Source organism: Wolffia australiana, chromosome 7 (genome assembly GCF_029677425.1).
Source record: "Wolffia australiana isolate 7733 chromosome 7, ASM2967742v1".
NCBI classification, from domain to species: Eukaryota; Viridiplantae; Streptophyta; class Magnoliopsida; order Alismatales; family Araceae; genus Wolffia; species Wolffia australiana.
Genome location: NC_135841.1, coordinates 3,869,905 through 3,925,598, shown reverse-complemented (window position 1 = coordinate 3,925,598; position 55,694 = coordinate 3,869,905). Strand labels below are relative to the sequence as shown.

At 40.9% G+C, this 55,694-nt stretch overlaps 2 protein-coding genes across 2 annotated transcripts; one reads left to right on the top strand and one right to left on the bottom strand.

The window, feature by feature from the left end:
* Window positions 1-29,382: 29,382 nt before the first annotated feature.
* On the bottom strand, window positions 29,383-31,475 carry LOC144705206 (uncharacterized). Its single transcript, XM_078577784.1, has 2 exons — window positions 31,171-31,475; window positions 29,383-30,596 (listed from the first exon to the last, which is right to left on the bottom strand). Exons 1-2 carry the CDS (start codon window positions 31,279-31,281, stop codon window positions 29,496-29,498), a joined length of 1,212 nt encoding a protein of 403 aa, XP_078433910.1. The 5' UTR covers window positions 31,282-31,475; the 3' UTR covers window positions 29,383-29,495.
* Window positions 31,476-47,832: 16,357 nt separating this feature from the next.
* On the top strand, window positions 47,833-50,009 carry BIR6 (Pentatricopeptide repeat (PPR) superfamily protein). Its single transcript, XM_078578801.1, has one exon. It carries the CDS (start codon window positions 47,884-47,886, stop codon window positions 49,642-49,644), a length of 1,761 nt encoding a protein of 586 aa, XP_078434927.1. The 5' UTR covers window positions 47,833-47,883; the 3' UTR covers window positions 49,645-50,009.
* Window positions 50,010-55,694: the final 5,685 nt, after the last annotated feature.

The following is a 55,694-nucleotide window of genomic DNA, read 5'->3' as shown; positions in this document are numbered from 1 at the left end:
TGAGATAAAGATAGAGATATATAAGGATATAGACATGAATATGTAGAGAGGACATATCTATCAAAATATATATGTTGAGATAGGGATTAACATAAACGAAGACAAACATATCAATTGTGATAGAGCAACACATAGACGGCCACATATATAGAGAATACGGAAATTGTGGGCATTTAGTCATAATTTCCTCATAGCCATGGACTGCTAGATGGCTTGAAATGGCGAACATGAACGAGACTTCTGGGCAATTGGATAACAAAGTTCGTATCATTAAATGACAAGTAAATCCTGTTCTGCAAATGTTCTGACAGTGCAAGTGAATAATAAGGTTGAGCGCGTTGAGGTTTCGTAGCCCCATTGCAACTTCACCGGCGATCCTTGCATGCTTTGATAATTGGTGGATATGTAGCTCGCTGAGATCCCTGCATGATTGATCAAACAAGTTTATTAGTTAACGTTGAAAAAACTCAAAGAAGCATGTAAACAAAATTGGGCATAAAATTCAAACTGTACTTCGCCTCCAGCTTCCATTCTTGGTTGGGTACATGTCTTCCGATTATGGCCAACTTGGTGGCAGAGGGAGCACTTCATATGCACGCCTTTCTTCGATAGTCTTTGTACCATGGGTTCTTTCTCACTGACGTCAATTTTTCTCTTCAGCTTGGGCCTTCCAGGTTGTCTCCTCACAAGAGGAGGGAATACATAGCTCCCATCAGCTTCACACCATAAGTTTTTTCCATTCATTGGCGGGATACCGTAACTATAAGCTAGTTGGTAGACATCTTTCTTCAACCACTCACTGACAAAAATGACGGGGTCCTCCTTGATCCAATGAATGCAAGATATAGCATGGGGGCATGGAATGCCCCTTATCTCCCAATATCCGCAACTGCATGTTCTACGAAGTAGATCAACCACAAATCTGCTTCCCAAGTCTGTAACCTCGAATTGATACTTCCCCGCATGCCTAAGAGTGCATGTCATGGACTTCTTCTTGTTCTCTTCGACCAACTCCCTTATCCGGGGGCATAACGTATCAGTTCTTTTAGAAAACAACTCCCTTTTTTTTGCTACCCTCTGCATGACTGTTCCTCTAATTTCTTCCAGCATGTCTATGATAGGCTTAGATCTAGCATGTATGATGTAATTGTTGAAGCACTCGCAAATATTGTTGTCAATCACCTCACACTTTGTATCCCTACTAATGTACGCCCTGCAAAACTTCTTTATACCTATGTCTTGGAAGTCTTGCGCAGCTTGTGGATTCACTGTGCTCATCTCCCTCATAATCCGTTGGAAATCTTCATGAGTTGTGGACTTCACAACTTTCCAGAATAAGTTCTTCAAAATTTCTGTGGAATGTCCTTTCTTCTTCCAATTTGCATAGATATGCCTAGCACAATTCCTATGCTCCGCATTGGGTAATAAATAGGACACTGCATTTTCCAGTCCCTGCACGATGTTAGACATTAACAATCTATTAATGTACTACACTTGTTTGACAATAAGCATTAAGAGTTCAAAGAAATAAATATTTATGGGCGAGTTAGTTAAGTACCTTCTGCTCATCGCTTACAAGAGTCCAACCATTTCCGTCAACCATTCCTAAATCAGTCATCACGAGCTGAATAAACCAAGTCCACGAAGATTGATTTTCACCTTCGACTACCGCCCAGGCAATGGGGAACATTTGATTATTCCCATCCTTGCCAACATCACTCAATAGTTGGCCTTTAAGTTTGGTCTCCAAAAAACATCCGTCCAATCTAATGACTCGTCTACAACCTTCAAGAAACCCTCTTGCTATCGAATCAAAACATATGTAGAGCCTCTTAAACCTAAACAAAGAATCTAGAGTCGCTCTATCAAGAACCAGCTCAAAAGTACCATTCCTATTTACCTTCTTTAACTCGGCAACATATGCAGGAAGCATGTGATAATGGTCGTCCAAAGTTCCTAGAAGCTTCATGCGCGCCTCGGATCTAGCTCTATAACAGGTTTGCTTTGAAATAGTGATTCCAAACAGATTATTTATTTCCCGCATCATATCTGCCACCTTCAAATCCATATTCATTCTAATTTTCTCTAAGAAGTGTTTCGCAACCCAATGATAATCGGCTTGGCTATTCCTCAGAGCCCTACTGCACGTATGAGTATCATTAAGCGTTTTCACAACAACCGCCTCTCTCGTACCATCTCAACTAGCATATATCCTCCATGGGCAACATCCCTTGCAAACGACTTCAACTTTCCGGTCACCGGACCTTAGAAAAGTGATGTTGAATCTGTTCCATATAGCATGGTCCTTCACAGCTGCCCTAAACTGAGAAGCCGATTCAAATTTCATGCCCAATTGAAATATAAAACTCTCAGCGGGGCATCCTGGATCATACGTCTTGCCCCTGTATATGTACCTTCCATTTTCATCCTCATCATCGGTATCATAGGGGGTTAACATATCACCCTCTGAATCATCATACTCGCTATGATATCCAGCAACAAATGTGTGTTGTTGGACATGTTCGTTTCTAATTCTGTGGCCGTCTACCAATTCCTCATTCCATTCGTCACTCGAATATTCGTCGGGGGCACTTAAGTACACGTCACTTTCCTCGTCTTCCCTACCTATATCATATTCAGAATCATCATCGCTATCATAATCAGAACCAAACACCTTACACTCATCATCAGCCCTGTATAAGAGACAGATGGAAAATAGTAATTGATCATGCGTGCAAAATACTTAAATTACCAAGGAGAACTTACATTCTTCTACAGCAAACAAAAATATCTGAAATAACATTGGAAATAATAAAAAATACAATATTTAAGAGCAAAGGGAAAAATAAAGACAATAAAAACTTACATTACTTAAAGCCAAGCGTCCACTGTCAAAGAAGAGAAGAACGCCTAAAAACGCAAAAAAAGGATGAGAAAATGATTTTGAGGGTTCTCATCAAGAAATATAAGGTATAATAACCAAGTAGAATAACCTCTTCTCCTAGCACCGACAAGGCATGTGAGAAGAGGACAACTCTTCCTATTGCTAAAAAAGGATCATATTTTGAGGGTTCTCATCAATAAGTATGCGAAAGAATTTACAGATATGATAATAAGCTGCTCAATTCGGGGTTTGGCATGTTCCGATTATCATAAACAGAATTGAACCCATCAGATTGATGATTTGTTGATGGTATAGTGTCAATGTCATTCAAGAATACAGGGCTGCCGGTCGTTCTCCATATCATCGTCAATCAATAAAGAAACACCAACCTCTTCGTCAACGTGACAACAATGATTGGTGTCAGCCTCTGTCTATATGGCTCTGCCCATTGACGATGTCGACTACTATGAAAATCAACCTTTCAAGACAATTATTCAATGTTATCATCATTCGTTCTACAGAGGATCGCAATCATCAGAAAAAACAGAGAGCCCGACCAAGAACGATATTGAAAGGCCTAAACAATACAACAAAGCTTCAAAACCAACATCAGAAAAGATGAGGAAAATCTCTCGAATTGGAAATAGGGACGTCATAATTTTCGTTCGTTCAAGTGAGCAGCATTATCATCAGAAAAATAAACAGAAAATTAAATATAACAGACAGATCAGTCCAAGAACTAAGCAAAAAAGCTCTAAACAATTAAAGAAATCTCGACCACCGAGAATCCAAAGAACCAAAATTGGAAAAAGATGAGCGAAATTTAAAATGATAAAAAACCGCAGAAAAAAAAACCAGAGAGAAACCAGAAATCCGCCTAGGGTATGATACGAACAAAGTCACACGTCGATATCTAAAATGAAAAATCAATTCCTCATACAGGCAAGAGAGAGGATCTCGAGAAGAAAATGATGGACCATACGTCGCAGATAAATATAACACAAAAATAAGAAAACCAAGTCACTGTACCACAATACATATTTTATGAGTTTCAGCCAACATATTCAGACTCAACATGAATATAAGAAACAAAAGGATGTTCGCATTGAGCCTAGGAGGTAAGTCAATTAGGATTCCAAAACGTCTGGGTTAAAAAGGAATAGTTCATCAAGGTAGATATGTACAAAGATAGAAAGCTACGTAGATAGATAGAAAGACTGTAGATATGTACATTGATAGGTAAGAAATCATGTAGAAAGAACACATTAATAAACTGACATAAAGATTGAGAGATACAGTCCACAGATATCCTCTGCGGTTTAAAAAAGACAGCAGGTCATCACACGAGGAAACAGTCCACAGATAGAAAGATGGTTATATCTCACAAATTATGTGAGTGGGCCATTGAAAATTGCAACACAATATGTAATGCGGAAAACCGCCAGCCCTACATTGTACACTCATATTTCTTGTTTACATTGTACACTCAGAAGACAACTGAACTCTTCCAAATTATAACATCATTTAAAATCGATCTATCCCGACTAAAGATCACAACGGATTCTGAGGGCTGGTGAGCAACGTTCATCTTTCTCTGATCTCTCTTTATTGTTACAAAGGTTGATCGATTTTTACTGCAACATTTCAAACTCTGTTGAATAGATGTTCGCTCTGGTTTTATACGACTTTCCTCAGATCAATATCACCTTCAGGAATTTAACATTACAGAGTGTGTGTTAAAAAAAAAATTAATGTTACATAGGTATATCTTAGTCCTCTAATTAGTAGATCAGTGGGCCCGAAGGGCTACGAAAAGTGTTTTAGTTGAAGTGGCCTCTGATACGAACCTAGGTGTTCTATTCGGGAGAGAAAGGAAGAAGAGAAAACTGGCTCAATGTATTTGGGAAGAGGAATATGCAGGTGGAATGTGCATAAAACGGTAAGACTAAATGCCCTATAGATCGCCGAAGTGACGCAACAAAAAGGAACGAGCTGCCTAATAAGAAGCTTAGTAGGGACATAGAGCCAAGAACCCTACCTCGTGGAACTCCTGTAGCCAAGAAGAAGCTCGCAACGATTCCACTGCCCAAGGCGTTGATCAGCGCGGAAGCCCCTTCTCTCTCACGCCCTTTCTTCCTCCTTCTCCACCGTCTCGTCTCCTTCTCCTTCACCACCTTTCTGAGCTCTCTCCCGGGTGACTCACATTGGACGGACTAATCATTCCTATCTTTCTCACTTTCTTCAAATCGCGTTATGACGTGGATTCCACGTGTCTGCCAGGTGGATTCCGCCTACGTGGACTCCGCCGGAAATCCACCTGGCAGCCACGTCGAGTCCACGTCACGGCCGGGCTACGGCGGCGGACCAAATGGGCAGTTCGGGCTGTGACGCGGCGAAAAAAAAGTTAGGGCTGTAACTCAAATTTTCGAAAAAGTTTAGGCTGAACCGTGATATTAACCCTCTGAGAAATGGCCAGTGCAGACACACTCCTCTCTCTCTCTCCTCTCTCTCTTCCTCTTCCTCCCTCTCTCTCCCTCTCCCTCCCCCATCTCTCTCTCTCTCTTCCTCTCCCTCCCTCTCTCTCTCCCTCTCCCTCCCTCCCTCTCTCTCCCTCCCTCTCTCTCTCTCTCTCTTCCTCTCCCTCCTTCTCTCCCTCTCCTCCTCTCTCCTCTCTCTCTCTCTCTCTCTCTCTCTCTCTCCCCTCTCCTCTCTCCTCCCCTCTCTCTCTCTCTCTCTCTCTCCCTCTCTCTCCTCTCCTCCCCTCTTCTCTCTCTCCCCTCTCGCTCCCTCTCCCTCCTCCTCTCTCCCTCTCTCCCTCTCTCTCTCTCTCTCTCACTCCCTCGCCCCCCCCCGCTCTCTCCCTCCCTCCCCCTCTCCCCCCCCCTCCCCCCCTCTCTCTCTCTCTTTCTCTCTCTCTCCCTCCCTCTCTCCCTCTCTCTCTCTCTCCCTCTCTCTCTCCTCTCCTTTCTCTCTCTCCCTCTCTCCCCTCTCTCTCTCCCTCTCTCTCTCTCTCTCTCTCTCTCTCCCTCTCCCTCCCCCCTCTTCTCTCTCTTCCTCTCCCTCCCCTCTCTTCTCTCTCTCTCTCTCTCTCTCTCTTCCTCTCCCTCTCTCTCTCCCTCTCCCTCTCCCCCCCCCCCTCTCTCTCTCTCTCTCCCTCTCCCTCCCTTCTCTTCTCTCTCTCTCTTCCTCTCCCTCCCTCTCTCTCTCTCCCCCTCCCTCTCTCTCCCTCTTTTCTCTCTCCTTCTCTCTCCCTCCCTCTCTCTCCCTCCCACTTCATCTTTTCTATTTTTGAAAGAACTCGACAGGGCTTCAAGAATAGAGAGGGAAGAAGAAGAAAGAAGAGGAGTGGTACAGATAGATGAACCCACAAAAACTAATTAATGTTATTATTCTCTACACTTAAACATCTACGTTCATTCTGTATTGTGGGTAGGGAAGCACACGGTAGGACTAGAATTCAGTCTGATTGGACCAAAATGGACTGTTGGGAAGCCTTTTTAGGGCTGACCGAAAGGTCAGTCCCAGTTCTAGATGGCATGTCGAATCGGACCAATATTACAATACACTAAATCTCTCCCTTTCTTTGTCACCCTCTCTCCCTCTCGTCCTCTCTGTCTAGCCCTCTCTCCTGCTCTTTCTATTTCACTCTCTCTCTAGCCCTCTCTCCCACTCTTACTCTTTCCCTCTTGCTCTCTCTCTCCTTCTCTCCCGCTCTTCCTACTTTCCCCTCTCTTGCTCCTCTCTCCCCCTCTCCCTCTCTCGCCCTCTCAGTATCTCTTACTCTCTCCCTCTCCCCCACTTCCTTTCTCACTCTCCCCCTCTCTCTCGTTTGTTCTTTCTCCATCTCCTTGTCTCTCTCTCTCTTGTTGGGTTCTGGTACCATGGTTCAATCATACAAAACAATTTTCCTATGCAATGGAAGTTGTAATCGATTCTAAATCTATCTTAAAAATGAATACATCACATGTACCTTATGGCAAAAGGAACCTGTTGGTCACTTTGAGATTGATCTGAACCCGTTCACGTGCCCGACCTCTAGAAGTATCTACGCGATCATGTTGCTCTTGGATCTTCACTTATTTTTCTCCAATTCTTCTTGAAAATCTTGAAGATATTCTCACCATGATTTTATCAGCTCTCTCCTTGGTTGAGTGGAGAGTTGATCAAAATGTAGGGGGGAGGGGGGGGGGGGTTGTTGCGCCGACAGAGATCTGGCTGACTTGGGTGCCTAAAATGGGTAGCCCGTCCCCTATTTAAATTTTACTCAAGTTTTCTCAAATACCCATCAAAGTAAAATATATTCACCAATGCTCCTATGATTTTATGTGTGTGACCATCTAGGCCCATGTATCATTCTAGTTAATAACTTAATGGCCCAATAATAATTATTAGCCAACCTCATTAATTAATTATATATATAGATTAATTAACTAATGATCAATTTAACCCAATTGATATGTTAAGCTTCCAATCCGTGGGGTCCCAAGCTATACCTTGTGTTCTAGAAGATACCGAGTAGTGTTCGAACTCTCGCACGGAACCTTTACCATCATCAGTTAATGTACATGTAGAATCCTTCATCCATGCGAGACTCTCAAATGACTTAGGGTATGATTTGTCATCATACCCTACTCTGGCATTCAATTAGTACTAATGCATAATAGGGATCATTGGAGAACAACTTCTCTAATATTCTCACTACTTGGACATAGATTTGTTGCATCATCTTCCTTGAGTCAATGTCCTTGTATATCGAGGGTGGATGATCCCATCTTAACCACTCAATCATTTATGTGGGTTTCTTCCTCCATCCATGTTATGACTTGTTTGAATAATGTGGCTGGAGACTCTTAAGTCATAGTCACAATATCGTCTTCCATCTATGATACATCCTTGGTGTATCAGGTTAATGGATCACTTATACAACCACAACATGAATCAACTTGATTGACGTATAGGTATTATACCATTTAGGGATTCTTCAAAATAATTCAATGAACTATTTCTCTAAAGAGCACCAATTATTCGTCCTTAGTGTCACCACACTAATAGCCACAAGATCAACCATACTTATCATATTAGTATATGATCATATAATGGTATTCTATCTGGATAATTTGATGTCTATCTCGACTATCCATCGAATAGGAATATTAAGAATAAATGTTTAAATACAAGCAATCACTGTATGATATCGTCACAATTCACTAGGTCATTGCACATATTCATGGACATCATTATAAACATTACACCGGAATAATAATGAGTTTATATGTTATTAAATGAACTTAAAAAAAACATTGTGGTTTGATTATACTTGACGGCCACATAATATCCATCATCTCGCCTGCTCCCCATCTCCCTCTCTCACTCTCTCTCCCCCTCTCCATCCCTCCCACTCTCTTCCGCTCCCTCTCTCCCCCTCTCCCTCTTGTTCTCTCTCTCTTACTCTCTCTCTCACTTTATCTTGCTCTCACTCTCTCCCTCTCTCCTTCTCACTCACCCTCTCTTTTGCTCATTCTCTCTCACTCTCTCCCTCTCTCCTTTTCTCTCGCCCTCTTTTCCGCTCATTCTCTCTCCCTCTCGTTCTCTCTCACTCTCTCACTCTCTCCTTTTCTCTCGCCCTCTCTTCCGCTCATTCTCTCTCCCTCTCTCCCTCATTCTCTATCCTGCTCTCATTCTCTCCCTCTCGAGCTCTTGTTCTTACTTTATCACTTTCTCACACTCTCCCTCTATCTCACCCTCGATCCATCTTCTTGTCACCCTCTCTCTTACCCTCTCTCCATCTCAATCTCTCCCTCTTGCTCACCTTCTCTCCATCTTGTTCTCTCACTCTCTCTCATCCTCCCTTCCCCTCTCTCACCCTATCACCCTCTTTCCTTCTCTCCTGACTCTTTCACTATCATCCATTACCCTCTCACTTTCCTTTATCCCTATCGTTCCCTCCCTCTCTATGTCACCCTCTTTCTCATTCTCACTCTCCATCAAGAAGAAGAACGCCAAGGAGAACGAAGATTGATTGCTGAGCTGGACGGCTATGGAATTCAAGATTTATTAGGATATATTCATAATTTATAAAAGTTGAATGTTTTTTTCCTCCTACTTTGAACTTAAGTGATATTGTATATATATGCCATCAGGGGTTCCTTGGATAACTCATGAATAAATTCCTTTCTTGAATGGGAAGGAACTTGTTGTTTCTTGCTCTCAGTCTAGCTCTTTTCTTGAATGTTGGGGCATCATTCTCAGAACAGATCAAGCATTGTTCATCTTCAAAATCAAGGTAAGTGATTCTTGAATCCTTGTTTTCTGAAGACTTACAGAAATGAGATGACACAAAGATCATCTGCATTTCTTGACACTCTCCTCCCTCCTCTAGTTCTCCTCGTCATTCTCTTACCCTATCTCCTGCTCTCTCTCCTCTCTCCCTCTCGTTCTCCCACTCTCTCCTTTTCTCACTCTCATTCTCTCCCTATTTCACTCTCTCCCTCTCTCACTCTCTCGTTATCACCTTCTCACCCTCCCCCTCCCTCTCCCTCTCCCTCTCTCCCTCTTACTATCTTACTCTCTCACTCTCTCCCTCTATCCTTCTCACACTCTTTCACTCTCTAATTATAGTCATGTCACTCTTTCTCTCTCCCTCTCTCACTCTCTCATTATGAAACACTACTTCGAAAGTTGAGGCAACATTCAGATGGGGTCTAGTTAGATGCAGTGAGTAGGCAAAGTCAATCTGACATTAACTTTCACATTGACTAGTTAACATGACTGGCTGAGACTGGACTGGACCGATATCGGACCACAATTCAGATCTAGGTTTAGGTTTTTGGTAAGACCGGACCAATACTGAACCATGTCCTTACCTATTTGTGGGGAGCAAGGTAGCCTTTATAATTATCTATGCCTCAATCCCTCTACCCACCCTCTATCTCTCTCCCTCTCCTCTCTCTTTTCTCATTCTCCTCCTCCCTCTCCCCCTTCTCTTCCCTCCCTCTCTCCCTCTATCTCTCCCTCTCCCCTCTCCCCTCTTCTCTCTTTCCCCTCTCTTTCCTCTTTCCTCTTTCTCTATGTGTCTAATTCTCTCCCGACTCTCTCTCTCTCTATCTCTATCTATCTATCTATCGATCTATCTATCTATCTATCCACATCTCGCTCTCTCTTCCCCCTTCTCTCTCTCTTTTTTTCTCATTTTCTCGCTTTCCCTCCCCTCTCTATTTCCCTGCTCTCTCTCTCTACCCCTCTCTTTCCTCATTCGCTTTCTGTCCCATTCTCCCCCTCATTCCACCTCACTCTCTCTGTCTCATTTTCCCTCTCTCTCTTCCTCTCTTCCCACTCTCTTTCTCTCTCTCCTCTCTCTCTGTCCCCTTCTCCCCCTCTCCCCTTTCTCTCTATCTCCTTCTCCTCTTTCTCTGTCCCCTTCTCCTTGTCTTCTCTCTCTCTCTGTCCCCTTCTCCCTGTCTTCTCTCTCTCTCTGTCCCCTTCTCCCTCTCTTCTCTCTCTCTCTCTCTCTCTCGCTCTCTCTCGCTCTCTCTCTCTCTCTCTCTCTCTCTCTCTTTCTCTCCTCTCTCTCCCCTCACTCCTCTCTCTCTTTCCTATTGAAGCTATCGAGTCAGTAACTCGCCTTACAACTGGCCAATCAGATAACTCTTAATCGAACAGTTAATCAACAAGCACCACATACCCCTCACTTGGACAATAAGAAGCATCAGCGGTTAAGATCAACCGAAACTAACCATTAGAATGTAGTTATAACGGCTAGGATTACTAAGATAACTGATAACATGCATTTCTAGTGCCTTATATTATTATATTTATGTGTCTTTATGCATTACATTACTCATATTTGCATGTTATCAAGATTCAAATTATTAAATCTATTTTTAGAACAAATTTCTGAATTTTCTGTATTTTTTAGGATTTTTCTAACAGTATATTCTAAAAGAATATAAATTTTGAGACAGAATATGATTTTTCTAGAATTTTTGGATATTAAATTTAGAAAGATATGATTTTTTTGAGTCAAAATATATATGTTTATACGTATTTTTTCGGCTTTTATTTGATTTAATATAAAATTTTAAGTATTTTGGATTTTTTTGGCATAGGGTGACGTGGCACGTCGATGCGCTGCCATGTCAGCATCGAGGAAGATGAGTAATGCGAGAAGCCGCGGGATATGAAAAGCCACGGAATATGAAAAGCCGTGGAATACGAAAAGCCACAGAATATGAAAAGCCGTGGAATACGAAAAGGCATGGAATATGAAAAGCCACAGAATATGAAAAGCCACAGAATACGAAAAGCCACAGAATACCCAGTGCTTTGACTTCTTAACATGCACAAAACTGATGACATTGATGAGGAGAGAGAAGAAATTAAAAGGTTAGGATTGCTTCAACTTCCAACATCCATAACTTTTGATCTTCCCCTCCTCTTTCTATCCATACCTTCTAATCTATAAATAGAGGCATGGATCATTGTAAAAATCATCTTGAACTTGCTTCCTACTTTTGTGGGCTGATTGAAAGAGAGTGAGTTTTGAGATCCATCAAGATTGTTCTTGGTGTCTTGGGTGTGTGGGAAGAGACAAAAGAGAAGAGGGGGAGCTTACTGGCACTCACAAATCGCCGTGATCCTGGCGGAACGTAAGGATCTAAGGTAAGTGTCTTCGCCTTACGCTGTTTCTCTCCCAACATCATCGTTATCATAGTTATAGTTTTTTTATCAACGTTTCATTTATCACTTCACTTACGTCCCCACTCTCTCATCTCTCCATCCTTGCCATCGTACCATTCCATATCCAACCACTATCCTCGTTCATACCATCGTTCATTATCGTGTCCGTCACAATCACTTACTCTTTTATTTAAGTTAACTTAACAAATAAATTAAGTACTTCTTAATCGATATCATTCGCTCATATCCTTGAATCGTGTTTTTGTCGATCGCTCATTGATCATCACTAGTTTAAGAAAGTAATTCCTTAATCATCGTTCTCTGTGGAGACGATCCGTACTCATCACTAACTAAGTATTTTCAAGTACATTCAAATATATTTTATTGAATAATCTCAATCACCAACGACGAATTTTAACCCTAAAATTGAGATTATCAATAACCATTCAACGAACGGATCTGATTATTCTATACTAGCCATTACAACGGCTAGTAATGACTTTACTTAGCCCAAACCTATAGAACTGTAATCAATTTCCACCGTTTAGTTTTTATGCAAAACATCAGTTTCGATACACTTTGGAGTGTTATCCTTTATCAATCTTCTTCATTCTCTACTACTTATTCCCTTGTCTATTATCTATCTTCTACAATCTCTCCAAGCATATGGACGATTCTCAACATGGTATCAAAGCCATGCCCGAAGCAGACGAGAAGCTCACCATCGCTTCAGCCAGCATATCAAGTTCCAGCAATATTGGACATACTCCATTTGTTATTCCACCTGGAATGATTGTCTCAACAAAGCTGCATTCAGGCAACTATCATTCCTGTAAAGGCATCATCCTACCTCGTCTAAATGAGTATGATTTAAATAAATTTATAGAAGGGACACCTCCCCCTATTTCAATTACAGATCCACAAGGAAATCTGGTCGACAATCCTGAGTTCAAGATTTGGTGGCGCATTGACCAACAAGTGCTCGGTTTTTTGCATTCCACCATATCAGAGGCAATTCTTCCATGTGTAACCAAAGCCAAGTCTTCAAAAAAAGCATGGGAAAAGCTTGAAAGTACCTTTCCCCACAGGCAGCAATCACGGGTGATGGATCTGTATAGACAATTTCACAACATAGAAAAAGGTTCGATGACCACCGACAAATATGTGAAGCATTTTCAAACCATTATTGATGCCTTGGAAGCAGTCGTCCAACCCCTAAGTGAAACATCAATCATTTTTACTCAATTATGAGGTCTGGGCACATAATATTCTCCCTTTGTGATTAGCATCAATGCTAATCTTGATCATATGAGTTTCAAACAAATCATGTCAAATCTGAAAGCCCATGATGCCTACTTAATGCATCATCAAAAGGATGATACCGTAGGATTTCCTTTGTTGGCCAACACAGCTTAAGGGAAAGTGTTTCAGCCATCTTCCAACAATTATAACACTGGACCGAGAAGGGATTATCACAGAAACTACAACATTAACTAGAGTCAAGGGAGAGGTAAAGGATGAAGTCAACGCTTTCAACCTCACTATCTAGTATGCTACCAATTTGGTCATCACGCCAGAGAATGCCAAGAGTTCATCAGACTTTCACATCAGTCTCAAAGGTCTGATCTTAAACCACAAGCTTATACTGGAGAAAATTAAGTGTGGTACCCTGATAGTGGAGCAACTCATCACGTCAACGCTGATAACAACATCCTTCAACAACCACCAAATTTTCAAGGCCATGACCAGCTCAACATAGCTAATGGTACATGTTTGCACATTCTTGCTATTGGTTCCTAAAAAATTACAATATGTGATAGCACTCTTCTACTTCGGAATGTTCTTCATGTCACAGAAATCACAAAAAATTATTGTCCATCCACAATTTAAACGCTGACAATGAGGTTTACGTCGAATGTCATGCCTCCTATTGTCTTGTGAAGGACAAGGAAACCCATCAATTGCTGCTTCGAGGGACAACTAAAGGCCGCCTCTACTACCTGGATCCCTCGCCATCAAAGTCAGCTCACATCAGGGAACATTCGTCCTCAACCATATGGCATTCACACCTAGGCCCTCCCTCAACTGAAGACATATATCACTATCATCCAAAAGTTTGGACTTCCGCTTTTCCATCTTCAAAATTGCTTAATTTGTGACTGATAACACCCTAAATTCTGTCTTTATTTCATGTTATTAGCACAATTTTATGCATTTAAAGAGCTTAAAATGGGGTTATTATCATATATTTACATGAAAATAGTGTTTTCAAGTGATTTCTGATTTTTCCCTAATTTTCTGTTAATTCTATGAATTTTAAAGGATTTATTGAAGCTCAAAATAACTATTTTTGAATGAAAATGGCAAGTTTAATATTTAATTTCGACATTTATCAGCATGGGGATGAATCAGTGAATTTTCTAGAATTTTCTAGAATTTTTTGACGAATTTTTAGGATTTTTCTGAGATTTATTTGAAGAGGAAATGTATTTATTCTAAGAAAAAAGGTATATTTAGAAGAGAAAAAAAGTATTTATATCATTTTCGAACTTTGAAGGGCCTCTTTGCAAAGTTTCGTTGCAAAAAGACCCTGAAAACAACTCTCGGTCGCCACTGCATGCGTAAAGATGTAATTTAAAATCTTCCAGGGTTTTATTGCAATTATTTAATATATATTTTAATATTTTTAGGAGAAACTAGAGGAGAGAGAGTGCGGCAGGGGCATATACACAATTACTTTTGGGCGGCGTCCAACAGCAATTCCAGCCTTTTTAAGGACTTTTATGCAAAAAGAAGGATTCAAAATGCGCCAGCCAATGAGAGAGTGACACGTCATGGCGTGTTTAAAAACGAAATGAATAAATAAATCAATTTTAAATCCAATGGATTAAATTGGTTTAAAATTGATTTATTAATAATTTTTGATCCTGAAGTCCGATTGAGGTGATTTTTTATGGATCTGTTTGTCTTGATCCCCTCTTGCTATCTATATGGTTGGATCATTAAGATCCAGCCTACATTGATAAATAAATATTAATTACTAAACGGGGGTAAAACGATGATTTTTACCATATAACCTAAGTATAAAAGCTAAATTTCGGGAGGGGGAGCTCATTCTTGATGCTTCTCGATCACAGCTGCAAGACATAGAGGAGCCCCAGCCTGGATCAACCTGTTTGGTACATTTCTCTTTCATTGTATATGGATTTTTGTGCATTTTGAATGAAATTAGTTCAATTTCTTGTTTCTTCTTCTTGATTCTGATCTGAACTTCTAAATCGCTTGGCTTGAGCGGCATGTACAAGCCCTGATTAGGATTGAGAGGAGAATTTGAGGGATTTAACTAGGCATTCAACTGTATTCCCAAATAAAAACTCTAAAAAAAATTAGACTTAATTTTTAGGAGATTAAATTACCCCCATTTCATTTCTGAATTATCAAACTTACAAAACCAACCAAACTCAAATTTAAACTTCCCTCTCAACCTCTCTAATTGACCTCTTTGATCCTTTTATTTGGATCAAAGAAACCAATTTAGAGCTCCCAACCTCTTCTATTCATCTCATCTCTTCTATCCCCCCGTTCTAAACTTCTCTTCTAATTAGGGTGAGTTGGTCCTCATTGAAGATCAAATTCACTCTAATTAGAGTTAAACTACCAAGAAGATCATCAAATTGAATTCCTTACAAGCTTCCCTTGGACGACACTCGTACTTATCACTACACATCTTAAGTAGAGTTTTTATAAATTTTATTGTATAAGCTAAAATTGACGACGACAAGGGTTTAAAATTGCATAAAATTTACCCTATTTTTGGCTTATCAATTGGCGCCGTTGCCGGGGAAGAAACGCTAAGGAAATTCAATTGGTTTTCATTTCTATCAATTGAGTGCTTTAAAATTTTTAAAATCGATTTTGGTTTAATTTTCTCTAAAGTGCTTAGTATTCATCTAATTCTTATTATTGCACTACATTGTATTGCTTACAACAGATAATTTTTTTTAAGTATATGAAGCAACCATGTCTCACTATGATGGAAAAAGTTCTTATTATTATGAGTTGCATCAAAATTATCACCATGATCATTGTCTTTATGAAAATTCACAATGTGAATATTTTCTTGATCTTGGAGATTCCTTGCATCATGATGAAAAAAATTATTGTGGCATCAATCCTTATACGTAAAATTGTGGCCATTCAAATGAGGCCTTCCCCAATCTTTATGAGCATTCGTATTATCCTAAATCTAGTGAGGCGACGATCCCTAAATTTTCTCTTCATAATAACCACGATCATGGCTTCCACACTCATGCCATACCCCCTTTGGAATATACACACTATGAGTGGGGGCAATCACCATCTTTAGTACTTTCCTCTACAATTTCATTGCAAAATGCATCATCTTCATTTTGCAACAAGCATCATGTGTTTGTTAATGAGTTTGAAAGGATTCAACAGAAAATTTCTCAACTTGATGACTCCGAAGAGAGTGACCAGTTTATGATGAATTATTTTCTTGAATATGAGGATGTTTTCAAACATGAATGTCCTTCCAAAATGATTCTACTTCATGATATGATTAGAGGGTTTCCTACTAAAACAAATGATTTTCATGAAAGGGGAGAATACTTCTTAAGGATCTTACATATGGAGAAAGATGTTTGTAAATTTTTGAAGGATTTATTAGCAGAAAGTGGTCCCCTCGAGGAAGATTATTTTCTCAGAAAAATGAAAATTATTAAGATGGAGATTTCTGAAATCTTGAATTTACATTTTTATGAAGAGGAAATACATGGGTATGAGGAATCACAATCAGATGCTTCTAAGTTAAATTTTCAGGATGACATGCGAGAAACGGTGGAAAGAGATGAGGAAGTTCAGTTTGAAAACATCCATCCTCATCTGGAAGAGTATCAACCTCCTATTCCATTTCCAGAAGCACTGCGTATTGGAATTGTATGTAAACCCATATATAATAGGAATGGAGAAGAGATGAAAAATATTTGTGATGAAGTTGAGGTTGAACCTTTCTAATGCAAAATTCTTTTTACAGATTGGCATGATCATTTATTTGAATTGAAATGGAAATCTTCTAGTAACGTTTTCTTTGCATTTGATCTCTTAAATGTTTTACATTTGTGGACCAAAATTACAAGGAAACCTATTCTTAAATATAGGTATGTACACATGGGAATTGAGTTTCTCATACAAAGTCCTTTGAGTTTAGCTTTATGATTGAGACAATCTTTAGTTCAATTTATTCTGCTTTTTCTAATGGGAACTGGGATCCTTTTCCAGTTCTCCTTTATGTTTTTTTCCTATTTCTTTAGCTGTACCAAGTAGGTGGAACCCACATGAAGGAGGAATCAAGGGATGCAACCTTACCATAAGGGGGAGCGGTTTTGAAGATTTGTCCACAACCTGATCTTTTAGAACCCAAGTCCTCAACTTGAATTCTCTCTTCAATTTCTATGTTTAAAGACTTCAAATATTGTTTTTCATGTGCAACCTCTATCAGTTGTGTTGTTGTGTTTTTTATCAGGATGTTGACCAAGTTGGAGCAATCATGATGTACGACGCAACACAACTTATTCAGGATTTTATATCTATCATCTCAACGGCGAGCCACACGTCCATCCCCACTGTTTGCCATTCTCTCCCTCAATTTTTATTTTCATTATTTTCTTAGTTATGCATTGAGGACCATGCATGTTTTAGTAGGGGGGAGCTAGTTCATTTAAACTGGTGAACTATGACTTATACATTTAGTTTTGAGGAATATTATATGAATTGAACCTGCCTATAACAATAATTAACATGCCTCTAGATGAATCAGAAATTTTCATCCAATGGTTTGGGAACATGTGTAGAGAAGTTAAGCTCCTAGAGCGGATCATGAGCATGTTAGAGGTGAATACATGTGATTTTGAGCAATGTGGGTTCAATTTTAAATTGGGGAGAGTGTCTAGTTTGTGATTAGATGATGGAAAGTCAAAGGGTTGAAGCTCTATACTCCAAAGGTTGAGGGATGAGTGAATTGAGGTCCCCCATTCCATCAGCTCAAAATAGCCGATCCCACTTATGTATTTTGTCCCACCATTAGCCTACTTTCATTTCAAAATAGTGGGCAGTCATTCTCCAAGTCCTATGCACAGAACACATCATCTCCTTAACAAAGCACTATTATTGGGAGGAAGCACAAACACTTTGTCAAAATTGCTTTTTCAATGCTTCGCCATGGCAAGATGCCTAAAACATTTTGGGATGAAGTTGTCATCACTACTGCTTACTTGATTAATCAACTTTCCACCCCTGTGCTCGCTCATAAGTCTCCCTATGAAATTTTCTTTGCCTGACTCCCTGACTATACATTTCTTAAAACCTTTGGCCGTCTTTTCTACCATTTTTAAGACCATATGCAAAGTGCAAGCTTGATGCTAGATCTGAAAAGTGTGTGTTTCGGCGCTATAGTCCGTTTCATCTGAGCTATCGCTGTCTCTCTCCCCACACTAGTAAGTTTTTTATTTCATGTCATATTATTGTTTTTTGATGATTCCTGTCCCTTCTCCTCTGTATTTCCTTCTTCTCATGATGGCCTACTTGGTTCCTTCCCTCATGCTCACCACTCCTCCGAGTCACCAACTCCTTTCCTTCCTCTCAACACACATGTTTCTCCCGCTGTGCAAACTCTAAACCCACTATCTAAGCATGCCACTTCCCCAAACGTTGCCTCTTTAGTTGATCCCTCAACACCTACTAGTCCAGCTCTTTCCAATGATTTGTCTTCTCTTGCTATGCATTTGACCCCAACCATCCTTCCACTTCTGAGTTACCCATTCTTCCAACTCTTGATCACTCTCCTGAATTACGTGATCTCTTAAAGGTTAGAAATCTTCAGGATATCTACCTAGCAGACGATGGTGCACTCGCACCATCTCCACCTAAAACACAAGCCCACTGTCCTTCCTCCTCCCTGATCAGGCATCCACTACCCCACTTTTTGCTCTCATACATGCACCAACCGAACCCTCTTCCTTTACTTTAGCCTCCACGGATCCCAACTAGATGCAAGCCATGCAATTAGAACTGAATGCCCTTATGCACCATCATACATGGGACTTAGTTCCTCGCCATCCAAATCTCCACATCATTGGCTGTACATGCATTTATCGCCTAAAGCACAAACCGTCTGGTGAAATTGACAAGTACAAAGCCCTTCTCATCGCCAAAGGATTCAATCAACATGAGGGATTTGACTTCACTGAAACATTCAGTCCAGTAATCAAACACACTACGATCCGCCTTCTGATGTCCATTGTGATAAGTCCAAATTTAGGGGTTTTATGTCGTTGTTTTGATTCAGACTTAGCCAACAATATTTATGAAAATTTTCTACTTAAATACTCTATAATTAATATTGGGCAAGTAAGGGGACGATCCACAGAGAGGTAGAAATTTAATTTCAGAATTTTTTCTCAAGCTTGGGATGAAGAAGATGATTTTAAACGTGAAAATACAATTTTTTTTGGGATTTTTCTAGATTTTTAGGTAATTTTGCATAATTCCCTATGATTTAAGTTAAGCCAAAATACAAGGAGAAACACAAAATAATATTTTTAAACTATTTTTTCTATTTTCTCTTAGCAAATTAATCAGAAATAAATATTTTTAGAATTTTCTGGAATTAATTTACATAAAAAAACAACTATATGTATTAAAAATGAGAGATAGAGATTTTTTAGAATTTTTTAGGTGTTAAAATGACTTTAAATAGATTATATGAATTTTCTAGATTTTTTCTAATGTTTTTCGGATTTTTTTAATGCAGAAAATATTTTTTATGATTTTTCTGATTTATTTCTATTTTTAATAATTTTTAAATACTAAAAATATGAAATTTACCTACATGTACATGGTAGCTCTGTTCGGATGGTGCGAATTGGAGTAAATTGCGCGAATTGTTCGAATTTCCGAACATAACACTGATGAAAACTAACAGAACTTCGCACACACGGCTGTGCGGTTCGCATTGTGCGAATTGTGCAAATATTTTTAAGGGTTTTTTTAAGAAACAAAAAATATGCTCGCGAATGGAACCTTCTCCTTCCTCGGGAAGAAGGCTTCCTCGCGCCACCGCTCTGACAAGCCTGTCCACGGCCTACGGCCGAGTCCCCAAGCCGACAGCGAAGGTCACGATGCGCGTCCCAACGAGCTCGGAGACAATCCAATAGTCTTCCTCGAGGATCCTCCTCGCGTATTGGCCGTCGATCCCGAGCCGCGACACCCGCACCGTTATTAGGCTGAGCTCACTAGAAAGCTGAGCTCACTGGAAGGTCGATAATAAGATTGATACTACTCGACTTGGGTCCCTTTTATACAGTCGATGGATCCCCCTACTAGTTAATTGGTGCACGTTTTGCATTCTGACTTTGCGTTGTGGGCTTTGTCGTATAAGTCTGCCGACGAGATTATCGGTGGGAACGTTTGTGAGGCGGAAAACAGAGATTGAGGAGATTTGAAAGATGCCCCCAATCTCGATGGCTTAACTACTCTATCAACATATGTTTTCCCACCGACGATCATTGAGGAGAGCCATGTAATCTTGTCGGATGCTGTGAAATAAGGCTTGTGGTATTCAGTTTGTTACATTCTGACTTGCAACTTATTTTACTAGTATTTTATCAGACTGGGTAGATCTGTGCTCCAACTTATACCTGCCAAATTCAGCTTTGGGTGCTCGCTATTGAGGCACGTCAGTCTTTTGATGTCCAGGCATTCGTCATGAATGAAATAAGGTGGACTTTTAAAAAGAAAAACTTTGTTGAATTTAAACACGATTGGAGAAACATGAAATTCATGAAAATATCGGCACAGAACATGTTTTCTTGAAACTGTGGTTTCAATACATCAACAATATAACTGCTTGTCTAGGCGCTCCCAGTTGCTTAGTAAACGAGAGAAATCTAAGGTTAGTCTTGCTCAGAGTACTTGTTCCAAAATGCCACGCCTTTAGAACCAGTGATAATACCCACACAAGTCTCCTCTCTTTCAACTGCATCGACGAAAGAAAAACTTCCTTCAGCCGCCAACAATCAACCACATGGTCGAGGAAGAGGTCGAGGCAACAAAGGACGTGAGCGCAAGCAGTTGTGCGAATTTGTTCACTTTGTGCGAATGTGTTCGGTTGTGTGAATTTGTTCGGTTGTGCGAATTTTGTTCGGTTGTGCGAATTTTGTTCGTTGTGCGGTTCGTTTGTGCGATTTTTTTGTTCATTTTAAACGAACAAAACAGAAAGACATTGTCTATCCGCGATCGCTGAGCGTGGCGGCGCGGCAAGCGGGCGGCGGCGATCGCAGCGGAGCAGCGGCAGCGGCGACGGTGACGGCAAGCCAAATGGGCCAGCGGGCCTAGGTTGGCCCGTAGAGGGCTGGCCTTAGTGGGTCAGTCCACTAAGGTTAGCCCAATTTGGCTAAGTGAAGACTTAGTTGAATTGGGCTTAAGCCTTATTGGACTTAACCCAATGGCATGCGGTCCTGCACAGGGCTTGATGTAGCCCAGAAGCCCATTTTCTGAGGCCCATTAGCAAGCTGTGGCCCAAGAAGGAGATTCTTCTAGAACTAACAGAATCTGTAGAAATATACCTAGAGCCCCTCTAAATCCTCTGATAGGATTTTCTCTAACAAGATCTTCTGACAGGATTATCTCTGACAGGATTTCCTCTGACAAGATCTTCTGACAGGATTATCTCTGACAAGATCTTCTGACAGGAGTATCTCTGACTAAATCCTCTACCAGATTCTTCTTCTGCCAAAATCTCTGCTCTAACTTGTCAGATCTGCAAATCTTCTGTTTTGTCCCATCAGGATCTTCTTGAGCCACACAAATATCTCCTGACAGCTTCTACAGGCCCTAGAATCTGCAGGATATCTTTGCTCAGCCCTGACAAGCTGCTTATCTTCTGTTTTAGCTTGTCAGATTTGTTTTCTCAATGTTTTGACTTGTTTTGTCATGGGTACAGTCATTATGGACGACCTTGCACTCCTTGTAGCCTATATAAGGCCCCCATGTACCCCTAACTGAGGTATTATTGAAATCTATTGTCTTGTTGAAACTGTTGTTTCCTCTCTCTGAGTGTTATCTTTGTTAGAGAGTGCTTGTGTGCTTGTGGATTCAAGTACAACCCCTTGTGGTCTCAAGGGTTGGAGAAGCTAGTTCTGTGGTCTCAGGACTTAGGGACTTCAAGTAGAGCAAGGCTTGTGGACTCAAGTCGTGTTCCTACACTGTTCCCGTGCTAAGGCTGCGCCAGGGCTATGCTGTGCCCTGCGGTCGTGTGCTCTGGCTGCACGCAGATCAGCGGGCAGAGGGTTGTCTCTGCCGCACGGGCATTGCACGGCATCGCACGGCACCGCACTGTGGCGGCTAGAAGAGAGAAACTTGTGTTTTGAAAAGATAAAAAATGATATTTTAATGCAATTTATTTGGGGTTCAAAGTAGGGAATGCTTTCGGATCTAGAGAGACATAGGTATATATTTTAGAGTGAGAAACAAATATTTTTTAGAGAGAGAAAATGAAGAGATAGAGAGAGAAAATGAAGAGATAGTGTAGAGAGAGTTTGAGAGGGAATTTGAAGGTGTAGATGAAGGAGATTTTTTATGAAATTTTGAGGTGATGAACTGTGGATATGGATGAAGGTCTAGAGAAACATAGAACATATTCTAGAGAGAGAAAGGGCCGGAATGAGGAGATAGAGAGAGAAAATGAAGACAGAATGTAGGAGTTTGAGATAGAATTTGGATGTGCAAATGAAGAAGATTTTTTATGAAATTTTTAGGGGAGTAACTATGGATGTAGATGAAGGTCTAGTGAGAGAAAAACCTATTTTAGAGAGAGAAAGTAGAGAAAATGAGTGTTTAGAGTGGGAAAGTGATGGATTTTAAGGGTAAATGGATGGGAAGTGATGGAGAAGTAGAAATCTAAGATCCTAAAGCCTCAATGCAAGTTTACTGAGCCCTCATCGCTTCCTCTCAAGTATGGATCCTTATATTTTGCCAGGATCAGGCATTTTTCAATGCAAACAAGAGACGAGATTAAGAGAAAACTTCAATAAACTCACATTAAGCAGGTTGAACAACCTGGATTCTGAAAAATGTTTTGTCCTGCTGGCCAGCCACTTGCTAGAGCACGTCCAAAATGAGGGAAAATGAGGGAGAAAAAGCATATTTATTCATGGGGAGAATTACTAAAATACCCCTTTGGGCATTATCTATTCTCTTTTCTTGTCATTTTGCCTTTTTTTCTCCATTGGTTGAGAGCTTTGCCTTGTAATTTCCAGTTTGTTTCTTGTGTAAGGTGTTTTCAGGCCCAATAGGTAGGTCAGGTCATGGCCCAAGCCCCTCTGATCTCTCCTTTAAAAGCCCACAATACCGTTTCATCATTTGCAGCCCATTTAGATAATCACTAAGCTCCCAAATATCCTCCAATTTCCTAAGAATTGTATCTTCTAATTCCTGTAAATTTATGCACATTTGGAACTTTAAAAGACTCATCAGTAATCAAACTGATTGACTTCATAGAAGTCAATGAAGTTTGTGAAAAATAATCATAATGTGCAAAGGTTGGAATTTCTAGCTAATGCATAAATATTTGGTTAATTCAAATAATAACATGATAAATTATAAATTAATAATACTAAAAACATCTAAAATGTATGAAAATATATGTTCATTTATCATGTCATCACATTGAAATTAGTCGTCGATGGGATATTCATCAATTGAATGTGATGGCGCACGCCATCTTGACCCGTCGAAAGCGTCATCCGAGCCACCGCCATCGTAGCCGACTGGCACACCAAGGCGTCAACGAAGACACCCGGCGTCGACATCCCGGGTGAATTATGCTCGCCGTTATCGCGTTCTGATTTCTTTTGCCCCTTCGTCTAGTCGCCGTCGTCGTATCGTGTCCATCATTTTGTCTGTGTTTCGTGTCTATGTCATTGTGTTTTGAGGGGTCCTTATCCATTTGGACCCCCTCCCATTCCCCCTTTCTTTTTATGTTTATTTTCCTTTTTTTTTTAATGGGGGGCCTATTATATAAGGGCCCCTTTAATGGACTTCACTTCCCCCCCCCCACCCTTATGGCTCCTCCTAGGGCCCATTAACCTCCATTATAAAGGAAGAGGGGCGCCCTAGGAGAGCTTCAGACTAGGAAGAAAGAAGAATCGTGAGTTTGTGTTCTATCTTGGTCTCACCTCTTGAGAAAAAAAGAAAGGAGAAGAGAGGGAGGAGGGAGAGGAAGTAGAGAGTGAACGGAAAGGGGAGATCGAGATTCCCCTCTCGAATTGGGCAACCTTTCAACGCAATTTCTAGGTCTACAATAGTCCTGATTGTGCCCTCCATTCACCTGCCCCGATGTCACCAGCGGGTGCCCTTCAATTGCCGCCCCGGCTCACCGCCGCCCCCTCCCAAGGCACCGAAGGTCAATTGACCGTGGCGACCACCCCTCCGGCGTGGATTCCACCGCTTTCAGCGGAGCTGTGGGGTTACTCTGTCGTTCAGCTCAATCACGACGATGATCACTGACCGACCAGTTTCCCAACGAGGAGTTGCCACACTAAGGATTGATGACATTTTGCACCTACGGTGGGAACTCTGCAGATGTCAGCACTTGGAATTTCAGCGTCGACGCCGACCCTATTTTCCCCAGTGGAACGATTTAGTCAGACTCTATCATGATCGCCCTGTTTCCCTCAGCGGGACGACCTGATCGTGGCCACGTTCAGCGAACAAATCGTACGCTGATTTCTGGCATGCAATTTGATCGCACAGTATCCTTCAGCATCTTCGGTCGCTCCCACTTTGTGAGTGCCCTTGGCACCATCGACCGACACCTTGAATTGAGTGCTCTCACCCCATGGTGCTACTGTTGTGGCATTCTACTGGTTCATTGCGGACATCAGCACCAGATAGAGGCACACGCCTTGACGCCTCTCTGGTCGCGCCGACCCACAAGCCCGGACGCACTGTTGAGCCCCTGCCGTCGCACACGCCGGCAAGCGTTGTCGTGTTCTTTGATGCACTATTACCAAACTCGTACCTTTGCACCAGTTGACGATCGAGGCCCCTCCAGCGCAAGGCTCGCGTCCGCCACCCAGATTCCGACTTGTTGACTCTCCTCTAAGTCGCCTCGTCGGACTCGTTATATTACCTTTTGCAGTATACTTTCGATCGATTCCACCCCACTCGGGCTAGGTAGGTGAGAGAAGAAAATTGAGAGATAACTATGATCATTGAGCGTCTTTACCGGTACGGACAATCCCGTCCGTTACGTGTGGGCCCCAACCGATTGACTCTGTTCGGCGTTGTAGATGCCTTCATCCCCTCCGACAAGGCTCGAGAGGCCACTGTCGCCGTCACCCGACGACCCCTTTGGAGCTCGGTATTTCCATTGAGTCAGGGCCTGCAAGTACAACATGTAGGACACATTCATTTGCATCATAGTTACATCACCCATTAGGTTTTATTCCATCGGACGACGATGCCGTTGACGTCTGACATCACTATCTAGGTACCGAGCATCAACTCGGTACCTCTGGACGACGTCCTAGACGACGTTCGTCATCAACTTGGTCAGAGCATCGTATCGATACCCGCACGGATGACGACACCGCCGTCGTCCTGCATCAGAATGTATCCAATGCCTTCTTATAAGGGGACCTTAATGAAACCATCTACATGAAGTAGTCACCTTGGTTTCATAATCTGAAACTCCCTGATCATGTATGTCTTCTTAAGAAATCTATCTATGGACTCAAACAATCTCCCAAAGCCTGATTTACCCGACTCAGCACCTTTCTTATCCTTCTCATATTTTCAGGTTCCAAGACCGATTTCCTTTTTTATAAGCTTACTTCCAATTCTCCCATCTTCATCCTTATATATGTCGATGACATTCTCATCATCTCTCCTAACTCCTCTACCATATCCACCGTGGTCTCTCCTTTCATTCTGAGTTTGCTATAAAAGATTTAAGACCTGCTCATTATTTCCTTAGCATTGAACTAATTAAAAAATCCATCGAGTACATTCTTTCTAAATCCAGATACATTACCAAAATCCTCAGCCAATCTAACATGACATATTGAAAACCATCAACAACTCCCAACACTGTATCCTCAACCTCCCTCTCCTCAGATATCTCTCTTGATCCCACCTTATATCGAAAACTTGTAGGATCTCTCCAATATCTTACTCTAACTCGTCCAGACATTTCCTCCGCTGTCAATAAAGCTTGTCAAAAAATGCATGCTCCTACATCCGGCATCTCAAGGGTTCTATTCTTCATGGATTATTCCTTCACTCTCAATCTGATCTTGCTCTCAATATCTTCAGTGATGCAGATGGGGCTGGAGATCCAACTGACCGCCGATCTACTATCGCATTTCTTATCTACTTAGGTCAGGATTTGATCTCCTGGAGCTCCAAGTAGCAGCCGACTATTGCTTGGTTCAGCACTAAAGCCGAGTACAAAGCCCTAGCAAAATAGAGGAAAAAGTAGTAGAGAAGGAAGAATATTGAGAAAGGAGAACACTCCGAAGTGTATTGAAACTGATGTTAATGCATAAAGCTAAATAGTTCAAATTGATTACAGTTATATATGTCCGGGCTAAGTACAGTCATTAGTAGCCGCTGTAATGGCTAGTTTCAAAATAATCAGATCCGTTCGTTGACTGGTTATCTGAGTAATATTAGTCGTTATAACTACGTTCTAATGGCTAGTTTATGGTTGATCTTAGCCGCTGAGTAATCCTAGTGTGGGGTATGTGGTACTTGTTGATTAGCTGTTCCATTAAGAGTTATCTGATTGGTCAGTTGTGAGGCGAGTTGCTGGCTCCGTAGCTTCAATACCCCCCCGAAAAGCTCTGAGATGGTGCAGTGGCGTGAAGACGTTGAGCTTGTCGCGAAGCAAAGAGAAGCGGGACTGTGATAGAGATTTGGTGAGTATGTCTGCTAGCTGGTCATTACTGGAGATAAATTTATATGAAGCGACTTAGCAGCAACTTGTTCACACAAGAAATGGAAGTTGATTTCGATGTGCTTCCTCCTGGTGCGGAAGATGGAATTGGCAGCTAAGTATGTGGCACCGAGGTTATTGCACCAGAGTGTTAGAGCTTTAGGTGGTTGAAGGTATAGCTCGCAAAGAAGGGATGGATCCATATTATCTATCTTCTAAGATCTCTCCAAGCATATGGGCGATTCTCAACACTTCCCTCCCCTCTCTTTCCCTCCCCTCTCTCTCTCTCCTCTCTCATTTCTCTCTTGCCCTCCCTTCTCTCTCTCCTCTCTCTCTTTCCCTCCCTCTCGCTCTCTCCTCTCTCTCTTTCCCTCCCTCTCTCTCTCCTCTCTCTCTTGCCCTCCCCTTTCTCTCCTCTCTCTCTTTCCCTCGCCCTCTCTCTCTCCCCTCTCTCCTCTCTCTTGCCCTCCCCTCTCTCTCCTCTCTCTCTTTCCCTCCCCTCTCTCTCTCTCCTCTCTCTCTCTCTCTCTCTCTCCTCCTCTCTCTTTCCCTCCCCTCTCTTTCTCTCTCCTCTCTCCTCTCCCTTTCTCCCTCTTTTTTCTCCCCTCTCTTTCTCTCTCGCTCCTTCCTCTCTCTTTCCCTTCCCCTCTCTCTCTCTCCTTTCCACGCGCGATGGTAGTCAACGATCTGGTGGCCGCATTTTTCCTCCCATTATTATATTGAGCGGCAGGAAATCCCCAATCCGGATACCCAGTTTAACGTGTATAGACAGATTCCTTGCCTCTCTAATTTGTCTTCAAACGTATGTCACCCGTCGAACAAAGATAAAATAAGAATTTAGGGCCACGTCTTCCCTATCTTCTTCCTTTCCTTCGGCTAAAAAAAATCTCCATGTAAACTATTCATCTCTTCTACGGCTCTCGGTGCACACGAATATAGTTTTCGCCTAGTTGTTTATTTAAGTATCATCATGGACATAGGACCACCTTCTCCGCCTCTATATTACTCTCCTCAGTCGCAAAAGATTCCTATTCATTTCTTGAAAACAAATATTCCCCATTAATGGATTAGATATGGCTAAAAACTCTTTCCCAACTCTCTCTACTCCACCATATAGTGTCGAATTTCATTTATGGACCAAGGGCCACCTTCTCCTTCTCACTACCATTATAATCAGTGCCTAGAAATGTATGATTTAAATTAAATTACCAGACTACACTAGAGATTCTCCACTGATTTATTATCATCGATTTAGCCAGTCAACTTTCGCGTATGAATGACCCCACAATTATCTTCAATTCTTATGAGACCCAGTTAGACCTTAATTTCTCTCTCGACATGTATTACAGCAATTTAGATGGCCAAATATCAACTTTATTCTGTGTCATTTATGACAAATCCCAAATTCATTTTGTCGTTCGAAGTGTGGTGTATAATAATATAAAAATATTTATGGGAAATTAATGCTGTCCTCAGGAGACTAGACAGGAGTTATGAGACAGTGAGTGCTATAGAAGGCCAACTATATTGAGAAATATGACATGACTAGTGGCTTTTGACCACTATCCCTGACCGGTGTTTGCCCTCTGAGATCCGTCATTTTATATTTTTATATCATTTTATATTTTTGGTTTATAGTGGAAAAAAGATGGATCTGATAGAAGGATGAATATTGCTATCCCACGTCAAATCCTGAAAAATGTTCCTTTTATATGATGTGGAGATCATTTGTATAAAGCAGCAAGGAAGAAATGGAGTCATTAGCATCATATGTGAGTCGTAACATGATACAAATGTAGTTAAAATTCTGATATCCCCCCATATCAAAAAGGATTTGATAATCAAAGGTGGCCAGTCTAGGGATAATACGATCTTTTTAACAATTTTTGCCGGTCAATGGTTGTCAACTGACGACCATGACCCTACTTGCTGGTCAATTGTTAGATATTTGCGAGGGCCCCCATAATATAAATGCATTCTAGACAGCTGTTAAACCATAATTTAAAGAGACATACGGTTCTGAACTGCCGTATGTTCGTCTCCAGATCTTTATCACATAATGAAACGACTGAGAAAAATGACGGGTCAAACAGGGATCAATCAAATTTCTCTTGAATTCTATCCCATTGTAAGAGCACCCATTTTCTAAATCATGATTAATTTATACATGGTCGTTCTGTTCTTTTTGTGCGAATTTGTGCGAATTGTTCGGTTTTCCGAACAGAACAAAAACAAATTCGAACACAACATCGCACAGACCCGTGTGCAGTTCTTTTGTTTGATTTGTGCAAATTTTGTTCTAGTTTTGTACGAATGTGCATATTTGTGCGAATGTGCCAATTTAAAGAGAAATACGGTTCTGAACTGCCGTATGTTCCTCTCCAGATCTTTATCACATAATGAAACGACTGAGAAAAATGACGGGTCAAACAGAGGTCAAACAAATTTCTCTTGAATTCTATCCCATTGTAAGAGCACCATTTTCTAAATCATGAATCATAGACACGGTCATTCTGTTCTTTTTGTATGAATTTGTGCGAATTGTTCGTTCTGTTCGGTTTTCTGAACAAAAAGAACCCGTGTGCGGTTCTTTTGTTCTAGTTTTGTGCGAAAAAAAAAAGAACAGAACAAAGAACAAGGCCATGTGCGGTTCTAAAACGAACAGAACAACCATGCCTAAAGATTCATGATGGATTGATAACAGGGATCTGATGGTAAAAGACAAGAGACATACCAAGCGTTCTTCCGAGGCCAAAGCTTCATCCCTGGAGGAAAAAAAAAAGAAAAACCCATCCGAAACGAAGGAGGCTACGGAAACAGCAAACATCAGAATAGCAATAATCAATCGGATCAAAGGGAGAAGAAGATACAAGAGAGAGAGAGAGAGAGAGAAAGAGAGAGGGGGAACGGAGGCACGGATCCTCAGCCGCCCTCTCTCTGGCAGTTACCGGGGAGGAGGAATCGGAACTTATCTGCGTTCTGGAGGAGGAAGGCCGGGAGATGAACGGCGGAGAGAGAGCGAGGAATAGGGCCGAGCTTGCTGATGATCTCCCGGAAGGTGTACTCCTCGGGAAACATGTCGAACAGGTCGAGGCCCTGGCAGATGATGTTCTGAATCCTGGCCGGATCGAGGTAGAAGGAGTACTTCACTCTGTCCACGTGGCTGTAGGCCTTCATCTTGAAGATGAACTCGCTGATGTGGCGGAAGCAGAAGCTGCAGTGCCAGCCCGCGTCGGCCAGCAGCTCGTCGCTCTGCCGGAAGTGCGCGTATCGGGTCTGCCCGGCCCGATACCGGTGCACCGACGCCCGCCAGCTCTCGCTGTCCAGGAAGAACTCGAACGAGTAGAGGTAGTTGCGGAGCTGCAGGTGCAGCTTAGGAGGGAACCCGTCGCACCAGCGCAGCAGGTTAACGGTGTGGCCGCTCGGAATCTCGTCCGCGTCGGACATGATCAGGAGGTCGTCGTCGGCGATGCCTGCGATGCGGATAAGCTGGTCCAGCGCCACCCGCTGGAAGGACTCCTCCACGAAGGGGTTCTCCCCGCGCACGAACCGCCCCCCGACCGCGCCGTAGGTGAGCCGCGGCTCGGCAAAGGCGAAGAGGGCGCGGTTCTGGGCGAAGAAGAGCGGTTTCTGGATGCCGGTGAAGGTAGAGTTGGACTCGAGGAGGACGAACTCGGAGACGAAGGGGTGGAGCTCGCGCCAGCGGATGGCGAGGATGTCGAGCTCGTTGTTGAAGAGCACCGCGTCGAACACGCGGCGGGGCGCGGCGCGCGGGGTCCAGCCGTGGAGGTGGCAGAGCTCGGCCGCGCTGGCGTTGTCGTGGTAGTAGTGCGGGATGACGTGGAAGGCCCGCGGCGGGGACTGCCAGAGAGGGCGGAGGAAGAAGGTGATCTTGTGGCCGTGCAGGTTGATGAAGAAGATGCACGACGGGGTCAGCACGAAGAGCAGCAGCAGCGCCCTCAGATCGAACCCCCCCAGCACGCACCGGATTCTCGCCATGCTCAGCCCCTTCCTCGCCGTTCTCTGCGCGGGAAAACGGCCCCCCGGTGATGTTCAAACGTTTTTCGGCAGATCTGAAACCGCCGATCGAAGAACCGACGCGTAGTCGAATCGCGATGGAGGAATCGAATCGGGAAGAGGAACTGAATCGCATCACATCGAATCGGGAAACTGCCGGTGGATGAAGAGGTTTAACCGAAGCAGATTGAATCGAATGAATCGGAACGCAGCGAATCGGGAAGAGGAACTGAATCGCATCACATCGAATCGGGAAACTGCCGGTGGATGAAGAGGTTTAACCGAAGCAGATTGAATTGAATGAATCGGACGGCAGCGAATCGGGAAGAGGAACTGCCGATTCCGAGGAAAAGCGAATCGAGCGAGAGGCTGGCTTGGAGCGAGAAACTGCCGGTCGAAGAAGATTACACGGAAGCAGATCAAATAGAACTGAATCGCCACTGTCGATTGAAGAAAATCGAGCGGAAGCAGATCGAATCGAATCAAAAGCCTCGGAGAAGAGGGGGAAAAAAAGAGGAATCGGCGGCAAGAAAAAAAAAACAACAAAAACAAAGAATAATGAGAGAAAAACTCTGGCTACCTCGCCGCAAACTTCGCCGCAGGATTCATCGCAGATGTCGTCGGTCTTCTTCGAATTGCAGTACGAACTAGACTCCGGCATCGCGAGCAGTTTTCGATCGGCGCTGCGCATTCGCTAAATAGGAACAACGCGGAGACGCGTTCTTCCAAAAAACCGCGGCGCCTCCGCCGCTGAATCGCCAGCGGCGAGATCGAAATCAACGATTTAGCCGTCGCCTTGAAGAGCAATCTCAGCAATCACCACCTCCGCCGCAGGATCGGAATAATCCTCGCCCCGCTGCTCTTATTCTTCAAACGATGGTCAAGTTCTCCACATCCTCCCTTGGATCGTTCCTTATATAGAGAGCCATAGGGCGGAGGACATAGAGAGAGAAAGATACCTCTAATAAATTAAATTCCAGGATTTTACATAAGTACTTTCCCACTAATTTCCCAGAGACGAGTAAAACCCTAGTTATAATCCAGAGAGAGAAAGAAAGAGAATTGTTCTGCCTATGGATGACACGATAGAATTGTTCAACTTCAACGGTTTGGAGGAGTCGTCTTTACGGTAGGATTATAATATTGAATGATTCTCTAATGTGATTGAAAAATTGATGAATTTTCCTAATCGTATTATGAAGACACTTCTTCCGACTGTTGAATTTTAATAATTCCAGTATATTCCTCAACTATAATTTCATAGTCAATGGCCTAACTTTCTCTCTCTAGTTTAAGTCAGAAACAGAGGATCTCTATCTTTCAATTATATTTAGGTGTTTTGCCCATTAACCAATTATTTACAACCATTATTAACTCGATAAATCATTTTGTATGGTGTTCAACTTAAGAATAATATGATGATTGTTTTCTTCTGTAAGTAAAAAATGGCCGACTATTTTGTCGTTTCACATAACTACAGTAGACAATAAACATAGGAGGAGAAGAATTTTCTCGAATATTTTGACAAAATGCAGTCCCTTCGATTATTCAGTTCACGTAATTTAATTTTTAATTCTTTTAGTTGAATAAATAAGCCCTAGTTATTTGTATTTGAATCAACGAGATGCATGAAACAAATCCGATGCTTCGTTAAAAAGTAATGTCGGGAGAGGAAAATTAAATGCGAAACTTATCAGTCAAGCGTATTCGAGTCATGGTCAAGCTCATTTCGTACTAAGATAAACAGTCAAAGTAAGTTGATACTTTATCTCAAATTTTATCATTCTTGCAATTTCTTTGCTATTTCCGAAACCGCGTCCTGGGGTGGGCCCCACCCGAAGGTCGCCCAAGTCATGCCGCCGGCTAACGGAGCGAAATTACGAACTACGACTACTACGCTTAGAAACTATATTAATGGAGAAAATTAATTAAATATAAAAGTATACACAAGTCAAGGAAATAATGGAAATAACCGATGGATAATATTGAAGACTGTTGCTTTCACCTTCCGCATGAAACCACGCGTTGTTGGAATCAGTTTTGCAGTTGCTTGGTACTCGATAGAATAAGTCACCCCCACATACTATAAAAATATCTGGGTTATTTTTTTACGTGTTTTTATTTTATTTCTTGAATTAAAAATTCGGAAAACGACATTTTAAAAATGAGTAATGAGCTGGGCACACGCAGCCAGTGGTTGGTTTTAGAAAGGTTGGGGCTGACTGTTCCAAACCGTTTTTCTGAAAATTAAATAGAAAATCAACAGACTTGTTCTTCTTAGTTTTGCAAGAAACTCTATGAATGTTAAAATAAATGGTTTCCTGCTTTCCCAAACATGGAGGTGATGAATGACAAATAAGCCTTCTCAAAGTTTGGTTTTTCTCACCACAAGCTCTGAATGATGGATGTGACAAAGTCAAATTATGCGGAGACTATTTAAATGTTGGCACATTTGGCACCTCATATCCAAAATTTACCTCCATTTATAATTTGGGCTGTGAATTTTATATCTATGCTACATTTTGCATGTTAGACTACAGTTAACATATGAATCTCAAAGTTTTCATGCCCAGAAAATTTTACCCTGGCAAACATATGGCCTAATTTTTCCCTTGGTTGATGTTTGATCTTCAAATATAATGAAATAAATACTGCCCACACTACGAAAAAATATTAGTGGAACTGGAAATATCATCGGAGAGTTGCATGTAAAAAAACATGTACCTCCAATAGAGACGTTTTAATTAAAACATGATGATGTTTTGGAAACTGCCCCTAAAGTTAATCTAAATTTTTGTATGACATTCTTCCTGAATCAACTGTATGTATGTTTGGGTCATTAAGCGTGTCATTGAATCCAAATAGGATACTTTAAAAAGACCATAAATTGCATTAAATTAAATAAAATACTTAATAAGGAATTACATATAAATTAGATCTTGAAGTTGTGTTTTTTTTACAAAATAATGCTATAAAAAGCGATGAGTTGGCAGAATTATGTATTCATAAAATGTTTTTGGATTGATTCAGTACTTAGTGCCAATCATGTCTATAAACATATGGGCATCCGTCAGTCAGGTCAACAGGGTAAAACATAGGATTTTGGATTTCAATTTCTCACAAGATGAAGATACTATATCACATATAATTAGAAAATTTATAAGCCAAATTGGAACTGTCAAATACCTTGGCCAATTCTCATATGGATTGGTCCACTATGGATATATTTATTCATATTTTTAGGATAAACTTTTATATAATAAAACTATTTGATGTGATATTTTTATGATTATTTAATGTCTTAAATTAACCATTATTTTCGTATAATTTGAAGGGTATTTTGTAATTTTTATTTCAAATAAGAAATTATGCATCATGATATCATCATTTTTTCCTTTTATATCGAGTTTTGCAGAAATGACCGAAAGTTACTGAATGTGATAGATATTATTATGTTTTAGAAGTTTTGTTTATCATTCGTGAATGGACATTTCTAATGGTTAGTTTATCAATGGGTATAATAATCATGGATAGTCAATACAATGGTCAATATTAAATCAATACAAAGAATATCTTTGATAAAAAGTCATTTTTTAACGTTGTCTTATTTTTTGAGATTTCAAATATCTAAAGGTATTAAGTGGACTCACAAGAGGAGTGATAAAGATCTCTCAAGATACCCTTCTTTATTTTTTAGACGTGCAACTTTCTCTTGACGCAACTTTTGTTTTTTCAATCTAGATATGGGTCTCAAATGAACCAGAAAACACAGAAATACAAAATTTAGCCGAAAATAAAAAATCCAACATCATTATATTTGATCCACTTTGTCCAAGAATAATGAGATATTAGTCATGTGTAAGCACTTTTTGGGCTTTGAAATAATTATGAGGGGTTACGTTGGAGCTTTTAAAAATGTAAAAATGTTTAGCAAGATATTTCAGAATTTTGAAAATTATTTGAGTTTGGATAGAGAAAATATTTAGATTGTTGTAGATCTACATTCAAGATTGGATAACACAAAATTGGGTATTGGAGCGATGCTCAGAGATAAAATTCATATTAAGAAATAAGAATTGAAATAAGAGGTATATATAATAATGGAGTTGAAGTTTTTTTAGATAAATTAAATTAACATCAATATATAGAAGTTTGGGTAGGATATCATCTGAGAATTTTTTGAATAAATGGTTATGGATTTATACTTTGGTTTAAAAATAAAACATCTGGGATGATAATGATTTATAATTATTTTATCGCTTATACTTTTTTCATAGATTTTTTAAATGAAAAATAGGTTCTTGATAATGAAGCTCCAAGGAAAGTTAACCTAGATTGTTCACCACACTGGATTTCCTCCTTACTGTTATTAATCAATAAATGCAAAATAAATGATTTCAATTCAACCTATTCTATGGTAACTAGGTGGCAGAGGCAATGACTTATGACTAAAAGCTTTCAGTATAAGAGCTGTTCAGTGTCATCAGTTGTATTTTACACTTCTTATTAGGACTAAGGTATGAATTGGCTAAATTCTTAGAAATATATTTAAAGAGATTATATGTGTAAAGGGATTAAGTAACCAAGTAAAAAATCAGTAATATATTGAGCCTCCATGAATGTTATTGTATCACCCATTACTCCAATTATTATAGTAGTATCATATATTTGGTACACAATTTTTCTGTACTTGGAATGTTTTTCACAATCTAATTCACTCCCCCTTTCCAGTTACCAATATTTCACATGTAAAAAAATATATAAATATAATAAAAAAATAGGGTATTATAGGTTGAAAATATTCTATGGATTAAATTTATCTTACCTTATCCCTAAGCACGTTCTTATTTATGTTGTATCATTTAGGATCAATTTCATTAATATAAATCTTTGGCCAATTTTTTCCCCTAAGTCAAATTCATTAATGAAATTAATTTCATTAAGTCAGCCGTATAAACTTTTAATTTCTTGAATATATTTTAAATATAAGTATAATTTCAAGTTTTCTAAATATCAATGATGAACTCTTTAACATGTTGTGCTAGTGCCACCTTGGGGTTTTCTCCTGTTCAATGGCATAATAAAATTTGTTTAGCAGAAGTGAAAACGATCGGATGTAATACTTTTGGTTATTTTTCTGAGTTTTTCAATCCATAGAGATGGATGGGATTTAGACATATCCAATCAGTCCTTGCCATGTCGGATCTCCTGTCATCTTACCTATCAGTATTGCTAAATATCACTGGGCATGTTCTCACCACTCCCATTCAAGACTAATAGGAGAAGGCTCCCTGATGTAACACGAATTGCCGAGATCAAATGGCTCGTGTCACACCATAGGGCAGGCGAGAATGTGTGATGCAACATGAGTAAGTGATGTGTTCGCTTGAAAATCAATGAGAAGAATGACATAAAACCGACTGATCCGGGACAGTAGACCCGATAGTTGACACGAGGGGTCTTGGCAACGGACAGGCTCCCAATGACCAGGATGTTCTGCTCAAAGGCCGATGGAGGGGGGGACGTTCACCATCCGCGAACGTCCACGTCCATCACCGAGAATGATGCAGATCTGACACCGACGAATAAAAGTCCCTAACACAAACTCCGTGGTTATTCCTAAGACTAAGAAACTCTCGGCATCTGAACATATGAAGACGGAAGTGAAGAACGTAATAATACTTGAATGAAGCTACAAGTCCATTAAGGTAATTTGCGGTACAAGATGAGACAGCTCAAGGAAGACAAGGCAATTCAAGGGAGTGGAATTTCGGAGACGTAGTTGTTTGATGATTTCTCTTGCACATCAATACCAACTAGGACGATTGATGATGTTTTAATAGGTAACCATAACCTATGGCATCCTATAGCAATCAAGAACGTGATGAACTATATGTACATGGTAGTTGAAAGTAATGTTACTTGACAGAGTAAATGTACTCATTTTTTCTCTTCTAGGCCGCGAGATGTAGCTTGATACACCATAGGGTGTCAGCATAGCCAATAGAATGGGTTAAAATGAATCCTTGATAAATTGAACTATATGTAGTTATGATTAATTATTAACTTTAGATAAAAAAACATTATTGGGATCTTAAAATTAGTAACTAGACTAATACATGGTATTAAAGTCATTAAATTCATCTCATCTCGCCCAAAAGTATTATGGTTTCCCTAACTCTCCTTATTCCATTCGAATAAATATATAAATTCCTTCCTTACTTTCATAAATTGATAATCAAGTGCTTATTCTGAATGTCCCATCATTGTAATCAGATATCCAACCATACATAGATACAATTATACTCTGTAAAATTAGAAATATTATTACATCATTAACTCAATTTTTTTTGACTTACGTTTCTTAAATTTGAACAATATTGAAAGCTACTTAACTTACTTTTATGACGTGAATTTTAATTTGAAAATATATTGAATAAAATATTATTAAATGACATTGACTAATGAAATATGATGACATAGGGACGAGGAAGGGTCATCTCCCTAGGAAAAAATATCCCTTCACATTTCCAATTCATAAAATAATTTAAATCAAAGCCTAAAAATATGTCCCAACTTAAAACATATATCTATTTGAGAATATGATGCCTAAAACATCATGAAAAATAAGAAAAAAAGTCTAAGAATGTATTTAATTGGTTTAATATTAAAATCATGAATACATGATCATTTTATATAAATTAAACATATAAATTTATGAGATTAACTTATTAAATACATGGATGTATAGAACATTCTATAAGAAATAAATATAGGACACGTTGCATTTAGTGATTAACGTCAGCCATGAACAAGTCAAATAACTGCTTGTCCTCAACCTATAAATTCTCTTTGGAAAATTTAATGAAATGACTTACCAAATTTTAAATGATTTCCATATTTTAAATATTCATAGGAGTCTCTTGAGCTTTATCCTAGTTTTTTTATTGATCATTAGGCCACTAATCATGAAGGATAACATCCTAAACGTCCATCCAAAGTCATAGCAAAGCCCATTAAAAAGTTGGTCATCCTAAATTTGGGATTTTATGCTGAGGGGAACTAGAGCACTACCAAATCCAACCAAGTGTTGTGACAAGGAATTCAAGAGTAATCTAAGGTAGGTGATGATGCCAACTATTCATCTTAGAGGTCCTGGAGGTAGGAAATGTAGTTTTCTGACCGGAAAATAAATTAAGATGATTCAGAAGTATATTTAATCAATGTAATATAAATATTTGCTAAAACGAATAAATGAATCCTATAGAAGATATGAAGGCTATTAGTTTTGCACAAGCAGTAAACATAGATGCCAAAGAGATGCATTATTTCCACATGAAATAATGGACTTACCAAGATCCAATATTATGATGCATTCACACAACCAGCATATAAGTCTCTCCCCCAAGGTACATGGACTAGCGGTCACACATAGAGTGATACTCTGGAAGAAGGCAGGCCACGTTGCTAATTACAGTACTCTTGTAAGGGTCATCACACATACACTATGTTGGGTTCACTTTTGGTGGAATGATCTCACAGATAATCCAAAAAGATGCAAGAAAGCACTTTAATACATTTTATAAGTGGTGAAAGGTTCGAAAAACAAATGAACAAAGGCCAATTCTTTAACAAATGGATGGAGCAATAAAAGACATGCAACCAGAATAAATCCAACATAGGAACTAGGATCCACTAATTCCCATACACAAATGTGCTCTAATAACTTGACGAATATAAAAAAATGGAGGTGGTTATAGAGAGAATAAAGGCACCATCGACTCAACTGTTTAATTTTAAAATTAAGGTTACAATAAAACAAATGTATTGGTTAGTCATGTAGCTCAGAATAACCATAACTCAATTGAGACAAGCAAACCATCATATATGGAATTTGCCAAGTTATACAACCTTTTAAATATCAATTTATTTGTCTTGACATATTTTTTCCTGAAGATGACTTCAGGAAAAAATAACGCAGCAAATTGGTATCAACATGAAGTGTTATTTATCTAATTACATGCAAAAATTGAGGGTTCATGGATGGATGAGGAATTACCATTTCTCCAGTACACAACTATGAACTACCCTTTGTGGATAGCGCTACATGGTGGGAGTTCATAATTCAAATGGTACTCGGATGGACACCTTTGAGAAAAGAAAAGTTTGGGGATGGTTCTATGTTAAAGACAGTACAGTAGCACCATATATGGACACTCCATATATGACATGATGACACATCTGATGATTGTTAGGCATGGCAGAACTGTCGCTTAATGTTACATCCTCATAAAATCATCTTAAGCATCTACAAGATGTGAACATAACACTCAAACTCTATAAATTAACTAACTCTCACGCCCGCACCCATAAATAAACATGAATATACATTGGAGTTGATCTAAAACATGACGTGACAGTAATTTTTTTGTCTTCTCATTTTGTTCTTCTTCCTTCTCAATTAGGTCATTCATATATCATCTCCTCTGCTCAACTTCATGTTTACTTTGACAACTTTTTCATTCCCAGATAGGAGGAATTCCCCACCACCATATCCATCCAACATTTTTTCTTGGAGAAGAGTTAGTGATGGTGTGCAGCTATATCTGGCAGGGGCAATAGGTAGGAGAGAGGGGCTTGGTGGTCAGGCATGGGTTGAGAGGCGTACATCCATTAATAGTCTATGACTGGGGGGTAGTATGTTGAAACTATCAATGGCCTCCTAGGCAGAAGCCAGGTTCAAGCACCAAGAGGTTGTGTATGGTAGTGATGGGTGACATATTGGTAGTAGGGAAAAATTGGTAGTGAAAAATTGCATTAGCCTACATGTGGCGGCTTGAGTCAATGTCCGTGGCCTTGGTTCACTGTTGGGCAATGCGGGGACTAGCCTTTAGTGAATCGTAGATGGATGTATCAACTCATCTGAGCTTCTGATGTTGGTGGCCAATAGAATATTCCCCCCACCCACCTTTTGCTTCCGCCTCGGATTGCAGCGGTGGTACGGCCCAAAGGAACATCAATTTCCCATACACATAATATCGGGGATGGAACTTTTTTTTGCACACCAATCAGGATTGGATGAGTACTATCGTGCATGGACTAATGAGAAGCTGGCAATATAATTCACAATGATTCCCATTATCTTTCATCAAATCTGGCATAATTCAAGTTGTCAAAATCACCCTCACGTTATTCTTTTTTTATTTTTCAAGCCATATCATAAACTTGACCGGAACTAAAAATAAACACTACCTTTCTAACCATAAGAGAAGTTGAAAATTTTTATGCCTTTCCTATGCATTTAAGCTTAGATAAAGTCTAAGACTAACGTTTTGTCTTACTATTAATATTAAAAGAAGTTTTATTATAAAATAATTAATGAAATGAAATTTCATCAGGCATGAAGTGTCATTATCAGTATTTTATGCATCTGACATAGTAAAAACTACATGGTATCCTTAATTTTTCATATATTCTCACTATTGATGCATAGCCATAGTTATTGTTAATTTATTAACACTTTGCCATGATTATATTTAAATAGTGATTGCAAAATTGGTCTAAAATTATTGGGGAATTTTCCTTTAATTATTATGAGTTTTTAGATTTTTAGGGGTGTTCAGAATTTTGGAGTTGTTTATTAGATAATTTCATGGAGAATTTTATTTCACAGAGAAATGGTTTATTTCACTTAAAGAGATATATTTTCAAAATCCATGGGCTTAGCTAGTGAGATTGGGTCTGTGGGCTTCATATTGTCCCCTTTTTCATTTAAATGGTGATAGGCTCTGAGAAAGTTGGACCCAAGAAAACATTTTGGTCAGGTCAGAGCGAGTATTTGTTGCGGTTGAAAAGTGAGATACAAGTTAATTTACTGATTGCAAGTATTTTTGAATTGGTGCTCTAAGGTTGATGAATTGAGCATGAATAAATGACCTCTACAGAGAGGAGTTGGTGAGAAGTCAAATCTGACATTTATCCATCAATTTTTCATCTCATCAAAGTTAGTCTTTGCCTTTTAACTCACTAACTATCCACATTGAACCATAATCCAATATTAGATTAATGAGTTCAATCCAAATTTTATTGTATTTCCTGCCTTTTTGGTTTCTTTATTTATGGGAAATTAAATGACCTTTAGTGTCCCGTAAGTCAGATTTTCTTGGTTAGAATCTCTTCCCACTTTATCTTTTTTTTGCACCTTTGAACCTAAAGTTCCTCAAGAGACTATTATCTTCAGAAATCTTGATGACACTTGGACTCACAGTCGGGGTTTTGTATGATTTTGCATTATGAAATTAATTTTGGAGTTCATTTTAAAAAAATAAAAATGTTAATCCATTACTTATCATCACCATGTATGTACACTTTTTTATAGTAATATTTTAAATTATTTTAACATATACATTTTTAACTACCCTTAATATCGATTATTACTTATAACTTAAGTATTTTCATTCTTTGGTATGGTTTCCATCTGATTTTAAATATATATAACATGAAAAATTAAATAAATCAATATATATAAATGATCACCATTGTAGTCTTCCCATTGGTATTATCCAAAGGCCTTTTCTTTCACTCCTACTGCAGAAACCATGAGGAAATTTCAATCTTTAAAATATATTTTTTTTTGAACGAGGAAGGACACATTTAAACTTTTGCGCTTTCCAGAATTTTAAGGTCTATCTTAAGTAAAGTGTTATATCCTTTTTTACTTATTCCCATAAAATGATTTCTATGCTTACCATAAAATCAAGTTGATAAAAAGAAAATAGGATAATATTAATAAATAAATCAAATTAAAGATGGTGAAACCAAAATGAGTAATGATACCATACACATCTTAAAGCCATTTCTTACACCCTTTCTTGATCTTACATTCATTTTGGTGTAAATTTGCATTTCATGCATTTATTTTGGCATTTGCTGAAAACAACACTTTTTAATTTAATTTCTACATAATTTTCATGCCCATAATTCTCGTTCAAAATATGTGTTAAGATAATTACTTTTCATGGACTTAATTTTGTCACAATATGGTTACTTTTCATTTTTCAGGGATGAAATTAAATGAAAAAAGAAAATAAAAAACTTGTTGTTTATAGTAGCCAAGCACCAAGCCAATTGCAGATAGGCGAGTGAGGGATCGCTCAAGCCCGCCTATAATTGGCGACATAACATGAAGGAAGGAGGCAATATAGGCCCAGGGTAGAACTGATATCTATGGAGTCAAGTTATGCACATGAGCGCGGATCAGGCTGACAATGAGGATAGATAAATTACCGCCCAACAGGCTGCAATGTTTAAAAATATTGTAGCAAAGGATGACAGGACTTCTGACTGACATGGGACAAAGCCCATGTCATAAGGAGCCTATTTTCAAGATTAAAGGACTTAATCTCACTCATCCGATCTCCTTAAAGAAGATTGGACTGTGATATTTTAATACTTAGCTTGTTTCCTTTTCACAGGATTCGTCGGGGCCGCCAATGAGGGTAGTGGGGCTGCCCAACAAACCGACATGAAGGTCTGTCATTGACGAGATGGATGATGGGGAAGCTAATTGGGAATAGGAGTACACCATAAAGTCATGGGTCCATGACTGTGACTTAATCACATCTGTTAGACCCATCCATGGAAGATCAGATGGTCGGGGTAACCTCTCTTTAACCACCCCCAGGCGCCATTCTTGTTAGCCAGCCGATGGAGGCCACCAATGGGAGGGACCATAGACTGATCCAAAGCCTTGAGAGAGCCATTGGATCGTGGAAGTCAATGGAGAGTCAAGAGAGCTTCTCTCTGAAACCTTTAAATCATAATTTCAAAGCCTAATTTGTCCTCTTTGTCGTAGGAAAAAGCGGATGGTGAGGACTCTTGGGGGGATGTGACACTTATTTTCAAGCTCAATGGCCTTTCAGGGAGATCAAGTAGGGCTGGACATATGATGGGGGACCATCTCACTAGCCGAACCACGGGTCGCCAACAACCTAACCGTGCAACCTGAGCCGACGCCCACGACCCCGATTTCAAGTACTTGGCCTATCAACGTTCGTGAGCGTTGATTTATTTTCTTGTATTTTCTTCTATTTTGATTTCTGAACGATATGATGGCCATTATGTTTGGGCCTCGTCCATTTTTTTTTTGTTTTATTTATTTGAAAGTTTTATTCATTTGGGCACCTCCTCCCTTTGGGAGATACTTTACAGTTTTATAGGGTAGATCGCAAGGAAGTCGCACGACGTCGCAACCCCAAATTCACCACGTCAAAGCACGTCTCCGTGGAAGACCGACATTGCCGCCATCATCACTTCTTGACGACATAACCATTTCTTGGAGCTTTCTTGGAGATTCTTAGAGCTTTCTTTGAGCTTCTTGGAGCATATTTAAGAAGTCACTCACCCCAAGAATGCAAGACCTCCAAGAAGCACGAAGACGTCCTCATTGCTCGTCATTGTCCCAGCTCCGGTATGGACGATTGCCTCTCCGTCTTGCCGCCAAGAACCTTTCTGGGTTGACAACCTTCAAGAAACCACTTCTTGGAGCTTCTTGGACCCAATTCAATAAATTGCCTCTCCCAGAACGCACGACCTGAAAGAAGCAGGCCAGCCTTCTCACTGCTCGTCATCATCCTGGCTCCATTCTGGACGATTGCCTCTACGCCTCGCCGCCAAGAACCCTTCATGAATTGACGACCTTCAAGAAACCACTTCTTTGAGCTTCTTGGAGAAAATTCAAGAAGTTGCCTTCTCCAAGAATGCATGGCCTACAAGAAGCACGCTGGCCTCCTCACTGCTCATCATCGTCCCAGCTCCGTTATGGATAATCGTCTCTCCGCCTCACCACCAAGAACCCTTCATGGGTTGACGGCCTTCCAAGAAACCACTTCTTGGATCAGATTCAAGAACAATCCACCGGGGTCTTCTTGTTTTCTCTCGCCGCCAAGAACACCCCTTCCTCAGCATCTTCTCGGCCGAGCCCATGCTCAACGCTCTTGCCATGTGCCTACGCGGCACCCGACACGTGCGCTGCCTGCCCAAGACTTCTGTCATCTCCTGTGAAACAACTCCTTGCCACAGACTTCCAGGTCTCGACCCATCAAGTACCATCGTTTCCCCACTTTAAATTTGCAGTATTATTACTTCTTTCAGTGTCGTCTTCTGCTACGTGCTCATCTCCCTAGTATTAACAATGAAATATAGGACTATCCACCTACTTGTTGAGAGGTAGGGATTTCTTGTGATAACGACTAAGGTCGCTGGTAGAAAAGGACGTGGACATCTTTGGACTTCTCGTTGTCCACTCACCTTGTAGGATGTCTAGTTGGTCCGAGTGGATCATTGGGAGTTTGACCCTGAATTGTCCACTCCCGAATCTTTAGTTGATTTTCGATCTAATGAGCAATTGCCACATTTTTCTTGTTGGTTTTTCACCATACTTGCATACATGGTATCACTTATATTTCATTGCCATCTCTCCCGTGTTGTAACACGAGCCGACTGATCCCGACACTCTCTATGTTACATCAACATGACATTATCATGCCATCACAAAGGATAATAACATGCAACGCACACTGAGGTTTGGGGGACATCAATCAACTAGTTAGTGCCATCATGTTTTTCTGAACTTGGATTACCATAATTTGCAATAGGAATCAAGATTTGTGCTGATTTCATATTACTGAATCATTGAGGCATTTTCACAAACACATTCATGGCACTTATCATTTTACACAATTTTTACTATTTGTTCTCAAACTTATCTTTAATATCTATATATGTTAAACGTATAAACTGTATAAACTGCGTCATGATATTATGTATTAATAAATATAATTAAGTCAAAATACTCCTCGTCTCCTATTTCGTCTCATATTATCTCCCTCTCTATCTAATTTATTAAACTCCTCTAGAATTAAATAAAACATATTCTCTCCCTATATCTTTTACTCTTAAACTCTTATCATATATAAACATTTCTCTACTTGTAATTAAATAATATCTTCCCCCTGTCTATCCTAACCACATCTATCTTACTTGGTACTATCATAACATTCCCTAACCCTAACTAAATCAATAGATTTACCTCTCTCCTACTATAACATTTGAGCAAGCTTTCTATAATTATAAATTTTATTTTATTTAGGAAAATGAATTTAAAACAACATATAAAATTATATCTCTATTTGCCTCCATCAAAAGGTGCAATGGCATTTACCTTTTTTTATGAGAAATATATGGATCAAAGTCGCTAGGTAGAGTCAAGATGTTTACCATCCCTCGCCTCTAAGTCAATTCTCAAGCTTTATCTTGACATACTCCTAAATATCTCAAAGAGCACAAATGTGTAGGTTGACATCCCCTTGGGTGGGAACTTGACGTATTGATTAGGTTAAATTGACAATAGATTAATTGACAATGTTTAATCATTTGGGTAAGAAAAGGGCCTTGACAGTCACATGAAATATTTAATGGATGTTAGAGGATATTCATAAAGTATATGGGCTTTTTAAAAAAAAATCCATTAACTGTAAAATATTAAAACCCCCCAAAATCTCTCTTTAGGTGCCCTCTGCTCCTAGTGTGAGCAGAATAGTGAGAAGAGCCTTCTTGGATCAACGGTGATGCTTATTTAAGTAGAAGTCAATGAGATTTAATGTGCATTTGTGTGGCTTGTGACAACTTTTTAAAGAAACCAAACCGTGTGGATACATGCACAATGTGATTTGATCATTGACATATTTTTGACTTAGATTGAAAGGTCCATCTAGATTCATATTTCTTCTCATGTGTGAATCATATAAAGATTGTTGATCACGACCATAAAATCTGAAAGTATATCCTTTAACTATAGGGATCACATATTTAGTTATGGATACCACTACATAGGAGATATTATGGCGATAGTCTCTTCTTGGAGAGCTGGATATTTCAATAGGGTCTCGAAACTCTTACGTTGATGTTTTTTGACAGCCAGGCATCAGTCTTCATAGGGGCTTTAAAAATCCATGAGCACATAAACTACATGGAGGTTGATTGCAATTGTGTCACATGTTGTCTCATATGAGAAGTTTGCCCGACATCTTTACAGAGGTCTTGACTAGATCGCCATAACACTCTAGTACAGCAAACTAATGCTCAAGCTCAGACAGAGAATGAAATCTCAACCACAAATGCATCTATATATATTGATCCTCTGTTCTAATAATGCCCATGTCATCCATAATAGTCATAATCACTTACATCTGGATTTGTTAAAGTTTTAAATTTTCTTTTCTTTTGTTTGGCCTCTCTCTCCTATATTATGAGCAGGGCCATCTCAAGTCTCTTTAGGCTATATTCACTACATGCTCTTTTCCATCTATTTTCTTTTAAACAGGGTATGTGTTTGAAAAATAAGTTTGATTTGAAAACAGCACTTTATTTTTATGAAAACTGCTGGTCTAAGCATCTTAAATTCGAATGAGTCCATAAAACATACTTATTTTTACCAAATACTAAATATGCAGATATTTTTATAAATGTACTACATTTATAAAAGTATCCCCCTTATGATTTCCAAAAAGTTTGACATATTTTTTAGTGCCTTGAAACTCGAGATAGGAATTATGCCTTTCGTAACATTTCCCAAAAGGCAAAGAACCGTTTTCGCCACTTCTTACATTTTTTTTCCTTGTATTTTAGCATAGAAGTAAAGTGGATAGCTATGCTCTTTTTGCTATGACTATTGAAGGAATGAATCATGTTTCAATCGGCCGACGAGTTTGGACAGACAAATAACACGTCATTGGACATATGATCTTTAGGTACTACAACATGTGAATATTAATTTTCTCATATGTTCAAACAATACAATCAGATTATTTTCCATCCATTTTCTTGAATCACCTTGTTCACAATTAAAGTGGACTGACGTTTTAACAACAATACGGTTCTGAAAAGAGGCTTATCCTTGTCTATTATCTCAGTTTTTTCATCCCACAGGAGCATGTCCCAACCTGAAATTATATCCTTGTCTATTATATCCTGCAAGAGACGACATAAAATTGTTTTTTAAGATTGTCTGTGTTCTTCGTTGGCTGAGCAGAATGACATCAGTACAATTTCCGTCTCGTCCCATCTGGGGGGGGACAGTAGGGTTTGACAGCTCCTGTCCGGTCCGGGTTTTTAGCAAAGACCTCAACTTTACCTAAACCTAGGTCCAGTTCTGGTCCAGTTCATCCCTGTGTGGTCAGGTTGACTAGTCAATTTCAAAGTCAAAGTAGAAAATTTATGTTGTTAAACATCATTTATATCAAGTGGGTGCCCACTGATGGTCAAATATACGGTGGCTACGTTGGGCTCAATAGAAGCCTCTCTGGCGAGTTGTATTTGATATTGTTGATAATTTTATAAAAAAATATTAAATAAATATTTAATAATTTACTTCCGATCTTGATCCGGTTTGTCCCTTGCACCTAAGCCTGTCTGACCAACTGGTCTATACTAAAATGGAATACCTACGATCCCAGTTCGGTCCGGACAAACTATTACTCAGTCCTAACTGTCTAGGTACCATTACGAATATGGAACGACATGTCTGGGATGTGACGGCCCGGACATGACGAGACGGATGACGAACAGTGACAGACGGGGACATGATGAGTATTTTGTCACGTCCGCATCCCGTCACACGTCCCAGGTTTTCGAAAAAATCCATCATACCGCACGCCTCGTCTCGTTTCACCGTCCCATCACTAGATGACGTCACCGTCACAGGTGACTAACATTCAAAGCTCAGTTCTCTCTCTCTTAAGGAGATAACTTTTTAAGGTTGTTTTTTGCGCTTTTTCAATGTTTTTACAAATCCGTCACCAACGTCATCCGTGACATCCGTCCCGTCACGGTCCCGTCACCCGACGGCGTCACAGTCACAGGTGACGAAAATTCAAAGCTCAGTTCTCTCTCTCTTAAGGAGATAACTTTTTAAGGTTGTTTTTTGCGGTTTTTCAATGTTTTTACAAATGCGTCACCAACGTCATCCGAGACATCCGCCCCATCACGTCACCCGTCTGAGGGCCTCCGTCACCATCACGTCATCCGGTGCCGTCACCGTGAGGTGTGACATGACGGATGACGTCTGCCGTTGCCTAGAACTTAGGAACGAGACGGACGAGGGATCGAATATTCGTCCGTCCCGTTCGTAACGGTACTCGTCATCCACTGCGAACCCTACTTAAACCCTGGTTTCCTTCTCTGCCTTCATCTTCTCTCCGTCTTCTTCCTCGTCCGTCTTCTTCCTCCTCCATCCATGTTGCGAGCAATCCGCCATGGTTCTTCCGTCTTCTTCCTCGGTCGTTCTTGCGCCAGCGATGGCGTCGCTCTTCCAGAGATTCGGCGATGCTTCTGCACAGCGAACGAGATCGAGATTCCTCTGCTAGATTCGCCGAGCCAGGAATCGGTGATCTACGTGCTCAAGAAGCTCGACAAGTTCCCTCAGAAGGCGATCGGCTTCCTCGACTGCGCCAGGAACAGGTACGGATTCAAGCCCTCGGCTGCGGTCTACAACGTGATGCTCAGGATTCTTGGGAAGAACAAGGATTTCGCCAAGGATTTCTGGATAATCGCGAGGAATATGCGCGAGGATGGCCACTGCTTCGATCACGGCACGTATTTTACTCTTGTTTCCTCTTTCAAGAAGCAGGAAATGCGCGGAGACGCCTCCGCGCTGGCGAAATTGCAGTCTTCTTCGTCGATCGAAGAGATCCAGGCCGCCATTGATATCGTTAAAGGTTTCTCCGAGGAGTGGACCGAGGCGGAGGGAGATGCCATGTCCGCTTCTAAGCTTGTGCTGTCCGAGGGGAGCGTGATTAAGGTGCTGAAGGAGGCGAAAGATCGCCCTTTGCTTGCGCTGGGGTTCTTCCGCTGGGCAGAGCAGCGGCCCGGCTACAGCCATGGATCTTCGGCGTACAATCAAATGGCTAGGGTTCTCGGCTGGGAGGGAACAATCGACAAATTCTTCGATCTCGCTATGGAGATGAAGAAATTAGGACACGAGATCGACTTTGACACCTACGTCAAAATCTCTCGAAGGTTTCAGAAGTGCAAATTGCTTGAACCCGCAGTTCAGCTCTACGAGCTGATGATGGACGGGCCATACAAGCCGTCCGTGCAGGACTGTGGATTGCTGCTGAGGCGAATCGCCATGGCCGATCCTCCCGAGCTCGAGCTCGTTTCAAGGGTGGTGCAGAAATTCGAATCACAGGGCAATTCTCTGACCAAATCTGTGTACGATGGGATCCACAGGTCCCTGACCAGCGCAGGGAGATTCAAGGAAGCGGATCAGATCATGGAGAAGATGAAGGCCTCTGGTTTTGAAGCAGATAACATCACTTACAGCCAGCTTGTTCATGGGCTATGCAAGGCCGGCAAGGTGGATGAAGCTCGAGCCGTGGTCGAGGAGATGGAATCCATGGGCTGTGTTCCTGATCTCAAGACTTGGACAGTGCTGATCAAGGGCCATCTCGACGTCGCCGTCGAGCCCGAGCTCGACGGGTCGTTGAGCTTGCTCGCCGACATGGTGGGGCGAGGCCGCAAGCCTGATGGGCAGCTTGTGGATTGCGTGGTTACCGGGCTGTGCCGCCACGGCCGGGGTTCGGCAGCGTATGCTCTGGTTTTGGAGATGGACAAGGCCGGCGTAAGGCCATGGCAGGCTACCTTCAAGCTTCTGATAGAAAATTGTCTTGGGAGAGGCCAGCTAGAGGAGGCTCTGAAGCTCCTCAGGAGGATGAGGGAGCTTAAGTATCCGCCTTATGGGGACCCAGTTGCTGCTTATATAGCCAAGGTGGGAACCATGGAAGATGCCTTGGAATTTTTTAGATCAATGTCTGGGAAGTCATCTCCTTCTTCCTCGATTCATCTGAAAATCTTCAGGGGTTTGTTCAAGGAGGGGAGGTTTGGAGAGGCCAGGGACCTGCTCTTCAGATGCCCTCATCACATTCGCAAGCACAAGGATGTGGCCAAGCTGTTTGGATCTGCAGAGATCTCATCTCCTGTGAATATTTCCTCTTGAAAAAAAAAAGTCTATGCCTCGGCAGGTTGACTGTTCTTACGCTCGTTGACCTTTTGCTGAGCAGATGATGAGGCTGGGTATGATTACATCAGGGTAAGGGAGGTATTTTTCAATTGGTTACGAGGAGATTTCTTGGCTGAAGGTGAGAATATCATCTCAGTTGACTTTGTGAAGCGCGAATCTTTGGGTTTTTTCTTCCAACTGGCATGCTGTGCTCTCATCATCTCAGCCCAGACTGCTGAAAAGCTGACATGTGCCGTGTTAAGTTCCGCATGGAACTTGGATTCTTAGCTGGTCTCCTTTCCTCAATTGCGTCGTGGACTTTACAAAAAATGGTTGGAAAGAACAGGCTAATATTGGCTTCTTAGCTCAGCAGCAAGTGAAGATACACTAGACATGGTTGTTCTGTTTTGTTCGTTTGAGACGAACAAAAAATTCGCACAAAAGAACCGCCTTGTTCTTTGTTCTGTTCTTTTTTTTTAAAACGAACAAAATTCGCACATTCACACAAATTCGCTCATTCGCACGAAACTAGAACAAAATTCGCACATAGCGAACAAAAGAACCGCACACGGGTCTGTGCGATGTTCTCTTCAAATTCATTTTTGTTCTGTTCGGAAACCGAACAGAATGAACAATTCGCACAAAAAGAACAGAGCGACCACGTCTAAGATACACTCAAGTAGTGAGAATATCATCAGCGTTGACTTTCTGTGACCGAGTCCAAACTGTTACTGTCATGGTGCCTGCTGGTATACGGGCAGCATCTGTTCGTGGGTGGTATGCTGGAAAGCTGACTCGTCCCCAGCTTGACTGTTAGTCAAAGCACTCTCTGTGAGTGGAGGGCTTAAATTACGACGATGATTTCCTCAATCCCTAAATTTTCCTGCCTTTTTTACAATCTTTATAATAATGATATCGACACTCCATAAGTTTTGTCTCTTTCCTCATTTTTCTCTACAGGAGGCAGGAAGGATATAGACTGACAGAGTGGAAGAGAATAAATGTATAAAATTGTCCCAACAAAGTTTAGGTAAGGTTTAGGTCTTTGCTACAAATCTGGACCGGACCGTGACCGTCAAACCCTACTCAGGAGACCCTTTGACTCCCACCAAAAGCAGCACCCTTTGTTCCCTCCTAGGCACTCGTCTCCATGTTTAACTCTCTCTCTATATCTATCTCAAACTATGCATCTTTTTACCTCTCTCTCTCTACCTATATATTTAGAGGAGTTTGATCCTCCGTCAAAACCCATATCTTCTTTCTCCTATCCATGGCCCTGACCAGTCCTCGGATCTAGGACGAGGTTAATCCTGGCGGGGAGGACGACGCTGAGGGAACGAGAGAGGCAGAGAGTGGCGGAGTGGATGTCGCCGGAGGTACGAGACTCAATGGAGAGGACATCGCCAAGAGAGGAGGAGATTACTGGAATGAAAATATGACTAACAACTCATGTCCTGCCCTCCAACGAGGAGGGCCAGATATTTAAAGGGAAATGCCAAGGAAATGCAGAAAGACAATAATGCCCCTAGTGGGCTTAGTGGATCGTAACATCCTCTTTTTTGCCCTCTCTTTCTGTTCTGGCTGTGGAGAACTAGCCGGCTCAAGCTGGCATCATAACGTTGACTTTGATGTTGACCTTTTGGAGATCCCTGGTCCGAGTCCCGAGGTTTGATCTTTGTTCTTCTTCAAGCTCTGCTGCAATGATGGAGAGCGAATTGGGGAGAAGCTCTGTTGCTGCTTGCAGTTGTTTATTTCTTCCTGTATTCTTGGACCCTTTCCTGCTGATCTTCTTTGATTTTTTGTTTTGTGCTTCCTAAAAATAGATTTTGGATCGGCTGATAACGGCAGATATATGAGTAAACACTCGGATTGATATTCAGATAGACAAGTAGATTGGTTGGTTCGTTGATATTCTGATTAATATATATGGATGGATGGATGTAAGAACAGATTGATAGACAAGTATGATGGTTAGATAGATGGATATGTGCACACTAACATACAGAGTGTATACATCATTTACCTGAATATCAATAGAGTGTATACATCATTTACCTGAACATACAGAGTGTATACATACACACAGTATTGACATGTGTGAATATTAAGTTGTGCTCTGATGGGGACAACTTAATATAATATTGAAAATGTAATATTGGCGACAACTGAGATTGATTTCATTTTACTACAGTTTAAAAAGTTCACAAACGATAAAAAGAACATTATGTAATATTGGTTATTAGCTAACACTTATTAGCTAGAGAATTTTGAATGACACATCTCTAAATAATAACATTGGAAAACAAGGTGAACTAGCATTAACCAATACTACATAATGTTCATAATGCTGAAGTGACCTAATAGACGACCACTTAATTCAACTTTGTGCTTTTCCCTAATCAGGAGAAGTTTGTAGTAACACGTGAAACAATTGATGACAAATTCTTAAAACCTTAACTAACTGAATTGATATCATCCAGTAAAAGACATGGATAAGACTCACGAAAGTTTCATCTACAAGATATTGTAGATGCAATTGGGTTCACTAATCCATTTACAAGATAAGCCAACGTGTAAATATTCCAAAATGCAACTTTAGATTCAGGTCAATCGCTATCGACACGAGTTAAATCAAAATTGTTAGCGATAAGCTCCTAAATTTCATCACTCCCATTGGAGTATAAAAGTTCCAGGTAAAAAGAGAAGCTCCAAACAATAAACTTGCTCGAATCATGGGCGATTGGGTTCACTTTTCATTTACCAGATATTGTAATGTGCAAAAGTGCGACTTTGACGTTAAGTCAATCCCAAACGATACAAATATAACGCAATGGTAAATGTTAAACCGCCAACATTCATCAAAGTTCCACGTAAAAAGATGAAAATCCTAACAACACGTATACGACTCCTAATGATGGGTGATTTAATTTAATTATTGTCGCTTCCAGCTATAGAGCATGGATTCGGATGGGACAGTGATTTCATCCGTGGACGAAAAAAATCATCCCGTCCAGGAGTTCGGACAATTGGCAGGAAGAACAATCGTCGGCGCTTCCCTGGACGAGACTCTCTTTTCACCCATGGACAAAATAATTGTCCCGTATGTGTCCTTGGGCGGCGGACGGTACAGCATCTGCGGTCTGAAGGAGTCATGTATCAGTCTGCGAGCTCCAGCTGGAAGTTCACACGAGCTATGCCACGTGTCAAATTCTGAGTAGCCTAATGCACTACCTTGTCCTGTCTGTGGCATCAGATGACTGACAGCACTGTTTTTGCGGTCTGCGGGAGTCAGGTATCAGTTTGCGAGCTCCAGCTGGAAGTTCACACGAGCTATGCCGCGTGTCAAATTTGGAGTGGCCTAATGCACTACCTCGTCCCGTTGGTGGCATCAGATGACGGACGTCATGGTTTCTGCGGTCTAAGGGAGTCATGTATCAGTCTCCGAGCTCCAGCCAAAAGTTGACACGAGCTATGCCACGTGTCAAATTCTGAGTGGCCTAATGCACTTCCTCGTCCAGTCCGTGGCATCGGACGGCAGACAGCACAGTTTCTGAAGCCTGCGGGAGTCATGTATCAGTCTGTGAGCTCCAGCTGGACGTTGAGACAAGCTATGCCACGTGTCGAATTCCGAGTAGCCTAATCCACTACATTGTCCCGTCCATGGCATTGGACGACTGACGGCACGGTTTCTGCGGCCTGTGAGAGTCATGTATCAATATGCGAGCTCCAGCTTGAAGTTGACACGAGTTATGCCCCGTGTCTAAGTCCGAGTGGCCTAATGCACTACTTTGTTCTGTCCGTGGCATCGGACGGCGGACGTCATGGTTTCCGCGGCCTGCCGGAGTCGTGTATTAGTGTGCAAGCTCCAGCTGGAAGTTGACACGAGGAATGCCACGTGTCAAATTCCGAGTGGCCTAAGGCACTACCTCGTCCTGTCGGTGGCATCAGACAACGGACGTCATGGTTTCTGCGGCCTGCGGGAGTCGTGTATCAGTTTGCGAGCTCTAGCTAGAAGTTGACATGAGTAATGTCACATGTCAAATTCCGAGTGGCCTAATGCACTACCTCGTCCCATTGGTGGCATCAGACAACGGACGTCATGGTTTCTGCTTCTTGCGGGAGTCATGTATCAGTGTGCAAGCTCCATGTGGAAGTTGACACAAGGAATGCGACATGTCAAATTCCAAGTGGCCGAATGCACTACATCGTCCCAGACGTGGGACGGGATGGTTTCAGATAGGGTTCGCCCAACCAATGTCCGTCCGTCATTCGGTATGGGACAACCGATATCCGATATCTGAGAAAAAATGGGATGGTGTCTGATATCGGATATCGGACGATATCGGTCTCTAAGGGGTAGACGGATATCGGTACCGGATACTGTAGGTAGAGGGACGCGACGGATACTGGATGTCGGATATCGGAACTGGTATTGATAGTAAAAATACGATTTTCATATCACTGTATGACTTATGTACATTATCATCAAATGATTTTAATTTATTTTCAATCTCAGTTAATATGCAGAGTGCAAATTTTTTATTTTCTTCCATATGGGATAAGAGGATTCGAAGTGTAATATAAACTCAGAATCCCGTTATCCCACATGGAAGAAATGATAAACCTTTCTCTATATATATTAAAGGCTTAATAGCACGGTACATCCCAAACCATTTCCAAAGTATGCGAGTTAACCTTAGCTTTTTTTTTGGCACGGTATATCCCAAACTCACTAAGTCGTCTGCGATATATCCCGGTGACGACGTGGAGTCCATCGTGGCTGCCAGGTGGATCTCCGGCCAGATTTTTACCTGGTGGAACCCACCTGGCCGCCACGCTGGATTCCACGTCATCACCGTGATATGTCTACTTGCCAAGGGTTTAACTTAAAGAGAGAGAGAGAGAGGCATTCTAGAGAGAGAGAGTTGGAGAGAGAGGCGTGCTAGAGAGAGAGAGAAGGAGAGAGAGGTTCTAGAGAGAGAAAAAGAGGTGTTCTAGAGAGAGAGGCAATGTTGTCTAGAACACCTATCTTTCTCTCTCTAGAACACCTCTCTTTCTCTCTCTAGAACCCTCTCTCTCCTACTCTCTCTCTAGCACGCCTCTCTCTCCCTCTCTCTCTAGAATGCCTCTCTCTCTCTCTCTCTTATCAGAAAACCCTTGGCAGGTTCTAGAGAGAGAAAGAGAGGTGTTCTAGAGAGAGAAATAGAGAGGTTCTAGAGAGAGAAAGAGAGGTATTCTAGAGAGAGAAAGAGAGATGTTCTAGAAAACAATGCCTCTCTCTCTAGAACACCTCTCTTTCTCTCTCTAGAACCTCTCTCTCCTTCTCTATCTCTCTAGCATGCCTCTCTCTCCAACTCTCTCTCTCTCTAGAGTGCCTCTCTCTCTCTCTCTCTCTCTTTAAGTTAAACCCTTGGCAGGTAGACATATCACGGTGATGACGTGGAATCCAGCGTGGCGGCCAGGTGGGTTCCACCAGGTAAAAATCTGGCCGGAGATCCACCTGGCAGCCATGATGGACTCCACGTCATCACCGGGATATATTGCAGACGACTTAGTGAGTTTGGGATACACCGTGCCAAAAAAAAAGCTAAGGTTAACTCGCAGACTTTGGACATGGTTTGGGATGTACCGTGCTATTAACCTTATATTAAATGAGTCCGACTATACATTAAATGGTAAAATGCTATTTTAATCTATGCTTTTTTATTATTTAATACGTCGTCCCCAGAAAGTTCTATTTTCTCCCATATGGGATAAGGGGATTCAGAGTTTAACACCAAACCCGAATCCTGTTATCCCATATGGAAGAAATTAAAAATATTTGGCTGTATATATTAAACGAGATGTGTAAACAATAAAAAACCTCACTTATTACTCTCTTGCCCACGTTAATCGCTGAACACAAATAAGTTAATAATATTTTTAAGTATACTTTTGATGTGGATATCGAAAACCGATATCCACACGCGATATCTGATGTCGTCATCCTCTCCCTTGAGACGGAGATGGATGCCGACATCGAGACGGATATCAGTATTGGATATGGG

Excerpts from the sequence above, each read along its gene's own strand:
- LOC144705206 (XM_078577784.1), bottom strand. The coding sequence starts at position 31,281 with ATGCGCAGCGCCGATCGAAAACTGCTCGCGATGCCGGAGTCTAGTTCG. Across the intron at positions 30,597-31,170 it reads GCGGCGAAGTTTGCGGCGAG|AGAACGGCGAGGAAGGGGCT; the intron begins GTAGCCAGAGTT and ends TTTCCCGCGCAG.
- BIR6 (XM_078578801.1), top strand. The coding sequence starts at position 47,884 with ATGTTGCGAGCAATCCGCCATGGTTCTTCCGTCTTCTTCCTCGGTCGT.